At 39.8% G+C, this 72,089-nt stretch overlaps 3 protein-coding genes across 5 annotated transcripts; 1 reads left to right on the forward strand and 2 right to left on the reverse strand.

Moving 5' to 3' along the window:
- The first annotated feature begins 1,481 nt into the window (after nt 1-1,481).
- BIRC2 (baculoviral IAP repeat containing 2) lies at nt 1,482-14,438 on the forward strand. The gene is made up of 8 exons (XM_079308364.1): nt 1,482-3,586; nt 3,697-3,796; nt 4,993-5,071; nt 5,619-5,667; nt 6,618-6,860; nt 7,971-8,225; nt 8,373-8,414; nt 9,229-14,438. The coding sequence occupies exons 1-8, from the start codon at nt 2,713-2,715 to the stop codon at nt 9,420-9,422; spliced, it is 1,836 nt and encodes a 611-aa protein (XP_079164490.1). The 5' UTR covers nt 1,482-2,712; the 3' UTR covers nt 9,423-14,438.
- TMEM123 (transmembrane protein 123) lies at nt 14,005-30,061 on the reverse strand (the record flags this gene model as incomplete). 2 transcript variants are annotated; one of them, XM_079308379.1, is made up of 6 exons in its annotated part: nt 14,005-15,831; nt 16,924-17,077; nt 18,140-18,337; nt 22,848-22,910; nt 24,980-25,048; nt 29,932-30,061. In XM_079308379.1, 6 exons carry the CDS (start codon nt 29,999-30,001, stop codon nt 15,807-15,809), a joined length of 579 nt encoding a protein of 192 aa, XP_079164505.1. In that variant the 3' UTR covers nt 14,005-15,806. The 2 variants fall into 2 exon arrangements, with proteins under 2 accessions (XP_079164505.1, XP_079164506.1); XM_079308380.1 differs by having other exon boundaries at nt 24,980-25,041; nt 29,928-30,001.
- Nucleotides 30,062-43,917: 13,856 nt separating this feature from the next.
- On the reverse strand, nt 43,918-47,587 carry MMP7 (matrix metallopeptidase 7). 2 transcript variants are annotated; one of them, XM_079316519.1, is made up of 6 exons: nt 47,355-47,587; nt 46,612-46,835; nt 46,357-46,505; nt 45,337-45,462; nt 44,660-44,821; nt 43,918-44,112 (listed from the first exon to the last, which is right to left on the reverse strand). In XM_079316519.1, exons 1-6 carry the CDS (start codon nt 47,469-47,471, stop codon nt 44,099-44,101), a joined length of 792 nt encoding a protein of 263 aa, XP_079172645.1. In that variant the 5' UTR covers nt 47,472-47,587; the 3' UTR covers nt 43,918-44,098. The 2 variants fall into 2 exon arrangements, with proteins under 2 accessions (XP_079172645.1, XP_079172644.1); XM_079316518.1 differs by lacking the exon at nt 43,918-44,112 and having other exon boundaries at nt 44,488-44,821.
- Between the last annotated feature and the right edge of the window lie 24,502 nt (nt 47,588-72,089).

Here is a 72,089-nt window from a genome sequence, read left to right on the forward strand (position 1 = left end):
CCCGCAGCGCGGAGCGCCCGCCCGGCCCGGCCCGGAGCGCCTCCCGCCGCAGGAGGGCGCTGGCGGGCGGGGCGGTGCTGTGCCCGCCCTCAGGCTGGGCTGCGCCGGCGCCCGCCCGCAGCTGCGGGAGCCCGGCCGGAGCTTCCCGGGGCGGGGCGGTGCCCGCGGGGGCTGCTCTCCCCCCGCGCCCTGCCGGGCTCCCCATATAGGCTGGGCTTTGCTGGGGGCCGCTGCGGGGCTCGCTCGGAGATTGTGAGTATGGGGGGTGCTGCGGGTAGGGCCGGGCCGGGCCTTGCCGGGAGGGCGCGGCCCTCAGGGGGCGGGGGGCGCCGGTGCCTCGGTCCGTGTGTCCGTCCCCGGTCCGGCGGGGGCTGAAGGGGCTGTGGGGCCCGGGCTGTGGCCCCGGCGCTGGAGGGCAGCGGGGCCGGGGCCGGCGGGAGGGCAGGGAGCGGGGCTGGGGGATGGTGGGGCTGTCACCGCCGGGGTTGGCAGCCGTGCGGGGTCTGGTGCCTTAGCGCAGGGGGCTGTTTCTGCCGTGCCGTGTCATCATGACTGAGTCTTTCCTGGAAAAACTTTTTGAAAACCGATCCTCCAGAGCAGACTACTAAATACATGATTTTATAGTTATTCTGAGCTACGTATATAAAAGCCCTTTGAACGTTGTGTTTGCCCTTTCCTGAATTTTTGAGGAAGTTCAGTTTTGCCGATGTCCTTGCTTCAAATATAGTTGCATTTACCTAAATAAGAAAATCCAGTACTCTTTGAGTCAGTGTTATAAAACTGTCTTCATTGTTTGGGAATCTGCAAGCTTAAACCGATTTAAATGGATCCAACTTCTTTGGTACAGGATCTTACCTTTAGTTATGCAGCTTGCGATTCAGTAGCCTGCTTAATCCGACTGCCAAAAAATTCTGCTTGCCGGTCAAACAGTTTTGCATATACGTCAATAACAGGGAAATGAAGTGTGTGAAAGCCACTCCATATCACAGTGTGTGAAGTTGACTGCTTGAGACTTTCTAGCTGGCATTAGACAGGCAGAGGAACTTGGGGCTGTTCAGCCTGGGGAAGAGAAGGTTTGCATGGAGATATCATAGCAGCCTGCCAGTATCTGAAGGGAGTCTCTGGGAAGCCAACGAGGGGCTCTTTGTAGTGACAGGACAAGCAGTAATGGGTACAAACCGAAAGAGGAAATTACTGTTAGATATTAGGAAGGAATTCTTTACTGCAAGGGTGGTGAGAGACACTGGAACACATTGCCCAGAGAGGCTGGGGACACCCCAGTCATGGCAATGTTTGCAGGCTGGTTGGCTCTAAGCAACCTGGTCTACTGGAAGGTGTCCCTGCCCATGGCAAGGGGGTTGGATAGATGATATTTAAAGTCTCTTCCAGCCCTTAACATTCTATAATTGCAAAAAAAGTTATGCTGTTCCAGTTTGCATAATTGCTGTTTGTATAGTTATTGCATGCATCTCATCTTGTGGATTTTAAAGCACTCTTTTTCTTCCTTACAGGTTTTGTTCTGCCACAAAAAAAAAAATTGAATGATTGAAACTACAGATACTTACAATTTCTTCTTGAGGACAGTCAGTACCAATATGGAGGCGTAGGCACCTTAGAAGGGACTTCAGTCTTACCTCTGGGAGGTAGTTCTGTGCAGAAATAAACTAAGGCATCAAATACTTTTAATCTGAGAGTTCTGTTTGCTTCTGTATGCCATAAACATGGCATACAGAAAAAACTTAATTCAACAGTATGAAGCATCAGAATGTCTCAACACGAGGCAATTAATTTTTGTTAAATTTGATAACTCTGTACTTGTAACTAAGGCACCAGGTTAAAACTGAAGTGCTCTGTTAATTCAGTGCAGACTTGTAGACAAGCCTGAGGCTGTCCCAGGTTTGTTAATAAAGAGAGTTCATCCTTGTCTGAGACAGTGTATAGGATTTGTTTCTCTAATAGCCGAATATTCTATACATGTGAAGTTGAGTATTAACTAACTTCTTTAGTCTTAACAACTTGTTACAACAAAAGGCAGAACTTGAGAGGTTTTTTTTTGAAGTCCAGTAGCAGCAAATATTCACGATCAGTTTAGTAACATCAGTTTGAGGTCTCTATTTTTTGTGTGCCCTTTGAACTTGATAAACCCTTGTTTTCAGCCTCCTAGTAAGGTAAAATCTTTATGTGTGTATAAGCTACATATTTATCAGCTGTCTAGGGTGAAATCTTATCCTTAAATCACTTTACATATGTTCTGGGTAAGAACAATGTTGTTTTAATTGCCCCCTAATTTAGTTTCTTTATTGACAAAGGATTTTAATAAACCAAATTGATATTTTTTCCTCTTTTGATCCCACCTCTGTGAGCCTGACATTGTTACTGCTCTCCCAGATATACAGAACGAGTAAAGTGTGTGATGCTTGTATGATTCAATGGAAATTGCTTTTCATCATGCTTTCTTCAGTTGTTAAAATGGGATGGGGAAGCTTTTTCGACAAAATCACTTGTTAAACGAAGGTACAAGAACTTCCCAAATTTTTAAATTTTTAAAAGGCTATTAAATTATGAGGTCAATTCTATTTGGATGCACATTTGGGATTACACTTTAAAGTATTTATTGATTTTGTACAGGTGGGGGTTATTCCAAATTGCCTTTAATGCACACAACTACCTCCCAGAGGAAGACTTGTCCCATTTTTCCCAAAACAGTCCATTATGAACATAGTGGAAGATAGCCCTTTCTTGGCAAGCATCATGAGGCAGAGTGCTCTGTGTGATGAACTGAAGTATGACCTGTCCTGTGAGCTCTACAGAATGTCAACCTTCTCTACTTTCCCCATGAACACGCCGGTGTCTGAGCGGAGCCTTGCCCGGGCTGGGTTTTATTACACGGGTGTGCAAGATAAAGTTAAGTGCTTCAGTTGTGGCTTAACATTGGATAACTGGCAGCCAGGAGATAATGCTATGGAAAAACATAAGCAGCTGTATCCTAGCTGCAGTTTTGTTCAAAGAATGCTTTCAGTTAACAACCTTGGACTGTCATCTCGTTCTGCCTTTTCACCCTCAGTTGTGAACAGTCTCTCACCGTCTTTACGTTCCATAGCACTTTCTCCAAGTTTAGAACAGGTTGGATATTTCAGTGGCTCGTTTTCCAGTTTTCCTCAAGACCCAGTAACTACAAGGGCAGTTGAAGACCTTCCATTCTTGAGCCCTAAGCTTCACAATCCTCTGATGAGGACAGAAGATGCTAGGCTACGCACCTTTCACTCATGGCCTCTGACGTTTCTTTCACCCACTGATCTGGCAAAGGCTGGACTTTATTACTTGGGGACAGCAGACAAAGTTGCTTGTTTTACCTGTGGTGGTCAGCTGTGTAATTGGGAACCAAAAGATAATGCCATGTCAGAGCATCGGAGACACTATCCCAACTGTCCTTTTGTGGAAAACCTTATCCGTGACCAGCAGAGTTTCAATGTTTCAAATGTGAGCATGCAAACCCATGAAGCACGTGTTAAAACATTCATAAATTGGCCCACCAGAATTCCAGTTCAGCCTGAACAGCTTGCAGATGCTGGCTTTTACTATGTAGGTAAGAAACCCAGACTTCTCCAGTTTTATTCATACTGCTGTGTCAACATTTACTTTCAAGTTAGTTGTGTTAATGTTTGCTAGACATTTTGCCTTGGTTTTTTTTTTAAGGTCGCAATGATGACGTGAAGTGTTTTTGCTGTGATGGTGGGTTAAGGTGCTGGGAGTCTGGAGATGATCCATGGATTGAGCATGCAAAGTGGTTTCCAAGGTAACTTGCAAAATCTTTGTCATAATCTGTTCATATTCCTAAATGTTCTAATTTTCATAGATACATACTGCACTTAATAGTTTTGTTTAACTTCATTTGATGTACAGATTCACTGTTTCATTTGGATGTATTGCATGTATGTCTAAAAGCTCTGAAGTGTGTAGGTGGGCATAACTAAAACATTTCTTCATTAGCCATGACATGTAATGCTTTCCCCTTCATTATTAAAAGCTGTGTGCATCCCCAGATCACTAATAGCAAGGCTTCATTTTTAATGAGTGTACTTTGCTCTGTAAGAGCAGTAAGCTGATTGAGGGAGCAAAGGCTGCTGAGAAATGAACTAGAAGGAATGTTTAACTCATTGGTTCTGATTTTGTGCCCATGCTGAATGCTCTTGAAACAGTTTTTCTGCTTGTGTGGTTTAGTTTCCTAAGTGTGGAATGGCTTGTGAAGAAGGTGTCACTGGCTCTTTAGTATGTCTCTACTGGAAAAAGGACAGAAATAACTTTTCAACGTCACCTATAATTAAATGGCAATTTTATACCTAATTGCTGTTTATGCCTGTGGAAATCACCACCTCCATTATAGAAATAGCTGCACTTAATTTCAGGAAAGCTAATAATAGTTCTTCTCATTGAAGATCTCCAGCTAGGCTTTCATGGGCAATTTATCAGCTACTGCTGGACTATATGGTGTATGTAGGGTTAAATGTCACTGTTGTTTCTTACTCTGTTAAGCCTGTCAGTAAATGTATATGAGAGATAAACCTATGCTCGTGAAGCAGATCTGGCTTTGATAATGGTGTTATATTTTGTTAAATTCTTTCTTTTGAATGATTTGAGTAGGAGATAAGAATGGTGAGATGCAAGATAGAAACAGTTTGTCCCTGCACTTTGTAGTGATTCTGACACAGTATTGTTTCTCATTACATACCATTTTGATTATAACTGTAGCAGAATGTAAAGCTGCTGCATTTATATATATATAAGCCTACTGACAGCTGAATGTCATGGAAAAACTTTATCTTAGTGTCACCAGACACTAAGCTGCACCAGGCTTCCAAGAGTATTCTTTCTCTTCTGAAGTAAGAGAAATAAATTTAACTTACACTGGGTTTAAACTTGTTCTGTGTTTTTTTTTTTTTTTTTTTTGGCAAGTAGAAAGAATGATTTTTTACACTTTTGTCAATCTTTCAGGTGTGAATATCTGCTTCGTGTAAAAGGGAGAGAGTTTGTAAATCAAATTCAGGCCAGATTTCCCCATCTCCTTGAACAGGTAAATTTTTACTGTTCTGTAACTTTGGTTTTCCCATGTTGGCCAGTGCTATGTTCTTTTTTTGAGTTCAGTCCATTCTTCTTCCTCATTTCTGTATGTTTCTCCTGGGTTTCTAACTTAAATGCTCTTCATGAGCACATAAAAGTGCTGAACCATGACTAGTCTTGGACTAGTAGGGTATAACTCTGCAGATTATGTATGTAAAGTCCCTTGAGGCAGTGAACTTCTTTGTGTTGGCAGAGGGAAATTTTGATTATACACTGAATAGTGCAGATCAGTAGTTATTGTTTCAAAAATCAGTCATGGACAACATGAATTATTTCCATTTGTAATTCTTATGGCAAGAGTAACTAGACCCCTCTTCATGGAAGTGGTCAGCACCAGCTTTGTGTTGATGATACAGTGGCACAAATGTACAGATTTGTGTAACTGCAGATGGAATATTTAATGGGTAGAAAGCTTAGCAGGATTGGGGATGAACATTAGAAAGGTACACAGAGGGAAGAGCAATACTTCAATACTAACATAGTTCTTTTGTCTTCTACAGCTCTTGTCGACCTCTGATCCACCTGTAGATGAAAACCTTGATCCTCCAAGTATGTGTATTAAAGCATGTTTTTACACTTCCTCAGCATTTTGCAAACTTAATGATTGCTAAGCAAGTTAGCTTTGGATAGCCAGTTCTTAGATTTGTTTCCTAAAAGTTTAACCATTTTAATGTTGTGTTGACAAACTCCAAGGAAACACCTCTAAAAGATCTTGTTTTTAATCTTTCTTATTTTCATGCTAGCAGCTCGTACTGAAATTTTTTATTTGCACACTTGGTTGTTAGTTTGTGGGTTTTTTTTTTGTTTCTGGGTTGGGTTAAAGCAAGGCAAGTGTTGAGCTTGGTGGGACAGTTGCTTGAGGGTGTCATGACTATGCAGTTATGCAATTCCATCTCTAGGCGTGTAACTAGGTAAATGCTCTGAGCTGAGCAGCAGTTAAGGTAGGACAGGCTGATACAATGAAGCCTTTTAGGCTGAACGCTAGTTATGGTGGAAAAACCCACTTACCCTCTGGGAGTTTCTGCTGTCCTCATCCCTGCTGACTGAGGACAATGAGTCAGAATCCCATGTGTCTGGTGTTTACTAAATTGAATGCAAATTACTGATCAAGAGCTGGAATAGCACAATTGTTTGTACTATAAACTCTGACTTCCCTCCCCCACCCCTGGCACACCCCCAGGCCATTTTTCAAGGCTGAAGTTGGAAATAACTAAGTATAAAAAAAGCTGCTAGGACACAATGGAATTCTTGGTGGTTTCTCTGGATTAACCTAGGTTTTAACAAAGGCCTGACATGGATTGATGTTTATCTTGGTTCAGTCCATGACTGAGTGACTGGCTTCCATTTTTAAACTACTTTAAAAAAATTCCCTTTAAACAGTTGCAACTTTTTACTGCTCAGTGTTCATGTCTATAGGTAATGTCGATGTGTCTGACTTCTGGGGTTGTAGGAGTATTTTATTCTTTATATTATACACGAGGATTTCCCTTTTTGATTAGTTATTCGTTTTGAACCTGGAGAGAGCCATTCAGAAGATGGAATCATGATGAACACACCTGTGGTTAAAGCTGCCTTGGAGATGGGATTCAGTAGAAGGCTAATAAAGCAAACAGTGCAAAGTAAAATCTTGGCCACTGGAGAAAACTACAAGACAGTTAATGATCTTGTGTCTGATCTGCTCGTGGCTGAAGATGAAAAGATCGAAGAAGAGAAAGAAAAGCAGTTGGAAGAAGTGGCATCAGGTAGGCATCAGGCATGAATAAAAGTGAAATCTGAAACAGTTAGTAGTGTGTATAGTTTTTATATTTGTTTTCATGCACTAAGTGATTTAGTTTAATTGCTGCTAGGATCAGCTTCTCTAAAAACATTGTCAGGATATCTGCATGGAACCAGCGTTCTGAGAATTGTTTCATTCCTTTTAGGAGAATGGCTCATAGCAGAGGCCAGGGGTTCAGTATCACCTCTTCTTTCCAAAGCCTTTTTTTTTCATTTATGTGCTTTTGTATCACTGTTATTGAAACACTTGGTACACTCTACTAATTTTTATTCATATTTGCCTGCTCTTTAAGCTGCTTGAAAAGTAATCCACCTCCTGGAGGGGGCCATAAACTTCTACAAATTCAGATTCTGTAAGATGTCCTAGATCTCCTATTCTGCCTGACTCAGCCCATATATGTCAGCAGTTTGCTTATTTGATGTGTCTTTAACATTTCCTGTTGCTTCAATGACATGTAAATTTTGAAGAAATACTTCTGATTTTGAAACTTCTTAATTATAAATGAAATTAAGAGTGTTTCTTTCCTAGTTACATTTCTGTCAAAAAAACATAGATGGATTCAGCATTTAATTCTGGGAATACTTTTGTTCTTTTTTGTGGTGGGGTGTTAAAATAGTCTCCAGGTCTGGTTGTGCTGTACTCTGATTTTCTTGCACATAATTGTGTTGGGCACTTCTTAGAAGACCTTTCTTTTATCTACAGTGTAGCACTTACAAAAGTTAACTTTTGTAAGTGTTTAGTTAGCCTTGGTGTTAGTTTTTTCTTTGCAGTAGTCCAGAGAGCCCCAGTCTTGTTAATACAGAGTTACACAAGATCCTCTGATCATTGAACCTAGAGATGAGAGCAGGAAGTTTCCTTGGTGAACAGTTTTGGCTCAGAAGCTGCTTGTGTGTGGTTTCCTTAAGTCTGTTAATTACGTGAATACCACTAAAACTTGCTGAGGGTTTTATTAATGATGTGTAATAAGTAAACATTTCAAATAGAGCTTAAAGAATGTATCAAATAGTGTTAAACAGAAGTGCAGCTTGGAGTAGTGTATTCCTAATTCTCTTACCTAATTCCCCTTACATTCCAGATGATTTGCACTTGATCCAGAAGAATCGAATGGCTTTATTCCAACGTTTAACGTGTGTACTCCCGATCCTTGGGAGTTTACTATCAGCTAAAGTGATAACAGAACTCGAGCATGATGTTATTAAGCAGAAGACTCAGATACCATTGCAGGCAAGGGAACTGATAGATACAATTTTAGTGAAAGGAAATGAAGCAGCCAGCATCTTCAGAAACTGCCTACGAGATTGTGACCCTGAGCTCTACAAAGATTTATTTGGTATGTCTCTCTGGCTTCCTTTTGTTTTTAAAGGATATCCTTTTATAGAAGTTCAACCAGTGTTTTAAAGCAGTCTAAAGAAAAAGAAACAGATGTTGTTTGAACATAGATTCATTAAATGATAAGAATTTTTTTCTTTTATTCTAGTGGAGAAGACCATCAAGTATGTTCCCACAGAAGATGTTTCAGGTACCTTAATTTCTACCTTCTTATCTTGAAGACTATTGTAGAACAAACAGCTAACATAAAAAAGAAAATAACTTTGGTTAAGAAATAGGTTTGGTGCTTTACCCTCTCTCTGATTTTACTTTAGTAATATGGACTGAAAAAGTTAAATGCATGGCATACTTACAAGTAAGTCTATCAGCTCTAAGCTGTATTCTGTGCCTTGCTCATGGTTTTGCACATCACAGTATGGGGAGCTTTCTGGAGCTCAACAATTCAAGCAGAACATGCTGGACTTGATCCTGATACAAGCATTTAGGCATTTGATAAAGGCTGGAGAATGAGTAGTTGGTCAGCATTTCAGAACAGGTATCATCTCTGCTTTTCCAGAATGGGTTATAGGTGTCCTGAGATCTAGCTTGGCCAACAGCTGTGTAGATAAAAACTTATCAGACGTGAGATTGAGTTTGCTCTGGTCCTGCAGTTTAATCTGTTAATAGACTGCAGAAAAGTATACAAGCCTGGATGCAGCTCACTTCCATCAGTCAGGCTGTGTTTGTGTTTCTAATAACCAACCAAGAAAAGTACAGCATTTGCTAAAATGTAAACACTGGTTGGCCTCCAATCCCTGGGCTGTCCATCTCACAGACCTGGAAAGTACAGACTAGTTCCTTGCTTGCAACTTTCTGAGCTCTGAAAAATGTTCACTGCCATCTATATTTAGTCAATACAGGTAGGGAAATAAAAGGTGAAAAGGGGCATGGCTAAATTCTAAATAAATATATTTTCATATATTTGCATATATTCAGGCTGACAAAAGGTTAACTATTTTTTCCAGGTTTACCTATGGAAGAGCAATTAAGAAGATTGCAAGAAGAACGAACATGTAAAGTTTGCATGGACAAAGAAGTTTCTATTGTTTTTATCCCATGTGGTCACTTAGTGGTGTGCAAAGAATGTGCACCATCCCTTAGGAAGTGCCCGATTTGCAGGGGGACAATAAAGGGTACAGTCCGGACATTTCTTTCATAAAGAGGGAAATTTGCAAAATGTTTTTGTTCCTGCCATCCCCCAGCTGCTGAAGCTTAAGACAGCAGTATCCTAAGAGTGGAAAATTGTGGTACAGAAGAGGATTAATCAACTACGTAACCAAGTTTTATGATAGTAAAGTGTATCCTCATTATTTGTTTATGATTATGTATAGAAGGCCTTTGGTGCCAAAGATTCTCTGTTCATAAAACTAACTCAATATTAGGGTGAGATTTTTGTGGTGTTCCTTTCTGAGTAAGGAAAGTGGTTTCACTAGTGTCACTTTTATTCAAAGAAGTTTTTGGTTAGGTTCCTAAAATGGAGCTTGGCATCATTTTCCTCCATGTGGATGTGAGGAAAAATACTAAGATCGCTGTTATAATAGTTAATGCTAATTAACTTCAGCTACTTCCATTTTGGTTTTCTTCTTGACCTGGGAGAAAAGAGGCTAACTGTTGCAGGAACAGCAGGACTTTCAAAGTTTTTTCATGTCTTGATACTTGTGTAATATATATTACTAATAGTTTTTACGAAAACTAAATTAAAATATTTCTACTTCTCAAACTTGGGCTTGTTTACTCTGTTGCCACTGTTGACTTTTCTCTATAGACTACAGTGATTAGAATGCTATCTTTTCCTGACAAAAGTTTAGGTTGTTTGCTTGCAAAAGTACAATAAAACCTCATTCCATTTGTCTTTCTTTCATTTTTGAACAGGGAAGTGAACTTCTCTGCTGTTTGCTGATTTCCTCTTTATTTAAAAATTAATTCCCCAAAACTCCAACAGCATCTGATACTTCCTTCTGAATTAATTTTTCAAGTTACAGAAATCCTGGTCCTCATGACCTTAAAGATGAGACAGAGGGTAGCTATACAGTCTGTGCTAGGGTTTAAATGTAAAAGCTTATTTTCTGTGTTTAGAACTTTGTAGGGATGGTGCAGCTAAATAATAGGATCTCCCAGGCACTTCTGAAGTCTTGGATTTTGTTTTGTAAGCTGATAGTTTGGGAGCTCCTATTCCTTTACTCATTACCCTTTTCAGCTTTGTATCCCTAGACTTGCATGGTGGATACCTACAAAGAGAGATGTTCATAGGTAGTTTGCAAGGATTTAATGTCAGTCACTGGAAGAATATTGCCAGGTTAATGGCATCAGGTCCTGCAGTGGTGGAGTCAGTTTGTCTGGCTCTCATTTAAGATCAGTCATCTTCAGCCCACAGTTGCCCACACTTAGAGCCTGAGTGCAGATAATCTTCAGTCCTGACCTGGATTCTTTACCTGTAGGTTGGCTTGCTGTAATTCTTTCAAATGAGACTTTTGTCCAACTTTATTATATGTACATATCTTCCCTTTGTTATTAAAAATGTAAACGTTTCAAACCTAGTATGTAGTTTCAAACAGCTTTGATTAATGTGCTTTTCCTTTTCTGGTTTTGAAATGCCTCTAAAAGCTCTCTTGTCTTGTGCAACAACTTTTAAGAAGTTGCAAAAGGTTGTGAAAACTTCTTAAAAAAGCTCAGGAATTGAAATTTTCATTAATTTGTTCCAGGCAGGAAATTAGTAATGTTAGAACCAAGTGCCTTTTCTACTGATTAAGATGAACCTGCAGGGGGAACTGGGGAGGTCAGGCTCACCTGAAGCATGGGGAATTGCTAGCTTGTTTCTGAGCAGGGAAGAGGATAGGAAAAAACATACTAGCAGGCAGACTTCTTAAGCAATCCGTTTTTCCTTAGAACTGTGTGGGGTGAGTTTTTCAGGCACTGCTATTAGCTACATATAAATCAGATGAGAGGACATACAGGGCTTTAAAAAATGTTCACTGTCATTTGTGATGCCTGTGTCTATCTCCCTCAGAACCTGCAACATACCAGTCAGCTCATCACTGAATGTTTTGAATATCCCTTCAAAGAACAGCTTCAAACAGCACTGGCTCTCTGCACTAGGCACCTGAATTGCTTTGAGAAGTGGAAGAACTTGATCTAGAAAGTAGTGGGTAAAACTGTGACCTAGTTTTGGCAGGAAGGCTGATGTATGTTATGACTCTGCTACACCCTGCTGAAATGACTGGGTGCCCTGACTGGTAATGCTGTGCATGTGAGCACTTATGCTCTCCTCAGGACTCTTCCAAGAAAGCTGTAGTCAGGCTTATCTGTAGCACATTGCAGACAATCCTGGAAAAAGGTTAAAGCATGGGTAACAGCCTAGTGTTTCACTGGAAGAGGGTCAAGTGACTTCTGTCACTTGTGTACCAGCTGACTATGCTCTGCATTCACTTCCTTCTTTGAAAGCATTTTCTAGAGCTCTGACTGGGTTAAACAATAAATAGGCCCCTACCCCCAGCATCCTGTGCAGCTCTGCTGACCGAGCAGCTCAAGTTCAGCATCAATGATTCAGCTCTGTGGCTTGTCATGAGCTGACCATGTGTTTGCCAGGGTTCAAGGGTGTGGAAGATGTGAACTTCAGTATCCTTGCAGTTTAGTGGTGAGACTTGCTGTGGGATGCAGATAGAAGGCAGTATTCCCAGCTGCTTTGTATTCTTGGTTGCTGTAAATGCATGATTTCTTTGTTGCAGTGAAGTTTATCATATCTGCAATGGACCTAGCCTGAAGCTGTTGTGGTTTCTCACACTAGTGTGAGATATTGCAAGATACAGAGGCTTCCCAAGTAGCAGTTGCATGTTCTGTGAAGCCAGTGCCATGCAGCTTTATTCTACTTAGCAGTTTCCTGATTTTTTTGAGCTTTTTTTTTTGACTGAATGCACATCTCTCTCTTCTGTTTGCTTTTAAGCATTCACCAGAAAGCTCAGTGTTCTTCAAATTGAAGTTCTAGTGCCCACAAGTGATCAGACTGCCACCAGTCATCACAGAGAACTTCTTTATATGCCAAAATGAATTGCTATGTAGGAAATACCTAGGAATGCCATTAGTGTTCATGATATGAAAGAAAAATCTTTTAAACATTTTGTGTCTGAGAGAGTTAGTGGTTGTGTAGTATCTCCATAGATACCATGCTTTCAGAACTTAATTCTTTGCTATATTCCTTACAAGACACCAGAAGAGAGGCACATGAAAATTGTAAATAGTGTGCTTATCTGCCTTGTGGCTGTTGTAGTCTAGTGAGGCTGAGAAGTGCAGTGTCATGTTCAATGCTGGACTGAACCTTGAAATTCAGTTTTCTGAATATCCTACCTCAGGTTTGTGAATTCGGGCAGGAAATGTATCCAGGACAGGGAAAGTACTTTATTCTATTGAACAGCTTCAAGTGTAACTGTTGTCACTCTTGCTCCAGAGGTTACTGTTGCACAGAGTCAACTTCCTGGGACAACACTAAATCACCAGTCCTGCATTTCTATTTCTGATGTGGTCACAGTGTTTACTGATGCTCCAGCCCAGCTTCCTCACTGCTGCCATGGGACCCTTCAAGCTGCTGCATATGTCCTGTGGCTGGAGCACAGCAGTATTCCCAGCTGGAGCACAAACACTTTTTGAAAATAACACAGCAGCTGTGAGGACCAGCAACTGAGTCTCCTTCAGTGCTGTCTAGAAAATGTGTTTACTTTCTCCACAGGTCCATTCTCATTCTCCCTGCTTCTGTATCAGCTAAATTCTTAACCTCTTGAGTTCTCTAGGCAATTGAGTCTCTGATGCTTTTCCATTTCACTTTTGGTAATACTGTCACATTGTTGCTTATATCTTTTTCAACAAAGCCCATAAAGAGTGCTACATAACATTTCAGGGCAAAAACAGAGTAGCAGGAGTATGTAAGAGCTTTGAACAAAGAAGAAAGGTATGAAATATTTACAAAAGGATAATACGATGAACATGATCTTGATTTGAAAGTATAGGTTTGTTTTTTTTTTTTTTTAATAAAAACACAAGTATAGCACTGCAGCATTTCCAGATTGCTTTGAAGCCCTTGATGCAGAGCCTCATTAAATAAAAACACTTTAAGCACAAACCCGTGAATATGAAGGGTAAAATGTTTGCACAGGGATTGTGTGAAAGAGCTGTAATAATGAACTGAGTGCTGGTGATGGGCTTAAAACGTGACCCTGCAAGTGCAGTTCCTTGATGTGTCACCAGAGGGGCTCCTAAGGCAGACGGAATTAGGAACTGCATTGCTTGGCCTCCAGCACTGAAAGAAAACAAACACGCAGTCCTGTGAGGGGATGGACTAGAAACAATTGAATCATCTTGACAAGTACTGGTAAACTCAGTTAAGGAGGTGCTGAATGACCATAGTATTAATTCTCTTTACAAATTAGTAACAAAGCTGGGGTTAAGCAAAGATAAACTAAAATTTATCAATTGCACTGCCCCTTTATCTATATTCCAAACACCTGAAAGAAGGTCTGGTTTTATGTTTGCACTGACACTTCTGCAGTCTTAAGCACATACTTTGGCTTTACTATAGTAATGAGATTACAGAATAAATTAGAAATAATTGAACTAGGCAAAAATGATTTAGGTCTGGTATTCTAGCATTTAAAAGTATATATAGTGAATGCTTCTTATCAAATGTTTATGACTGTGGAAAGAACTGAGAAAATTACAAAACCAGCTAATAAATTAAAAATTCAACTGAAATAAATATAGTAACTCCAAAGATTTATTTTTATTTTTCTGTACAGCAGAGGTGAGACAATCCCAGTAATTCAGTTGCACTTAACTATCTTAATTTCTACAAAGTCAGGAATTACAGTTCTATGAAAGAATTGTTTCCATAACTTTCTTCAAGTCAAAACCAGTAATATTCCACCAAACAATATAATTAAGAAAAAATACAAAAGTTACTTCAAATCCCTTTCTCTCCCCCTGACACTCTCTCCCCTCAAACACAGTAAAAAACCAAAACAGCTCTGTTATCACCTTTTCAGGTGGGTAGCTAATGACTCATTAGCCATGGTTTGCTGGAGTTGGCTGTGCCTTAGAAACAGCTTTACTATTCCATGTGAAAAAGGGAAAAATTCCATAAGGCCACTTTAACATTGCATGTCAGAATAAACTATTGCTTAAAAAATAATCTGTTCCAGAGTAGTTCTATTTCCCTGATAAGCTGTTCCCTAGCCCCAAGAGACTCTATGTGCAGCTCCCACTGACTTTCCTCACCTGTCACCATCTCCCCTGTGCCCAGCATGAGGGACTGCTGCCAGCAGTAACCAGGACAGTCCAACCCCAGCACACCAACCCTCTTCAATGGGGAGAGGACTACAGCTGAAGCCTGAGCACGACTGAACAATCATTCAGTGCCTTAAAGAGGTGCAGGCCTGTGTTTCCTGATCCTTGTTCTAGTTTTCCTTGCAGCAGTGTAAGTCAGGAGCCCATCCACTGAAGTCAGCAGATTTACTTGAGTGGAGCTGCAGAGTGACATGGGGACAGCACCAGCCATCCTGCACAGGACCCCCAGAGCATTTGAGCCTTCAGCTAAAGGTGTGCTCAGAGATGCCCCAGCACCTTCAGCTGGGCTTCTGACCAGATCTCTGCACATCTGTGCAGCAGGATCAAATTCTGAAAACAGCTGTAAAAATGCAGTTTATAGCCTGCTAAAATGCTGTCTTATAGGTTTTCCCTTCTCTATATAACTTTGAATGACTATCAAATGCTGCTAGGACACTGAAGACAGCTTTGAAATAATAAAAACCAAGAGCCAAGTGACTGCTACCTTCAACTTAAAAACCAATTTTAGAATTTTTTTTAACATTTATAATGGCAAAATTACTTTTCTCCTTTTTTATTAAATCTTCAAATGCACAAGCTTCATTAGGACATGCTAGAAAGAAAGAAGCTTTTAGAGAAAAGGGTTATGGATGGATATTTCCATTCTGTCCATGTTTCCTGCAGCTACTCTCCTTATACAGTCTATTAAGGAAAGCATCTGCAGCTCACTGGTGAGCTAATGACTGACACTTAGAGTACTCATTATCACCTTCTATAAAGTTATCTAACCAACACCTTTGAAGCCTATTAAAATTAACTGAGTTTTTCAAAAACCAAAACTAAATTTTAAACTGAAGTTCACATCAAACTTCAAAATAAATACAATTTAATACAAAATTTTAGAAAAAAACACCCTGAACTTACTTAGAATTGCACTGATGCAATTGCTGGTGCTAATGATTAGCTATTTCTGAGAGCTGTGTGTGTACTTTAAAATGACTCAATATGTGATTTTGTCTGAATACGGTTACAAGTGCTGGAAAAAGAAGTGCTGAGTTCCTCTTACAAGAGCCAATGTAAAAAAATCAGAATGTTTAAAAAGCTTCTCATCATTTTGCACGATAACACTCAAGACAGGTTTAGAGACTGTGAACATCTTTATGAAAGAAACTCTTTCAGAAGTTTCAATGGCTGTGACAGTGTGTTTCCAACACTGTCCTCTCTGAAGTCTTCTTTAAATTATGGCATCATGTTCATCACTGTAACAGAAACACAGTAATTAATTAACAGTAGTTCTGCACCACAATCAACAGGCAACATGAGAAGGAACCACCCCAACTGCTGCTGAGAAGGTTGTTTTGTGAGCAGAGGACACCTTACTAGGAAGGAGTAAGGACACATTGATCTGGGAGTTACAGTCCTCTCTGAGCCAAGCCTGAAGTTATCTGAACAGTTTTGTTTTGTCAACACTCCTCCAGCTTCACTGGCTTCATTAACACCTTGTCTTTCACACGTCATTCATGTATTCTAACATCAGCTGTTGCTCAGGCCTGTTTAACCTATCTGTCTTACATATAACCAGCAGTAACAGTTAATCAAAGCCACTGTGCAAACTCAGCAGCAGGTTCTCTTTGTTTTGAAGATACTGTTGATGTGAATTTTACAATACCCATTCACAAACACCACTTTGGGTAAAGGTACAGCAGGGACTGGCTTCATTCCATGACCAACAAGGAAGAGTCAAAATGGAGAGAAAAAAAGCCCTGAACATCAGTATCCCAACAGGTCTAATGACATCACCTCACTTAAAACAAGCTTCTTGACTGAGATGGATGACACTGAAAGGAAAAGAAAACCAACCTAGTTCTTAAACTAAGCATGGGCAAGTCCTGAAGCCTGGAGTAGAGCTGAGCATAAATAGCAAGTGAGATGGTAAGATAAGATATTGGTAAGGATAAGAAATTTTGATTAGAATTCACTATAAAGTAATGGCAAGGGGGAGGAAAACACTAAAGAATGAATAGACAGAGTCTAGGAGAAAACTGCAAACTGCAGAAAGTTTCAATGAATTATTAACTATTCATGGACTAGCTAAAAGACAAGGATTCTTTTAAAAATAATATAATTATTTATATAATAGATCAGAGAAAAAAACACTCAGAAGAGAGGCATAATACTAATGAGGAATAGCAGAAGTGGTGAAAGACAAAACATCAGAGTTAAATCTCTTAATGATATTAATATAATGTACATTAAAACAAATGTATCATAATTCATTCTGCCCATTTGGTTTTCCTTTTTCCCCTCAAGAAAGTAATAAATGGCCAAGAGACAACCCCTTGGGAACTCACATGGTTCTGTACTGAATGCCTCTTCTAGAGTGATAAGTTTTGCATCCAATGTAGAGAATGACCAGGACTCCAAGAGTCAGCACAATGCCACCTACAAAACTGCCCACATCAAATCTGGAAGTTTTGACTACAACAGCCTCTGATTTTGATGTAGCTGAAAAGAAGAAAACAAAAGGCACATTTTACAGAGCTTGCAAAATCGTGTTTTGAGTGACTGCTCCACATCCTGCCTTCACCACTGATTTATCATGTAAAGACTCAATTAGACAAACTTAACCAAGATCAACTCACAAGATACAAGCCAAGCAAATGGAAACATAGGGGTCTGGTTTTAAGTGCCATATTCTGGTGACATGGGCACATTCTGATCCAACTGCTTGCTGCCTCTGAAAGACTGACTGCTCCTTCTCTCCACCCACCTTTTTCCCCCTGCCTTGTCTCTCCCCTGCTTTCCCCTCCTACTCATTGAGCTCTTGCCCTTCTTAGGCCAGTTCTAATGTTTTTCATACCCCCCATGAGCCAGTTTAACTCATTAAACTGGCCTGAAATGAACCCAAGCATAAAAGGAAGTTGCTTTTAGTCAGATGAGCATACTGAGTCATCCTGCAAGAGGGGTCCAACAGGCACTAAGTCCATAGTGTAGTTACATGGTGGCAGCAGAACACTTGGTGGCAGTGAGCTGTTGGGATTGCTTTACCTTGTCTTGTGGAATTGTACCCTCACAGTGCCAAGTGACATCAGCTCTGCAGCCCGACACAAACATTGACACAGACAACATGACCTCAGATAAGTCACAGCTGTTTTGCTGCCAGAACTGGTTACATCTGCTACAAATTCCCACCTAAAGACCCAGTCTGTGCCCAGTTCTGTTTGTACTTGATACATACAGAGTGTTACATGATCAACAACTTCTGGTGACACCTTTGCCTTCCCAGTGATGCTTCACTGATATGTGAGCACTCCTGATGTGTTTAGAAGTGCAAGTATGAAGTGATAGGAACACAGCCAAGTGCAAGGAGATGCTGAATTATGCACTCACTGTTTTTGTATTACTGGGTACAGTTAAACTGTATATGACAACTTTTACATAAGGGGTGACTCATGGACAGTCATGCTCTATTCTCTGTTTTTTTTACACTGCTGTAAAACTAACTGTTCTACAACCCATGTGAACATGCATCCAAGCCTTTCTGAGCTTCCTGAACAGCAAACTCACCTGTTACAGAAGTGGAGGAAGTCTTAGAAGTGGTCACCACTGTAATATTGGTTTGTGGTGATGTGACAGGTGAAGCTGTGGTCGGTGTAACTCTCTGGCTGGTTTTGGAGGGCTGAGTTGTCAGGATCACAGATGTGGTGCTGGTGTTGGGCTGACTGGTACTGGTACTGGTCAGATGAATAGTACTGGTGGGCACACCTGGGAAATTTTTGTGATACCATGCAGAAAAATTAATAAAAATAAACAACTGCACACTCATGGACTAAGATCGCATTTATCATGCCCAAACAGAACAGAGTAACAATGAAAATGCCACTGCACTGTATCCAGGCTTGCATACAGACTTTCCTTTGGGGACACCTAGCTTCTGATTTCTGAGCCTCAAGGTCAAGGATTCTTTAAAGGAAAGGTTATAAAGAAAACATGGATAATATATGATGACTTTTAGGTGAGTCAACTTTTTTTTTTTTTGGTAACAATCCAATTTCATGGAATCATGCCTAACTTACAATAAGCTAAAATGCTATACAATTCTGGATCAAGAGTTAGTTTCTATTTGAAGTGCCTAGTTTTTCAAACAAAGCTTTTCTGATAAGAACACGGTGTGCATGAAAACACTACCCCCCCCAAATTTAGTAATGATTTGATCTTTCACTTGCTTTTGAACAAAACACTAGCATTACTAGGGTTCCATATATATTAAAACTTACCACAGAGAATTCTGTATTTATATGGTAAGGACGAAACATGATAAAATTTCAACTAAAGTAAATGGACTGCTTAAGTAATTTATTTAATCTTGCCAAGGTTAAAACAAAGGCTAGAATGCTTTTTCTCAAGTTTCATTGACACCATGTCTTTTATCTAACACTTCCCCTTCCCTCCTCACAAAACACTAATGAACTGTTAGTGTCAGAATAAAAATACCATTATATAAAACTCAAGAATAATAGAAATTACTATTTACAGCAAAATCCTTAGAACTTCCATGGAAGGCAGCCAGATAAAATAACTAAAACAATTACTTATTTTTCTAAGAAGGAACAAGAAACATGAGTCTGTTATGCAACTAACATTCCTCTAAGCAGATAGGAGGATGCAAATAGCTTTTATGTATGAAAGAATTCTTGAGAGAAACAGCTTTGCAACTATCTACTTCTGTATTATTTCTAGAGCCTCACACAAGTTGGGCTCATTTTGAACACCTCAAAAGCTTTTCAATATGGAATTTCAAATCTAATTATATCCATGTTTTCTTGCAATTGTCTAAAATTAGAGTAACTGAAGGATAGCTTCACCTCAATTCCAGAGTAACCCTGACACTCAATTTCTGCCTTTTTTAATACAGCATTTAAATGCTTCTGTAGAATAAAATTGATGTTGTGTAAAACATGAAGAACTACATACAAAACTGTGTTTTTGCTCAGATTTAAATATCACAGCTTCCAGTGCAAATATAAACACCAAGAACTTAAAAAACCTCATCAATATAAACATGCAGAAAGGAACTTCTGAGATATTTAGCACTGGAATATCAAAATAGACTCCTTTGTAAATGTTATTTTTTTTTCCTGTTCTTTAATGTTTTGTGCCATAAAGCCAGGAAACCCTTTGAAATGAACATTCATTGAAGTGGAACAATTGGAACTCTATATTAGTTTGCTTACCTTGTTACCATTATGAAAATTCAGTTCCTCTATGAAGCATGTGTAAAATACATCAAATAAAATTCAGGGCACATTTTAATACTGACAGATAAAACTCCCCAAAGGCACAATGATCCATAAATATCAAATGGTTCCTCATTATAGGAAGTAAGCAAGGAAATACCTACATGGAAACCATCTACATGACATGAAACCACACCTGGTAAGTACATTCCTAACATAAGGGATACCAAAGAAGGACAAATCTGGATGTGTCAGTTTTCTGTGTGTTGCTTTTGCACTGAGATTTCTGAGTGACAAAGAGCCTTCTGTTTCTCAGCAATACAATGGCTAACTGTTAGAAGTGTAACATTATAAAATGATATTACACAAAGTTGGTACTTAGTCCATGGGTATTAAATTACCCTACAAAAAACCTGAACCGTGACAAAAAAATACAAACATCTATGAGAAATTTCAGCACATTTGCACATTACTTTTCTCTCCTCTCTTTTCTAGTAGCAATCCTTTTTTTTTGTAACTTAATCAAGATTACAGCCCTTGGTGTTATAACTTTTAAGAGTAAAATCTGTCTAATCTCCAGACCTGTCTGTATTTAGCATCACTCATTCCACAGCATCACTGGGAGGCTATCTGAGGCAGCTGGAGAATTGGAAAGTTGACATGAATCAGGAACAAATCTCTTCTTCTCCATCTTTGAAAAATCTTACCTGTACTATTTTACAAACAGAGTGAAGATGAAATAATATTTGCTAGCAACATCTGTCCTTTTATCTTGTATTTCCCTAATTACTTTCACCCCAAAAGACCAGTTGGGCATCATCAAACACTACATACACCCTGTCTGCCTAAGTTAGTTTTTATCATTTATTTAAAAAGGATGTATGCCAGCAATATAGTTCAGGTTTATCATGCTTTGTTTTTAAAAGAGACAAGTATTTTATTTAGTTTGCTACCTATGTTTAAGCATTAAAAAGATAAGCTATAACTATCAATTAAAAAATATTCATATAGCATATAGATAAGAATCCTTAGCAACACATGCTACTACTCCTTTAGTGTTCTAACTCATCAAGAATGAGCACAAAACTCAAATTGCAAAAGCACTGTGCTAACATGCAAGGTTATTATGGAATACCCTTCCTAAAATAAATACTTTCTCTTGCATGGAAAATGATTGAATGAAGCAAACCTTTTTTCCTTCACAAAGAGCTTCCTTCCTCCCGCTCCTCCCCCACAAAAAAATAATGGCAGAGACTTTAAGCAAAATTAAGTAAATACATATACCCACTAATCTTTATTCTGAAGAAGCTGAGATAGATAATCAAAATACATGAACACTGTGCTAAAATCTATGACATTTCTAATGGGGAAAAAAAAAGACAAAAGGAATGGGAATTGCCAAACCTTGCAAAGCAAGGCACAGCTATCTGTTAGGTTTATCCTATTCCCAACAGTAAAGGGCTCAGGCCTCTTTTTACTGGTATTATCCAAAACTGGTAGAACTCAAGACTTCCCCAAGAAACCTGCAAGGGCTAGAGCAGAAGTCAGAAGGAGCACAGGTTGGGTGAAACACTGTGGTTTCACACACTTGGGGGATGGCCATAAGGCCACAAGGAGATTATAGAAATTTCTGGACTTTCCAAATTAGACATGCTTGAACTGCTACACTGCAGGCAATGGAATGGGACACTGCACCACTTGCTTGCTATCAAAAAGAAGGTTTTTGCAAAGGTTTGTTTTGGTTTTTTTTCTTCCAGTGAGCATTTTATACTTAAATGAAAAAAAAAAAAAAAACAAAACAAACCAACTTCTGAGTGTGGTAGCTCAGAGCTTATCTGGAAATTACAGAGAGAGAATATAAGAGTTGTACAGGAAATGAAATGACATAGCTGGAACTTTATGATCAGCCTAAAACTCCACAAATACACAAGGAATCTTAAGCAGACACAACATTTCTGCTCTGCTTTCACATGGCTCTTAGGACAAAGGGGGCCCAGTTTCTAGAAGTAGCTTCTCTCAGATTCAATATTCTATCACAGCCTGAACAACTGCATGACATTAACTCTTATCTGGTCCTTACTAATGCAGTGAAATCTGCATGTGCAAGTTCTTCCAGAAGGTGAATGTTTTAACCCCCTTTTTAACTTACTTACTTACAGTTGTTTTGACAGGTTGTCAAGGAAATATGGTAGTACTAGAACAACAAAAATAGACTCAAGACAAATTGTTCCCCTTGACTGACACTGGCTTAAAAGGCACTATTTTGTGCTAGGAGCTCTCTAAGGATTATTTTCTATGGTACTAGGTATCATGAGGTTGCAGTGAGCTGCCACATGTCAAAATGAAATGACAAGAGGAAAAGACCTCAGGTTGTGACAGGGGACATTAGGAAAAAAAAATCATTCAAAGAGTGCTTAGGCATTGGAATAAGTTGTCCAAGGAGGTGGTGGAGTCACCATCTCTGGAAGTCCAAGAGAAGACTGGATGTGACACATGTGGATATGGTTTAGGGGTGATTATGGTGGCTGGACAGATGATCTTGAAGCTCTCCTCCAACCTTGATGATCCTGTGATTCTATGAGTCTTATATAAAAGGAAATGGAGTCCTATTCTTGAAACTCAAGCTCCCAGCATTTCATTACACCCTGAATCTGTTTATTGTGAAATAACATTAAACAGATATGCACTGTTTGCATAACAATTCATCTTTACTTCATAAAAATGGAAGACATTCACTTAAAGATGAAGATTAAACACTAAAAAAAAAAACAAACCAACTTCTTGCAATTCTTCCTTGAAGTTAAGTTTTGATTTCTGTGTTTAAATGGCATCACAAATGTAATTACTAATGAAGTATGGTACCTAAATTTGAAAAACAATATAGCTTCTTTTCAGAGCTGTTTTACATATTGCTTTCCAGCTTTAAAACATAACACCTGTCTCAAATACCCACTTTTGTTGGCCTGCTCTTTAGAACAGGGTTAGATTTGGAACTAACTTCTAGATTCATACTAGTGAACAGATGAACAGACACATACCTGCTCTAGATGTTGCTGTAGATTGTGTGGATGATGCATTGACAATGGGCAAACTGCTATTGTCTTCAAGGGGAAAAAAAAAAGAAAAAAGAAAATCAATATTATTAATTTTTATTTCAACATACTCTAATTAAGGTACCCACAACACAATATTGTCCTCAGGGTATCTGTGCCTGGAGACTACAGTTGGGAATACAGCAGAGAGTAGCCCATCCCAAAGCAGATGTTTTTTTTCCCCTCTGCAAAATACTTCCAGATCTCAGTGCAGCAAGAACACAGCTAACACTGTAAGCACAGCACAGCCTAAATGGTCTACATCTGATTCTTTACACATCCTCTGTCTGTTGTTTTCCACTTCCAGGTCATGTTTTATCCCATTTGCTGTAGAATAGCCATACTGTCACTTTCTTAACTTACTTATGCACTACTGGGGGGGGGGAGGGGCAGTTTTATATTTTTATTCCTCTATTTCAGTTCCATTTTCTGTCCCTTGATATTTTCTTCCATTTTGTTGCATCTCTGTTGCAAACTGGGATAATACTGGGAATATACTGTAGTCAAGTAGGGGCAAACAGATACTGTGAGAAACATCTTACTGCATACTCATATCCTCTACACAAAAAAGGTCCTAAGAGTGTACCTGTTTCCAGACATAAAATGCAACCCTGTCTTAGTGGTTTTGCCTTTCTCTCCTTTGTTTCACTTCTCCTTTTCCAGTTCTCTTTTTCTTGTCCCTCCTTCCTCCTCATGGTACTCCTTCCTACTTTTAGGTTTCCCAGGCACTATCCCACTCACTTCATTGCTGCATCCCTCTTCTGTATTTCTCATAGATTAAGTGTTTCTTCCTCCTTAGCAAAGATCTGCAGGGCTGTTCCTGGGAGCGTCACTGCCCATACTTTCCTCCCTTTCATTCTGCACTATTGTGAATGCCCATTCTAGGATCATTCTTTTCTCTGGAGTAAGTCATCTTTTACAGCACCTTCCCACACTGGCAAGGTTATGTGTCTTGCAGCAGCTCTGCTGCTTTTCAGCATGGCTGAAAAACAAAACATATAACCACGGAGATTAAGAGGAGAGCAACAGAGCTACTGCAATCCAGAAGCAGGCCTATACCTATTTCCTTTGAAAAGATCTGTTGTTCTTACCACTAGAAAAGTCTAGTCTAAAACTCTTTTCAATTGCATACATGTTATGAGCAAGGTCAGGGTAAGAACGAAAGCACCAAATTTACATCCTCATGCCAAAAAATGGTGTGGGGGAGCTGTAAGTTACAGAGGAAATTGCTTTTTCTTTGGTATAATCACAGCCAAGTAGCCCCCCACACTGTACTCTACACTCAACCCTTATACTGACATAACTGGGACATTAAGTGGCAGATTTAATTGATTTTGAGAAAGGGTCTATGACAGCACAATTACAAACACATTCTCTCTTGTATATGTTGACTTTTATCCTTCTAGAAGCCATGTATATGCTTGGGGTTAAATCTCTTCCACACAGGCCCAATACTGTAACCAGAACACATCTGAGTTTTCCCCAGGTTGTAAGTGCTTAGTTCTGCAACCCTGGGACAGCTCTGGGTGTGGACTGCATGTTCATACAGGTAAAAAGAAGCCACATCTACTGCCCGGAATTTGGGTGTGAGTCAGTATTGCAATTAACACAAGACAGTAAGTTAACGAGCAGATTTGTTGTTGGCCAACAGCAAATGAGATGAAGTAGTACAGAGCAAAAATGACTCAAATGAAAAAATGACTTGCCTTTATCTGAAGATCACTGAATTCTAATCTAGCAGACTTCTTGGTTCTCCTTTTAATTGTAAAGTGATGTTGTCAGGTGTTTCTAGTTCTATATGCAATATTTTCCCATTTTATTTCTACTCTCTCTGTTGCTCTGGGGTACTCAAGGATATGAGAACTGAATTGTGTTTTACCATTTCCCTTAAATATCTTTAGTTGTCCCAGAATAGATGTGACAATCAGAGTAACCTCCCTTCTGCCCTACAGCTGCTTACAGTTCAATAAAATAAAATAAAGGGCAAATTATTACAAGACAGCTTAAGGCACGCAATAGTACACATTGCTTTCCTTGATGCTACTGAGGAACAGCAACAGAAATGCCAAAAGTATTACCTGACAACCCACTGCCTGGAATTGGAGTAGTGCTGTTCACATCTTTAGTGCTGTTCACATCTTCATTACCTACATTAGAAAATGCAGGAATAACAAGATCATTTCAGGTGGAATAACAAAATAAGGTATAGCATCTGCCACTTGCTTTGGGCATATAAATGACTAATATACCATGGACAGGAGTCAGTCCCAATGATGATATAAAAGAATGTTAGCACAACAGCCTGCTCTGAGCACATTAACAGTGACACCATTGATACTACCCAACCACCACATGAACTCCTCCCATCTTCCGTTTTATCGTCTCCATCATCCTCATCCCAAGTTTTCATCTTCCTTGAGATGAAGTGAGACACAAAGAGGCAAAAGAATCAGGAACTTTCCTTCAGTAATAACATCTGACCTGTGTCACCTACAGGAGAAGAAAAAGAACTTCTCACTTAAATCTTTTCCTGTGAAGTTTGCCAGGCCTTTTCAGGCAGATGGGCGCCTGCTCTGCCCCTACATGGACAACATGATAACACAATTAACTCCACTAAAGTTACATTATTCTGTTTGGGACTAAGGGCACGTTAATGCATACACTGAGCATTTGGCAGGTGGGGAATGGGACTGAGAAGGATCACATCTCCAAAGAAGCGGTAAAATTTACAGATAAACCACAGAAAATGAATAGACTGACATTCACACACATACAAGAGGATCAGTTGTGGATTCTGCCTTTGCCGAGCAGTTTAGTTCTGACTACCTTATATTGTGTAAAAGACAAGCCTGAACCAAGTATCACAGAAATAGGGCATTTTCTTTGTGCTTACAAAACCTTAGTCAGGATCTCAAAATACTGAAGTTGGCAAATAAAAATGGGAAAATAATTCATTGCACCTCATCCCTGCAATATCAAGACTGAGGGCAGCACTGCAAGGCATGTTACACTGTTTAATTAGGGAGCTTAAGGAAAACAAACAAAAGAATGGGACACTGCTAAACTAGGCTTCTCCGGAGGGGACTCAATCCTGCAAAAACTGTTCTATGTCACATCAAGTTCCCTCACATTAAACAACTATCACTAAGCCACCACAAAACTGACATTACATCCCTCTTCAACAGCACATAATGCTTCTTTTTGCAGAGAAAGGGTTCCATATATAATTAGCTGAAAGAGAGGGGCAGGAAATAGAGGTGGAAGTAAAGGCAGGACTTTGTTAGTTTAGTTCAGATCAGCTTCGACTGCACACCTTGAAAGATGTCAAGGACCTTATCCAGCTTAAAAGATGCTTACTTTTTTTCCTTCTTAAACAAACCCAAACACTGGTAAGTTTCTTGGTGCATAAGCATATGTCACACTGGAACACATGGCAGTGAATGGGGCAAGGGAGATGAAAGAATATCCTAGAATGATACTATGACCAAAGTGCTCTCTATCCTGAGACCGTGCCTTTGAATTTGCATGTATCACTGCAGTGGCAAGCAGCAGACTTCAAACAGAGCAGAAAGGACTCCTGGGTTAAGCAAAACAAAGAGCACAACAGCTATTATACTTCTCTGAAGTAGAACCTCTCAGCCCAGACCACAGGCTTCACAGTTCAACTGTCCCAAAGCAAAACAGGGAGTGGTTCTGGCCTTCTCCAGGAAGCAGAAGTGCAAGGGTTATAAATCCTGACCCAGGTACAGACACACATGGGTTAGTACAGGAAGGAAGGAGGGAGAGAGCTGGCAGCCAGTGCAGCATCCTGTGCAGGAGCAGAAGAACAGTTCTTGGGGCCACAGTATCAGCTGCAACATTGGGCCTATGAATCTTAAGCAGAGAAACTCCGTGCTGAGGTTTATTCTCCCTGTGACCCAGAAGAGAGGGAACGCAAAGAAAGGATCTCTTGTTTTCATTTTTCATGCTTAAAGGGAACCAACAACTTAAAACTGGACCAGAGCACCACATACTGGAAAAGGACAGAGATGCAGGATCAACATGATTTTTGTCTCACAACCCTGTTTTGCTCTGTTTAAGGTCAGGTGCAGATGCAGCTAAAAAACCACAGAACTGTGGCTGGTTGGGCTGCATCTGAAAGCAAGTGTGTGCTTCCTGTGAAAGCCCCTGCCAGAGTCTGGCATTTCGAGTGCTTTCAGGGCCTCTTGTGGTTTTGTTGTTCTAGTGCATCAAAAGTCATGATTTGGAGACAATTTGGATATGCAAACTTTCAAAAGGGCAAAATCAGTCCAGTTATTCCACTTGGACTTGGGCTTCCTGAAGTGGCAGAGACTGAAGATTTGTGCTTGTATGTTGAATACATACAGGGTGAGCAACAGTGATAGCTTTGATACTTGCTAAAAATGAAAAGGACAGGATATTAAATGGACTTCATTTTGTCACATCCTGAAAAAATCAACACAGTGGATAACATTCATGTTTGGAATCTGTAGTCTCCAGCTTAGACACATACCAAATTACTATTCTCCATAGCTGAACCATGGTAGAAGAAACCTGCACAAATGAATGGCAATAGTCATTCAACTACCTGTGTGTGACAAAGGTCAATTTGCTTACTCCAGTCTTCACATGAAAGATAAACTCATTTCTAAAGACTCACACACTTTATGTCTAGTGTAGCTAAATGTTATGCAGCAGAAAATGCTAGTATATAAACCCTCATTTTTACTAAGCACAGCTTTACACATTCATTTTGGGGACATGTCAAAAGTCATATAGAAAATTCTCTCTGGGCATTTTTTCATTTCAAGCTTAATGCATAGCAGGCACAGAGGGGAGTTTCATGCCCAAGTGATTCAGCTGCTGTTGGTTTAAAACCTCAAAAGTACAGAAGCACTGATAATGTGCAGTCCATCAGAAAGATCACCCATTTGCTCAGTAATTTCCAAGAAATCCAGATGAAGATAAGTTGAGGTGCTCAAATGGTTGAAGCAGAGATGTTAGAGCAAAATGAATATAACATATTCTAAGAGAATATGATACACAATCAAAACATCATGCCTATTTTTCAGGCCTGGAGGCTGCTGCTGATTTTTTTGTATACTGCTGAGTAGTTTTGTATACAAGTAAGCTCCTGGAAGATGTCACTAGCTATCTTTTCTCAACACAGCAGGAAGGGGGTGGGGGCCTCTTCCTGACAGGGAGAGGGGATTCTCCTTACTCAGGTACCAGGAAGCCAGATGGATTTTACATAATACTGGGACAGATTTTTTCTAAACCATATTATTTTGGTGATGTTTCTTCCACTGACTTGACTGACACATAGAAATAAACTGTCCAGCAGAGTAAAAGAGCAGCATTATATTGAAATAACCAGTCTGCACAAAAATATTAACCAGAGTGAGGACACATCTACTGCCACTTTCACTTTTTTGCATATCAGAGTATTTTGATGGGGTTCACACTTCCTCGTGCAACGTTGATTAGATAATCACAAACTTCTGCTGAAATCAACACAAATCTCAGCAGAACTTTCTGGAAGTTTCTAAGTGGATAGAGGGAAAGACAAAAAGCTGTTTCAACAGATACATTAAATTGAGCCTTAAAAGGGCACAACTTCTTTCAACACATCAGACAACCAATTCACATAGGGAGGAAGGACTACATGTGAGTTTCAGGAGTTACACGAGATCACCCCTGCCCCAGGAGACAGCAGTGACTGTACTCTGAGTTAAATCACCACATGCACTCAGGAAGCAACATGATAGAAGACAGATCTTGTATCACATGAAATCACAGGCTATTGTTGTTAAACGCAGGCCATAAGATCCTAGCAAAGCAATGAAAAGGTTACCTGTAAACTCTTTTCAAAAAGAACTTGACCTTCTTTTTGGAAGGGCAATTGTAAAGCTGTTTTCATTCCTCATTCTGTTTTTTTAAATCAATTTATATTACAACTTCACCAGATTAAACAAGAGCATATTAACACTGCTGGACTGAGATTCCTCAGAGGAATATACAGCACGTTAATTTCAGTACCCATCATTTTCTGGCTTCTTTACTTTGGAAAATTGGGTGGCGCCGTATGGGACACTTCAATCTTCAGAAAAGGCAACTCCGGCAGCTCAGACCTGTATGTTTTTTGGTTTATTTCAGCCCCTGTCAGTGCTGATCCCCTGACTGTGGTGTTCTGAGCGCGGGCACAAGGCTGTGCATTTGCTAGAACCGACCACTACAAAGGGGCACTGCTGCGAGCGCCGGACAGAAACGCCACAAAGCAGAGCGGCTCTCCCCAGAGCGGCGAACCACCGTGAGCCCCCGCCCCAAGCACAGCCCCACAGGGACACCGAGCGGCCCGGAGCCCCCGCCCCAAGCACAGCCCCACAGGGGCACCGAGCGGCCCGGAGCCCCCGCCCCAAGCACAGCCCCACAGGGACACCGAGCGGCCCGGAGCCCCCGCCCCAAGCACAGCCCCACAGGGGCACCGAGCGGCCCGGAGCCCCCCGCCCCAAGCACAGCCCCACAGGGGCACCGAGCGGCCCCTCAGGGCCCGGCCCTGCCGGGGGCAGCGCGGAGCCTCAGGCCCTCCGTGCCGGGCACCTGCGGGGGGCCCTGCCTGCGGTCCCGGGACCCGCTCCCCGAGGGCGGAACTGCGGCTGAGCCTGCGGGTGTGCGCATCCCAAACCAAACGCTCCTCGGCGGGTTCTTCTGCAATCGTTGTTTCTAACTAACAAACACCTCGAATGTTAACGCCTCCCCCCCGTTTCTGTCACAGCTCCCGCACACGCCGGTCGGGCGCCCTCGGCTCCCGCTCGGCAGCAGAGCCCCATCCACCGCCCTCCCGCCCCGTCCCGCCCCACCGCCGCGGCCCGGGGCGCTCGGGGGCAGCCAGGGCGCAGCCCCGGCCCCGCTCCGGCCACAGCGGCGGGACGAGGCCCGCCCGGCTCGGCCCAGCGGAGCGGCCGCGAGGGGCGCAGGGCCAGCCCTTCACCCGCCCAGCCCGGCTCGTCCCCCCGCGGGCGCTACTCACAGGAGCCGCGGGCGAGCAGCAGCAGCAGCAGCACCCAGAGAGCGCAAGAAGCGCCGCCGAGGAGCCGCATGGCCGCGGAGGGGCCGCCGGACCTCGCCGGGCGCGGTGTGCGCGCTGCCGGGCCGGGGGCGGGCCGGGGCGGGGCCGCGGGGCGGGGGCCGGCCGGGCATGGGCGCGGCGAGGTGGGCTCGTCTCTCCCTGCTCCCGGCATGTCCCGGCAGGACAGCCGGACGGGGAGACTAGCAAGAGGGGAGATGTGTGACCTTCACCAGGTGCTACAGAGGTGACAGCCGAGTGCCGCTCTGGCAGCCAGTGAGCGCCTGTGGAAGCAGGGCTGAGCTCCTGGAGCGCCGCCTGCAAACAGCGCTCACGGCTGGCGATGTCAGGCTATCTCTTCTATCTGTTTTCCAAACACCATTCAACATCTTCCAGCAGAGCCTCAACTCAAGGATTTGTCTTCCTTGTTAGTTATATCCACCTAACCAGCGCCTGGATTCACTGCGCACGCCTTCCCGAGGTGCCGCTGCTCAGTCCGTGTGCGCTGCTGTCTGTCACAGCCGCTGGACGCTCTGAAATCACCAGCGCTAGTGCCGTGGAGACATCCTGAAATTTCCCGACAGACTCGGGAAATTGTGAAACCGACTACAAAGGCTATAGGGAAAAAGTGAAAGGGAATAGTCGTGTTCAGTTATTTCAAATTTTTCTGAGCACTTCTAACATAAAAGTGGTGCTGGGAAATTGTTAATATGTTCTTAAAAGTGAAAACAACTTGAAAAATATTTATCAGAGGAAATAACTACTTTTAATTCTGGATAATTAAGGATCAGCAGCAAAGCCACTGTAGAATATTTCACAGGTACTACTACAATTATGTTCACTGCAGCACAATGGTGTTCCCATGTTAAGCCGCATATTTGAGTCAGAGAGGCTGAAGTGCCTCTCTCACCTGAGAGCTCCCAGGCAGATTGTGAAGCTGTACTCTGGTGCTGTGTGATACCTAGCTCACTTCCCTACACACAGACATGCATTACTCTGTAAGTCTCAGCAAGTGAGTGGTGAACTAAAATGGTGAATAAATATTTTATTCTTTTTTAATTCTAGCCTAATTAGGCCCCTCAGTCTGCATTCATTGAAAATAGCTGCATGCATTATACTTCCAGCATTCTTTTATGCTTTTGTTCTGCAGAGTTTCCTGTGTGATTTTCATGACTAAGGTACCCAAGGATCAGTATGAACCTTTTTACTGTGAATTTTCTGGGATAATCCTCCAAAGTTTTTTTGGTTTTTTTTTTTTTTTTGATGGCTGTAGGACTAGTATCTTCAACTAGCCTAATTCCAGAAAAGCTTAGAAATATTAGTAATCCATATGTTACTAAGTGTATGGGCCTCTGGTTCCAGAGGCAAAACTTACAGTGAGAAAAAAAGGGTGTTTTATTAAACTAACATCCATTTAGAGTATATCTCTATCTATATATCTGTATCTTTAACATATATAAGTCTTTCAACTCTTGCATAACTCCAGTGAACAGCAAGCTTAATCAGACTGGAAACAATTTATTTGAGAATATCCTAATTGACATTGCTTAACTTGTGTATCTGCAGGAAAAGAGTAGTTCAGATAGATGGAGCAAAGAGCAGTTGTGGGAGATAAGGGTGTAACTAACCTAGAAGTTAGCAGGTACTGAGGCACGTTGCACAATTGCACAGGATCTTTGCTGTGTAAAGGCAGAGGTGCTGGAAGTTCTTGTGTTGATTTCTTTTGGTTTTGTTTCATTTTGGTGTTTGTTCTGTGAGAGGTGAATTTCTGGCATAGTGTTGGGGTAGCTGCAAGTTGTTCCTACACTGTGAAGGAAACATTCCTGGAAAATTTAGTAGGAGTAATCATGCAATTTTGGTATATGGTGTAAAAAATTATTTCCCATATAGATTCCCACATAAAGATAAGATTGGTGAGAGGACTCTCTCCCCCCCCCAATTTTGTATGATATCTATCCAATGGCAGGGAGCAGTGAGAATGGGATGCTGAGGATAACCTCAGGAGCCCACCTGGTGCAGTTCCACAGGACCTGAGCAGGGCAGGATGGTGATAGTTACAGGACAGTTACACCAGCAGCCCCAGTCAAGGTGATGAGCCTGATCCTGGGAGTCAGTTGGGAAGGAACAGCAGGAGAGGGCTTAGAAACAAGGCTATGTCATAAATCTATCGTCATTCCAGGGGACACCATATAAGGCTAGAACCTTGTCAGTCTGGAGTCCCTTCAGCAAAACCAGTCTAAATCAGGGTAGCTGGGGACAGGCACAGCGGTGCTGCAGCTCAGGCAGGAACTGAAGGCTCAGGCAAGAGCTGAAATGCAGCTGCTGGGTGACTGAGCAGAGACATGTGCATGGAAGTCACAGGTGAGGTTGGTCAGGGCTTGTTATTACCAGTTTAGGCTTGCCAGAGCACTCAGAGCCCTGACAGGAACTGCCTGAAGGCAGTTCTTTCAGAGGTACAATCTGACCTCTTAGAGGAATGTCCTTGATTGGTGAGAGTTGTTCTTATGCTGTTGAGGTAGATGTGTAACTGCTAGGACATTCATACAAGCATTACAAATTAAAGCCTCATGACAGAATTATCAAAAACCTAAACATCCTATACATAAACATCTCCGATTCATTTTATCCATGAGACATTCAAATGGCTTTGGGAAGATGGTGAAGGTGAAACAAAACAGGTCCAGCATAGGGTTAACTCATAAGGATGATCAATGAAAAACCAACTTGAAGAAAGAAAATTATTTTTATTCACATGTGAAACCTGGTCCTCAGGAAAAACCTACAAAGGCAAACCTGGGAACCAAAAGTACCATTTGCAGTCAGTGTTCAAAACTGCAGACTCAGTATTTGATCAGTAAAAGTTTTAAGAGCACTGCAGTTTTCTGTACATCTCATCAGCTAATAACCCACTATTGTGCCATGGAAGTTCACTTTTATAATCTGTCATCTCTCCTAGCTGACAAACTTGATGAGCTGCCTTACTCTCTCAAGGAACATTAATTTAGGTTATAACCAGAGCAGTCATTTCCAGCCTGTACTAAGCTTCATGTCTGCTCTGTGCAGAGCCCACTTTTTAATTAGTTTTTATTCTCCACCCCAAAATACTTTATTCCAAACATAATAGATCACACCTTGCTTCACGTCCCATATAATTTTTATATCTTAGATTCCAGAATTAGAACAACACTGCTAGCTTACAGCAAAATATTTCAATCAGGAAAAGACAGGAACGTGCAACATGTTTTGCTGGAATACTAGCAAGGGCAGCCTTAATCCTTGCTTCCTGGCAATGCAAAAGAGCTTTATAGAAGGAGAGATAAGAACACAGTCTGACCAAAGTGTCAATCTCCTTAAACTGGACCATTAGCAAATCTTCATACCATTTTTTTTTTAAGTAAGGAATTAAGTTCAAAATTATATTGACATAACCAGGATAAACCATATTTTTTAAGAATCAGTGCCCACATGAAGCATCAACACCTTACAGTGTTCATAGTTAAAACTATCCTTTCTTAACAATCTGTTGGTTTGCCTTTGCATTATCACTGTTTCATCAGCCCAGATGAGCCTGAGCCCTAATTCTGGCCTTTGCAGGTCATGCGTAACTACTGCTCTTGCAAGGAATATTTAACTCTCTTGTATTTGTACTGGAGCTGAGGTTGGCTTATGCTCACTGACTTTCTAAAATTTTGTGTTTCTTCTTCTCTTGTGTTTTGGAAGGAGGATCCCAGTGCTCTCTTTGTTTCCATTACTCATTCATCCATGCCTGTTATGAATATATTGCTTTGTTATTTTTTGTGAAAAAAGTGTTCCAGAGACACTAAAATGTCCTCATTGCAAACCTACTAGAAAATTAATTACATTACTGAGGAAAAAAAAAAAAATCAAAAATTAGACAAAAAATTGTTTCAAATAGGGACTGAAGAGTTTGCAGAAGACAATTCAATAAAAATTGTACATCCTTTATATTTCTATTTCTAGTAAATAATGGAAAATAATACTTGTCCTTTTTTCCCCAGCTGAATATTGTGTTGATATTGGTGAGGATTTCTACTTTTCATTCCTTGAGCAAACACACAGGTTGAGGAAATGGTAGATATAATAAGAAAACTTATTAGCTATTATTATAATAACTATTAACAAAGTAATATTAAATGATGATGTTATTTAAAAATAAGTGGGACAATAAGCTTTTGCTGATCTTGTCAGAGTCTAGGGGAGCCAAATAATACAAATAGGTGCATTGCATAGGGTGGCCAGGTAAACTCTCTGCTTTGGAATTGATGCTCTTAGTTGAATATGATTAAGTCTTTCTGTTACTGCTTCTGGCCTCTATTTGCACTGATCCTAATGACCAAATTCAAATAATCCAAAATCCTGAACCCAGTCTGATTAGGTCTGGTGCAATTGTTAAGATTGCTTTACAATTGTCAAGTAACAATTACTTAACAATTGTTAAGTAAGCTTGTAGCTTACTTAACTGTAAGTTAAGAGCTGTAGTATGTGTCATCTTACAGATTGGTATTCCCTTGCAACTGGAAAGATAAAAATAAAATATTTCAGAGTGTGGTTTGGAAACATGACTGATATTTATCCAACAGATCTTTTCACAACAATCTTTCTATATTTTATCTCTTTTCTCAACACTTTGAGTGACATGAGGGTGTCACACTTGGCTTTGAAGAACATGACTTTCATGCACTTCTTTTCTATTTTCTAAATCATAGCAGAGGGCAAGGAAAGAAAACAACAGATAGTTACATTCCCAATGTAAGTCTGTGAGCCTCCTCTAGACAGTATTCTCTTCCTATGCATTACTTGTATTGTATTATCTAACTAGCAATCTCTTTAGTTCAAATATTTCTGTTATTCTTTTTATTCAAATAAAAATTAAAATAATTATAGAAAGATAGCAAATAAGATTCAACTAAGCAGGAATTAAAAGAGTGCTGTGCTAGCTCCCATGACATAACCTACTGCAGAAACACCTGAATCATAAAAGATTGCCTTACATGCTATGTCAATACTTTGACTGTACCATGATTTTGGAAAGTTACCAATATATTTTTATAAGATACCAGTATTGTCTTGTTGTCATTGACTTTTATTTATGAATTTCTGAGAATTGGAAGAGGGTTAAAATCTATATAATGAAATATTAGAGGAAAACTATTTAATTGTTTAATAAAGTCTGTCCTGGATTTTATGGACTGTGCGGTTATATTGCAATTAATAAATCCAGAATAGCAGCCATATGCATGTTCATATTAATGAATCTATAGGGAATTCCATGCCCAGTGAGTGTTTTCTAGGAAAAAAAATGCAAGACAGTGAAATGTTTACCATTAACAGCCCTAGGTGAAAATTTGCAGAGACAGAGAAGAAAACATCCCGGCTATGGACTTGAAGTGAAATTCTCTGTACTGAGGTCTGCATGGAGCTCATGTGCCACAGGCTGAAGTCTGCCTCCTCCCACTGACCCAAAGGCATGGCTCGTGGCCCTTGCCACAGCCACTGCCAACATTCTGACCACTGTGACACAGCCATCTCACCACTGGGGGAGCCAGGGCTGATGGAAGGTCCAGAAAACCACAAAATTTAATTTAAAAAAACATCTGCATTAAAACTCCACTGTTAAAGCACTCAAAAATTCCCAAGATGATGTTTTCTCTGCCAAGCCTGGCTTATTCTTCAGATCTTCACTATTATACCTGTCTCTAATGTTCAGACTTCTCTTTTTCTACTTGAAATGAATGTAAGAATGTTTATATAAATTTTTTATGACCAATACATTGCTTCCTGTCTTATCTAATAATCTCACTTTGCAGTCTTTTTGCTTCATTTAAAAGTATTTGCTGATTAGTAAAATATGTAATTGTCTTTATTTCTAAATACCCAAAATTTCTAGATCAGCTGTAAAAAATTCTTAACTTTTGAATATATTAATTAAGAGCCTAGCACTCTGTAACAATGCATTTCAAGGAAGGCAGCATTGAGCAGTCTACTTCATCTACAGAGTTGCCAAGCTTTATTTCTTTTATTCCTAATTTTTTAATTTTAATGTTATTGAGTATCCTGAAATTAGATGGAATTTCCATTAGGTTTCATATGTGTTCTTGTTTGTTCTTATTTCTGTTGAGGAAAAACAGTCAAGAAAATGAATCTGTCCTGATGCATAAAACACAGACCAAACTCTTTCTGAACTCAAGAAATGCTGTTTCTGATTTAGCAGCTGAAAAATCTGTAAATTATGTCATAGAATTATCTGTAAATTATGTCATAGAATTCCATGCTTTCAGTATTGATCCTCTTTAAATGCATTTGTCCACTTTAACTGATCCTTTTCCAGTTAGTAATTATGAATTATGTCTTTTAAGCAAAGACTGCAGATGTATCTGTTGTTGCTATAAAAATGCACGTGAACTAGGTCACTGCTGCAATATGCTGGAATGTGAGTCTTCATTTTGTAAATGTTTTAGATTCCAGAGGATTCTGCTTCTGCTTCTGCTCAAATCTACTATAACAGTAAGAAGAAATATTTATACTGGAATAAGTTTGATCAAACCATCATTTTGTTTGACAAATTGGGTCATCTTTAAGGGAATTAACAGTTTGTGAGCTGCAAGCTCATTTGGGGTTTTGATACACTGCTCATTGTGAGCACCACGATATTGGCACACATGGGCCAATATTGTAACAATGACACAAAGCACATTCTCCTGAACCAGTGAGGGTGAAATGTCTGACTTTGGTCCTGAATTGAAAAAATGTGCTACAGAACTCAAGAAGGCAAAAATGAGTATGACAGGAAACTGTTTTCCATCAGTAACTCTTGGTACTTTGAGACAGCTTTTCCAAACATCTGAACTTCTCACTCCAATTGCCTGTACATCCATCATATCTTAATCTCACTTATTTCATTTAAGTCGTTTGCTGACACAAATTCCTGGGAATCCTCTGAGGTTAAATGACAACAATCCTTTTTGGCACTTAATGGGGGGCTCGAAGGGTTTGAGATAATGACAGATTTAATTGGAATGTGCGAGATTGAATTCATAGCTGTTCTTGCTATTTAGCTGTTGATTGACAGGACACTGTGCTTGCTTACCTGACTGTATATTAGAGCCCAGTGCTCACTGATGGCTGATTTTTACTTTTGCTGCTTGTTGTAATGTTGTGCTGCTTATCATCAGGTTGCTGTGCCTGAGAACAGTTTGATAACAGCAAGGGAAATGTGTCTGGGCTGGCAGCTGGCCTGGGCATCACTGCTGTCTGTATTGCTGTGCTGGACAGGCTGGAACTCCAGTGGGAACTCAAATTGAGGGGACTGTGATCTGTGGATGATCCATTCAAGAGCAGGACACCCTGAAACACCTGTGGCCATGGCCAAGTTCCCAGAAGATCGTGTCCTGAAGAGCCTAAGGCAGTGATTATGGAAGGGATTGTGGCCCATGCTGAAACAGGTACACTTTGAAGCATCTGTGGCTGTGAATGGTGTACATCAGCTTGTGAATGCACAGTCTTTATCATCTGATACCTGAAATTAAATTTTAAGTAATTACAAAATGGTACTTTTTCCTGGGCTTTATAGACATAGCCTAGAAATGAAGTGCCAACAGGGAATAATGTAACTTTCACAGTTTGTACCTCTCTGATAGCACAAATTACCAGATGATGTTTCTTCTTCAACTCTTTAAATTACTGCTTGGAATAAAAAATATATTTAGGCAATTTAGGCTTGATTTATAAAACTTCTGTTTACTTTTATGCAGATTCTTTGCAATGTTTGCTGGAAAAAGAAAACTTCAATCTCATGAGTGATACATAGGATTGAAGATGTGAAAAAAATGGTATTCTCAGAATGGATGAGTAGATTGCACTGCAATATATTTTATTCAAGTAGATATGGTGGCAACATTTTACATGTGAAGTGCAGAAGCTACAGGTGCCTGGAGGAAGGCCAGGTTGGCAAACAAACTGAAGTTCTTTCTAGGTGATTCTTTGATTGTTTAATAAACTACTGCCAAGGTACTACTTTTAACATGTAATTAATTTGTGGGAAAGGGGCGAATATTGCTTTTTACTGCTTCCTCTTCTGTAATAACAAGTAGGCCAAACAAACAGAGGGCCAATCATTTTAGGTACCATATAAATATGATGAAAGCACAGCTAACAACTGAAAGATTTACAACAGAAATCAGAGCTAAGAGATAGCAGGGTAATAAAAATTCCAGTATGACAGTGTGCAAAGGTTAGAATTAGTGCTTTAGGTGATAGGTGTGCTGGATTCCTAAGCACCTTTTTGTTGAAACCACACCATAGTGTGGGAGCAAATAGCTCAGTGGATAGCACTGACCATGAATTATCCATCCTCTTGATGATGATTTGCAATGTGTATGAACTCTGAGCTGTTGGAACTATGGAAGCAGCCTGATAGTGATATGATACAAACATTCTGCTTCATAGCCATAGCAAACATGAGTAAGAGAAGTGATTTCTTCCTTGATCATATTTCTTATTATCATAAAGTATTCTACTCATTGCTAAATTAAAATCATATCTTTTTGAATCAGGGCTGGATGATCACCTAAGGGTTTGGAAAATTATCTCAAGGAGAAACTCTTAGTGGTTTAATTTTATTTGCAAAGTTAGGACACACTTAAAAAATATTGTGCCAATATTAATGCCAGCATTTTGACTTCTGCTCAAATTATTACCTAGTTTTTCACTCCCAGGAGGTAAAAGCTTAAATCTTTTTATGCAAAGAATCAATCCTCATTCCTATTTCTGACAATGAAGGTAGGAATAAAGGAAATAACCACTGAGAAAAAGTTAAAACAATTCTTCAGCTAATTATGATCCTTTCCCACCTCTTCTACTGCTCTTTCCATGCATATTTGGAACCTCTAGAAAATATTAAAAGAATTTTGAGGCAAAAATGTCTCTGCTTAGCCAAATTACCAACAACAGCACCATTATTATATACTTTTCTACTTCAAAGCAATGTCAGTTCATAGTACATATTCCCCCAAATATTTAATAATAGAGCAGCATTGGGAGCATTAAAGTGACACTAGGAAGTCTCTTAGTGATTTTTGCAATATTTTTCCCTTTCATCCTTAACTTCTGTGAGTTGTTGTTGTAACCATCATGAGAAATCAGAAAGGCTCTGCTAGGCATAAATGCTATGATTATAAAGAGAGTGATTTCCTTCAAGGAAAGAGGAGACAGTGCTGATTCAGGCTGTTCCTGGTCCTGTGTCCAATCACTAATGACAAGAACATTGTTTTTGATTTTTTACAAATCTCATTTTTGTAATTAAAAAATTGCTTTTGTATTGGGGAAGCATTCATTTCAGAGTACTGGTTGAACTTGGAGTGATGTAATTGTCAAAAGTATTACGGAATCAGGAGCACAACTGTGACACTGTCCTGTTATTGAAAATAAAAGATATTTAACATTAGAAATTCAATTTTACCTTTGGAATTTTTGCACAAATAGCAGTTAATGGAATGGCATTCCCATGCTCTGGGTATTCCTGTGAGTATGCTTACTCATACTGTATTCTCTAACTCACGCCTGAACTGTGGTGGTGAATGCAAACTGGTTTTTTGGCTCCACCTTACTTTGCTCTTAGATATCTCTGCTTTGAGGCAAGAACTCATCAAGAGAAAGCCCACAGTAGTAATACAGCCCCCTTTCAGCTTCATTGTGGCCTTTAGAACAGGGTGGTGTGCCTTACTGGTGGGACAGTGATTCTGAAAAGAACTTGAAGTCTTGGTAGATAAGCAGATCCACATGATCTTCGAATGTGAAACAGTCACTAAAATGTTAGATGCAATCCTTGACCAGCCTTTGTAGGCAAGGTACTTCCTTTTCCTTGTAATTCTTGCAATGTTATCACAACTGGGTAAATTTAGATGGATTCTTCCTTTGGTATTCAGCAGAACAGTGAGCCACATTTGCCAACATACGCTCATGTTAGTAGCTGTTAGGCTACATAAATATAGCTAAACCTTCCAAATTCCATTTATGAATTTGGGTCACCACAGTCATTGACTACCCTGTGTTAATGAATTCCACAACTGAATTACTTGCTGTGTGGAAATGTACATTCTTCTTCCTTTAAAATCTTCCACATTTAACTGGGAATGTGTTGCTTTTTGAGATGCAAGAAATACTGACACTCTCACTGCACACAGTACAGGAGCTCTGTCAGATCACTTCATGTGGAGAAGTAGAAAACCTTTTATGTTTTCTGTCTTCCTGATGTGGATAGACTTCCATATTTTTCTATATACCTGAGCAGTCTGCTGATTCTCTCTATGATTCTTGTTTTATTGTCTGTAAACTTTATTTTTAGGGCTGACAGAAAACAGTAACAATTTTCACCCCTTATTTTTCCTCAGCCTTCTCCAACAAACAGTGATTATCCATATCTCTCTGGCTTGTGGTGGTTCCTGCTGTAAAAATAGCCAAAACAGATAAGATTTTCTCCAGTCATTTGCCAAGAGTTTTACTCTAATAGACAAACCAAAAATAATTCCATTGATGTCAATGGAGCAACTTCCACTGTAGAAATGGCATTGCTGAAATAGTGCATTGCTGAAAACACCATAATGATGCCATTAACAGCATCTGTTTGAGGCAGGTTTTGTTGAAAATATAATTTTATAAAACAAAAAAGAAAAAGGCATCTTAAAATCATTTAAATTTGAAGATTAAATATTTGGGATTACGTTTGCAATTAACACTGTGAAGAAAAAATCAAGAGGACGTTACTGGGACAGGGCGTACTTACACTTTTGCACCTCATCAAGTCTTTCCCATCACATATCTGTGAACTTCTTATGTGTGACAGCTTTAATATGCATTGCTAATGCTGCTGGTATCACTAATTTTATTTTTCTGAGATCTTATTCCCTCGTTAATACCAGGTATAGCAGGTATTGGTTTTGACCTCCTAGAATATCACTCTGTATTGGTGGAATGGGCTAAAGGTACCTAACTGACTGAGTGAGTATCCAGAATAGCTTTTCTAGATAGTACAGGAGTGGAGATTATCCTTTACATGTGTATGGTCAAAGGACCCACCAGAAATGTTAACACATTTGAAAATTCATTTGCTGCTTGTTGTACTATCTGGAACAGCAAAGATGCATTTAAATACATTTTTATTTAAAAGATCAGTAGTAAAAGCAAGCAAAAATAAAAATCCCCAACAACCCCAAATAGGTTGTGGTTACCCATTTCTTCTTTGGTATGGAAAAAGAGGGACAAGGTGCTATGTGAGTAACATCGGGTACCTGGATGTGTGTTAGAGAGTGTGTAAAAACTGGCAGAATGCAGTGGGATAAAGTGAGGAGGGAAGAGGCAGCAGCCTGTTTGCTGATGGTGTGTGTGGCAGTACCTGCCCAGCTGCGTGCTCGCAGACGTGACACACTTTACAACAGGGTGCAAAGCCGGTGCAGGCTGCCCGGCTGTGCCGCTAGATGGAGGCAAACACTGCGCGGCTCACACCTGCCGAGCAGGGCTAGCGCTGCCAGGGGCGGCAGGTTTCCCAAATGACAGGTCCCGGATGGACCAGGAGCTCCACAAGAAGTAAAATGCTGCTGGCAACCTCATCAGTGGTACCTTTGCCCTCTGGGGACAAAATTCCTGGCTTCTGGGTTTTTTTCACTTACTGTGGAGATGATAACTTGGGGCTGCTGCCTCTCTTGGAGTGTATCCTTCAAGACACAAGGGTGCCTCACTACCATCTCTGCTAGCCCTACTGCAGGTTAGTCATCTCATGTGGCCACAGGAAGCTTCTCCCAGATATATCCCATTGTCAGGACAGTATTCCTAGGAATACACAGCTGGGTTTTATCCCATTTGTCTCAGTTCATAACGACATTAATTGTACACTAGAAAACAAATCTGCTACTTTAAGTCAAATATTTGTTCTCCTGGCTTAATTTGTCACAGTGACTCCTCCAGCACTGTACATTAATTGTTCTGTGTGGCCTTAGGAGCGTTTTTTTCTTCATGGTCCTTCCTCTGATAAAGCCTGTCTTCTATGGCTGTTTTCTCTTTATGAAGCATTAGCAAGTGGCTTGATCTTGATAAAGAGCATGGTGTGTCTCTGTTTTGTGCTTTGTTCCCTGTGGGCACTTCAGCCAAGGGAGCATGGGATAATTTCTGTTAACATTGCATCTTTCCAGGAGCCCCCAGGTCAACCCAAGTAGATTGAGCATCCACATAGACCATAGAGCCCTTCTTCATAGCCTTTAATACAGATTGGATCTGACCCTCCATTCTGGGACTTCAAGTTTTTTCTCATACCTCAAGACACCTGTGCCCTCAGAATAATATCCACTTAGCAGCAGCTAGTTCATCTTTGAGTTTTGTGTGGAAGAAATGCCTGGTGGCATTTGGTGGGAGCATTTTCAAAGTAATGTCTATATTGCACTGATGCTTTGATTGTTGCTCAGCAGCCTTTACACTAAGTAAATGTAATTTCCAGCTTCTCACAGTACACCACCAGTGACAAGGGGGTGTGGGGGGGTGGTATAACAAGCTGGAAGAGGCCACAGCTGGGATCCAAAGTGGCCAGAGAGATTTTCCATACCACAAGATGTCATATTCAATATGTAAACTGGAGGGAATGCTGGCCAGAGACTTCTGCTTTCACACTGCCTGGGTGGTGGTCTGAGTGGTGAGCAATTGCATTGTGCATCATTTGCTTTGTATATTCCCTTTCTCCTCCTTCTCCTTCTCCTTCTCCTTCTCCTTCTCCTTCTCCTTCTCCTTCTCCTTCTCCTTCTCCTTCTCCTTCTCCTTCTCCTTCTCCTTCTCCTTCTCCTTCTCCTTCTCCTTCTCCTTCTCCTTCTCCTTCTCCTTCTCCTTCTCCTTCTCCTTCTCCTTCCCCTTTTTTTCTTCTACTTTGTTTTACTTTCTTCTTCATGTTTGTTATTTCTCCTTTCTTTCTGTCTTATTGAGCTGTCTTTGTCTCCACCCATGTATTTTACCTTTTTTTTTGCATTTCTCTCCCCCATCCCACTGGGGGTGGCAGAGTGAATGTGGTGTTTGGTTACCTGTCAGGTTAAATGGTGTCAGTCCTTTTTGGCACCCAACATGAGGCAGGAAGGGTTGAGATAACAACAGATCTGACCAGAGCACGTTAAACCAAATTTGTTGTAAGCATCCACTGTAATAGCTTAATAATTAATAATTAGTTTAACTGGTCACAATGTTGATTTATTTGCTCTCAGAGTTGTTGGGTGTTCTCTGAGTGGCATTGTGACATTCTCTGCTGTGTTGTGTCACCTCTGGGGGCTGGGTTAAGGCCGTTCCTTGTACTGGGTGACACTGGCTTAGGAGATGGCAAAGATGCTGGCCAGAACACTGAGCTGGTGTTTGTGCTCCACATCTCTGTGCACAGGGAGCCATCTGTTGGGAACTATTAATAAATACACCTCCTACCTTGCTAATTTTGAAGATTTTGAATATCCTTGGGAGAATCCCTGTAGTTTTTTTTCCCTCTTTCTTTTAAATTTAAGAATACCCAAGAGAGTTGAATATCATAGAGCACAATGGGAATCCCAGTCCACTCCTTCTCAAACCCATTTCTCTGGAAAGCCAGGGAGTACATGATGATGAAAAGCTTTTCCTTTTGGGAAAACATCACAGCCCATACTGAGGGAAGCACTGTGAAGACCTCCTCTATGTGTGAGCCATATGGAGGAGTCAATACTGTGAAGTGGCAGAGCATGCATGGGACTGGAAAGCAAGCCAGGAACAGGGTTTGTTCTTACATCAGTAAATGCACATGGGCTCTTTAGGTGCCTATAAACATATTCACAAAAATACTTGTCTGACTGTCTATCGTGTGTGCAGGAGTAACTTAATCCCTCAGTGAAATGCCAGAGGAAAAAAAGAAAACCATAAAAAAGCAGAGTATACTTTTTTATTTTTATTATTGTTCGGCGAAATTTTGTAAAGTGCAAATAATCAATATAAAAATTCAGGGAGAGAAAGTGCAGCTCAGGAGTTTGCCATCTTAATTAGCCAGAGGATTAAAATTTTTTGGAATGCCAAAACAATTATATGTGGATTCTTTGATCTTCATTAAGCACTTTCTTCAAGAGTTTTATGACTTTTTCCCTGTGGAAAAGAAGCACAAAACATAGACACCCTACTTAAAATTGATAATGTAGACAACTACATTTTATTCCTAGTGTTCTTCTAGCATGCCCTGAGTGAGGCAATGCCTAAAGAAAACTAGACCTGACAAATTTTGTCTAGTGGGTTCAATTCTAGTTACGTTCCCTTGTTGCTGAGGAGTTTCTGCCTTTACTGAACTTGGTGAGTGGCACAGTACCTCTCCTTTCTTGCTAGTAGCACCACTCACTGAAACAGCCCGTTTGCAGAGCAAGGGCCACAGGGTTTGCTTGGCAGAATGCAGGTGTGTGGGAGGACAGAGCAGCATGCCATGCACTGCTGCTTGGCCACCTCTTGGTTGCAGTGGGCACAGGCTGCAGAGGGAACACAGTGAGTGGACAGAGTACGTCGGAGTTTGTTTCTCCCAAGTTTGTTAATTTTCTTTCTGTTTGGTAATAAATGAGGTCCTTGCAATCAGGGCAATCAGGGAGAGTGAAACCTGTCCCCTACTAGGTTATGTCTTGAAAACCAAATTTCATCATGAGTTTACCGTATAACTTCTGAATTCTTCGCCTGTCATCTGCTGGAAGTCTAAAGGTTTCTGGGTTCTGATATGAGTAGATAGGGTACATCAGAGCTCCTTGGACATCTGAATGACTAAGTCCCAAAGAATGGCCAAATTCATGAGCAGCAACGAGGAACAAATTGATATCTGCGACATAGAAGCACATAAATGTATGTTAAAGGTATGGCATTTATTTTAGAAATAAATTAAATTGAAATAGCAGAAGAATTTGTATATTTCAATTAATTTTGGAATAAAACTTCAGGCTTTTGATCCATTATTGTTGAGTTTTCTTATATAATTGTAATATTTTATAAAAAGAGTACTAATTCCTTGCATATGCATCTAGAGACCCTGAGTCTCTTTTGGACTCTGCTTTTGGTCAACCTCATTCCAGAAGGAATACCTTTTCACAACTAATGTAGAAAGGCAGGGGCTCATAGTCCTTGATTAGCCTGCAAAAAGAGCTTTGAAATACAGGCATTATGTAGCTGTTCATGGCAATGAAGCACAAGCACTTAAAAATAGTTGAAAAGAATAGAAATGTTAGTACGGAAGTAGTACTGAAGAATGGAGAATAATTGAAAGCACTTCCTGTGGCTGTGTTCTTCCAATATGTACAATGCTTGCCTTTCCCTTTTATAGACACATGTGAGCTTTACCTTGGTCGATCTCTGACCATTTCTCATCCTCATCAAAATGAGCATCTCCACCACGCCCTTCTCCCGGGTCATATGCATGGGCCAGTGTGCCACCTGGTCCATCAAAAGGATATCCATCACCATGCTCTGCATTTAAAATAGATCAGTGTTGTCAGATGAGGTTTGTTGTCTTATTTAAATTCAGCAAATTAAAGCATGCTGTTGGTTTGTGCTAGTTTTGCTGGTTTCCAGTCCTTAAAAAAATAATCTTACAATGGCAGCGAGGTTGTGAAAATGGGAAGTGAGGCTTAGGGAAGCACTCTCCAAATTCATGACTTAAGTCTGAATCTTGTATTTATTAGTTCAGTCTGCTGCATGTTTCAGTTTACACACTAGGCACAAGTTCAAGGTGGGGCTACATCCATAGACTATTGCAGATCACAGATGGACTTCTGAAGTGACTTCTGCTCATCCCCACTTGCCACGCTTTGGCTGCACCTTGGTGCAATTTTGGGGTGCAACATGCAATTACTTCTGGAAGCAAATCAACCAGAAGACACTTTATATGGCCAAACATAAAGCACCCCAGCTGCCAAAGGGTGTCTATTCTGGGAACCACAGAAGATCTAAGTCTAAGTAAACCTGCCTTAGTAAACCTACTTTAACCTGCTTGAATCCAGCCTGTTGGAGGTTAGATCTTCAGAACCTGCTGATTTGCTCTGCAGAGCTCTTCCCTGTAGTATGCGCTTTTTATCAAGTCAAAAAGAGCTTTCAACATCTAAATTTAAGTGTCCTGTTCTAGAGCTGAATTGTCCCTTCATTTCACAGCTGTAACTCTGAAAGGATTTTTCTAACAGCTTTATATGAATAAAATTGTGTCGCAACATACAAATTTGGTGACATGATATAAAGAAGATAAAATTTATGGAGACTTTGATTTGATTCCAAACTCTTTCTTCTTTCTTAAAGCTATGACTATAAAAATGCATGCTTTGAGTAAAATGTGAACCAATGTATTATAAAAATGACAGGTATTCTCACCACCACTTGCAAATATAATCTCAATGTCTGCCACTCCCAAGTAGATTCTTTGAAACTGCAGTGGAGTCACATCACTCCATACCATCAAGGCCCTTTTAATTGCATTATCTACTTTTCTTTTGGGTAGATCAGGAGTATATATGCGAATCCTGTCAGCAAAGAAAAGCAGGTTAATATCGTTTAGGCTGTGAAGGAAACCCACCTAGTTAGACACAAAGCAATATCCTTCCCCATAAAACCAGAAACATCACTTACCTGTAAGTCAATTTTTTCTTTCCCCATTTTGGAGTTCCAGAAGCTGTTTCATATTCTGCTACATCGGGCAAGCCACATCTGGGCATTGCCAGTATTTTTTCTGTTTCTGTGTCTAATTTTCCAGTTACAGTCAAGTGGAAAAATTTCTGCATTTTTTTAATCCTTTCTTCTATGCTTAGATTTTGTGCTTTTGTAAACGATGGAAAGAATTTATCAAGATAGCCCTGGAAGAAAAGAGGGAAAATAAAAATTAATACATATATCCGTGATATTTTGGTAATTGCATTTTACATTTAGTTGTATTGTTTCATCATCCTGCATCATCCATGTCTAGTTTTAGTTGGGTCTTTCCACCTCAATTTACCAAATTCTGCTCTCTCAGTATATATAAAACAAATTGTAACAGCAATGAAACATTGTAAGTAAGAAATCCTTTAAAGTTATCACAATTTACCAACATTCAAATCTACAGCCTTCTAACACAGTACACATAATTTTTTTTTACTTATTTTTAAAATTACATGCTCCCCTTTATTTACCACTTGGAACTTGGACTCCTTTTAAAGTTAGTCTTAGGAAGTTTAGGCTAGTCAGCAAGTTTGAAGTGTTCTGCATCATGTCTGCAAAAACTGTTGTTGTAATGTAAGATAAGGATAATATAAACAGATAGGAAAGGAATGTAGAAGCTGAATCAAAAATCAGATTATTCACAATGTAGCTGTGTTTCCCTCCATGTAACATACCTTTACTTTCTCAGGGTCTATGCTGCTCCATGACTGTGGTCTCACTTGTACTGGGAAAGCAGGAGTCTCAGGCAGGAAGATGACAGCACAGAGCAGGAGGTAGTGCATGGTGCCCATCTTGATGGGGAGCCTTGCTGCAGCAGAAAGGGTTTGACTTTCTGTCTCCCAAGACCAGAGCTAAAACCCCTTTTATAGATCCTGATAGCTCCAAGCAGCAATTACACATGACTCACTTTTTGGTGGTGTAAATGTCATCACTGCTCTAAGAAGTAAATGAAGGCATGTTAAACAAATCTTTCCTGTAACTTCCCTGTTGATGTCATGTCACAGGTAGCAGCCAGCTTTGTCTCGCTCTTTTCATATTATTCCAGTAGTGAAACCACAGGGTCACAGGGAAGTTCACTTTCTGTAGCTTTATCGGTACAGTTACTGTGTAATCACTTCGCAGGGCTCTTTTCCCATGTTCCTTATACACAAAGGCATTTTGCAAGAGCCCTTTGGCTGCCTGCCTGTGTCAGTCGATGTAGAGGCAGAGAGGAGATGGGTGCGAGCACTGTCTCACTGAAACCACTGCATTGCACAGGGAGCATGGGCAGCACTGCCAGCTCAGTCAACTTGCAGAGGTTTCTGCAGCTTTTACAGAGATCAGGAGACAGCTCTTTGAAAGTGCCCTCTAGAGCTAGGACATCATCAGGTGCCTTTGTCACTTTTCTACCAAATGGGTTGGCCTTTCAGAAGAATCTCTTTTACATTTGAGAACTAGATATAGAGTATAGCTTACAAGAGTAGGTGAAAGCCCTCAGGGAAAAGAGAGGAGCTTTCCCTAGCTAATATGGAGGTATTTTAGACCTCCTGCTGTACCAGTGCAATCTGAGAAAGCTGCATGAAGCACTGACAGAGCAGGGCAGCTGTAACCTCCCTGGTCCCCTGACACCAGCGCTTGTCCCAGCTTCACTCCACTAAATTCCACTGGATAGTTTGTGTGGCCTGGAAACACAAGTCCACAAGCTGGTTTATGACTTTTATTTCAGGATGAGCAGTTTTGTGACTGTATTACCTCTAATCTGAAAGGAAATGTGCATAAATAAGAAAAGGAGGTTGATGTTTCTCTCACTAGGAGAGCTCTTGTGGCTATAGCTGAACGAGTATGGAAGTGTTTGTGGGTTATTGGCTTGTATCCAATGTACTTCTGACTGATGTGGTCAGAAGGAATTTCATTTCAGAGAAAGATAATCTATACATCACACAGCTGGATTATGCAGGAGAGGACTACAATACACAGCAATGTCTGAAACATTGCTAAAGTTGCTAAAGGAATGATGCTGTCACCTATTGAAAATGGCCTAGTAACCAACATGCGATAATTTCTGTATGTTTTTGTACCTTGCAGAAAATCAATCCATGTTCAAATGTTAAGGCTTGATTAAAAAAAAATCCAAACATTCTATTGCTAGGGGTAGGTTCACCTTTTTTTCCTCAACAGCTGCTTTACATCTGACTGTGGTAGTAAAGTTGGATCTGGACCAAGGTCTGGGTTGCAGGAGATACAGATGTGTTTAAAACGCTTTGAACTCCATGACTCCAGTGTGTGGGACTGGTTATTTCCTCATAGACACAAGAGGAATCTGAAGGGCTTCAGAGCTGATGGACTGTTGTGCAACTTACGTATGTCTTTAACTGGGATGTGACCAAAACTGAAAATGAGAGTTCAAACACAAGAGCCTGATTAAAAGGAACAAGCTCTATGCTGTCTCTATGCTGCATTTCATTTTCTGCTCTAAGCCAAGTCTAGTCTTCCCCCCCAGCCCAAGAAAAATTAGAATATTTTGAAGAATTTTAGGCTTGAATGGAAATTTAAAAAATTCAGTGGAAAGAATTTTTTTTTTTCCTTGGGCTCAAGATCAGCATGAATCAATAAAATTCTAGTAAGGTCAATATCAAAAAGGAACAGATCCTGTTTCTTTAGATTTAGCTGTGTGAATTTGAAAGACTTTATTGTTTTGTCTTGATCTTGAATAATAAAAAATATTATGGTTTAGGAAAAATAGTTTCCTGCACAAAAGTTTTAGTCATGTGACTCATATTCAGCAGAGAACCTGTGTCTATGTTGGAGAGTATGACCTGTGTAGACAAAGATCAAGGAGATCAGAAGTAACAGTCTATAGACATTTAATAATTGAAGTTGCTGTAGCCACATGGTGAAGATTAAAATATTCCATGATATAAATTCTGTTAAGAAGACTTGCAACATTGCCATGGAAAAATTTATGCAGTGACATTTTTGAGGAGAGAAACTCTGCTGTGATCAAGAATGCTTTAGGAAACTATGTCCTATGCAGAACTCATTGACAGACACCAGACCTTGAGAGAAAAATACTTCAGTAAGAAGTAACACCAGTAACTTTGAGCGTGACTAGAATGAAAAAGTGAAGTAGAAATGAATGATTCAGTAGTGAATGATCACTGTCTTGGTCATTTGACTTGGGCAGAAGGCTCAGCTGAATTCTGCCCAATCCAGCTGAATTCTGCCCAATCTGAATGCAGACAACAGAGTACATACAAGTCGAGAACTGCTCAAATGTCTTTGTGATTGTTATGGATCTATCTGGGAGAGATTGAATTTATTCATAGCAGTATGTATGGTGCTCTACCCCCATGCTCTGGGTATTGGTGAAGAGTGTTCCCACAATGTAAAAATTTCCTCTGCTCACACTTAGTTTTCGCACTGTATGGAAGAGGCTGGGTGGAAAAGTGGCTGGGAAGGGACACATCCAGGACAATTCACCTGAATTCTCCAAAGGAATATTCCATATGATATAAAGTCATGTTTAGCAATAAAACTGGGCTAGCAGAAGAACGAGGTGGTGTGAGGGTTGTCTTCCAAGGTGGTTATTGCCTAGAGACTGGTTGGACATCAATCTGTTTCCATCAGGTGGTGAGCCTGTGCAACACTTCCCTCTACCTCTGCTTTTTTGTTTCCTCCATCCTTTCATTTATAAAACTGTCTACACTTCCTAATCTCTACCACTGTGCATGGGGAGTGAGTAAGTGGCTGTATAGGTGATTAGATGTTGACTGTTTTCTACCCCTACGGTGAATACCAAGCAAAAAAGTGTTGCCAAAAATTCCTGAGAAATGCTTCGTTTGGGTCACTTGTGAATTATGCAATATTGCATTTAAAGTCCTACCAAACAGGACAGACCTGTTTTCTTAGGATCTGCAGGACACATGATTGGTTTTGTTCTGTTATCTGGTTATTCAATTTGACTAACTAAAAATAAATCCAAACACAGCAAATATGTTTACAGAGTAAAATTCATTTTCCATTTCAATTTCTGAAGTCAAGTCCCACTAGGTGCAATCTGATCCAGAACCTTCCTGGCTTCTGCAGTCCATTTCCACAGATGTTCCCCCCGAGGGGGCTCTCCTCAAAGGAGTTCCATGGCACCTGTGTGTCATTTTTGCAGGCTGTGTGATGGTAAAACCCTGCAGTCATTCCTGCCTGGGCGCCAGGGTCATGCCAGGGCCCCTCAGCATTGCATCAGCTCGTCTCAGGGGAGACAAGCCAGCTCTGCTCTCCTGTTTGGCTGGATCAAGCTGCACTGAGCTGTTTCTCAGCAAGATCTCGCTGCTTTAGGGAAGGAAAGGCCTGAGGATGGGATTAAATGTTCAGATGCAGCACAAACAATGTGATGACAACTAGCACATCTATGTCACTAATAATTAAGCAATCAAATGTAACACATCTCAACTTGTGGATTTTCCATCTTCTCACAGTCTCTAGAATTGCTTTGTTTTGTTTCTCTAATTACTTTGTGTTTCCAACAGCTTAATTGGGACATCTGTTGGGAAAAGTTGCAGATACAGAGATAAGTTTTTACAATAATAATCTTGAGCAACAAACGACAAGGGTTTCCTGTAAATGTTACCTACCTGTGTGACCTTCAGGCACCCTCAATTCTTTGATTTGTCTTGTCCTTTGGTCAATGATAAGGAGTCTCTTTCCTCAGCTAAGGAACATGTGTATCTCTCAAAAATGTCTAAATAGTAATTGAATTTACTGAATAATTGAATTTGAATAGAAGTCACAATCTTCAGTGGTATGCAGTCTTTCTGTCTTCCAGAAGCAATGCACAGGTCATGGGGAAGGGAAGAGGGCCAGAGGTCAGTCAGCTGCATTTCACTGTAGTGTGATTCGAAACCTTGCTGGGTAGGAAAAGTTACATAACCTCCTTCACAAAGCTTTACTTTGTGAATTCACATCCACTTGTATGGCTGTCTCAACACTGTCTTTAAATGACTGGGACAAGATGTAAACTAGAACACTGCGTACATCTTGTCTTGGCAGAACCATATTACTTCATGTAGGAACCCCCTAACTTAGCATTTGCACTAAGGCAACCTCAGACTGCCTGTAATCCTGCACCAGAGCCCTGTGAATGAGCTGCAGAGTCCTTCCTAAACAGATTGAGCATGTTGTGGTGCTGCAAGGACAGGCAGAGAGGCTGTGACAGCATGGGAGGCACACTCGGTCTGTCCACACTGACTGCAACCCAAACTGAGAGCAGCCAATGTCTGAAGCTCCTCCTGGCTCATCCTGGTGATCTGCAAGGGTCTGTACATGCTGGGACAGCATGGTGCATTTGGTCTTCAGTGATTATGGAGAACAAGGTTTGAAAGACAGGATAGACACTGCAGGACTTGGCCTGTGCTGAGCCTCATGGACTTGTGTAAATATTAGGAAAAAGTGCTGGGAGTATAAGTTAATCAATCAAAATTTACATTTAAAAAATCCTCCTATACAAAAATTCAATAGCCTGAAATACCAAAGAGTTGATCCAAGATTTCATCAAAAATTGACATGCATTAAAGTAATTCCAGAGGAATTACAGGCTTGCCTCCATGGTGTTATGCCTTAGTATAGAAGGTGTGAGATGGAATTTGAATGTAGTCAATATAAGATCAATGCAGAAGCTTGGTTTATCTCATGTGTATCACAGCTGAGATTCAGCCATGAGGATTGCAAAAGATTGCAACCAGATGTATGTGAGCACAGGTAAAAAAATGTGTACACCATTTCCCTGGAAGTTGTCAGGTTTCATCGTGTTTTTGTCATTCTTCAAATGATTCCTGATTCCCAGTACTGATTCATGTCTGGAAGCTCTTTGCTGTTCAGGCAGGTACTCTAGGTGTGAGATGGGTTCTTTTCTATTATCCTGTCTGGTTTCCAGTAACTGAGTAAAAAGACAATAACATTACTTTGTTGGTAAATCTGGTTATACCACTAAGGTTCTCTTTCACCAAAAATTTCCTTCCTTGAGCGGAGTTTGCATCCTCTGTGTCCCACAAAGCAAGTTATGTTGAGTTTTCCAACATGGTGGATTTTGACTTAGGCACCATTAAAAAGCAATCCAACCATTAAAAAATGCACAACCAAATAAGGGCTGTTAGCACTGGGATGGTGAAGAGTGAGTCACAAAGAAGCCTTGCTGACTTCAGAAAACTTTTTCATGAAGCTGCTCACTAGCCTGAGTGGTTGCTTAAGCAAACCCCATTTGAATAAACCATAGTGTCTGTCTGTACTAAGGAGTTAAGTGGCTGTAGAAGGTGAAACAGTGAGTGCTGAGGCTCCCTGAGTGGGAGGGGAATGTCCCAGACCAGCTGAGGTCTGGTCCAGGAGGCTGAGCATCCTCAGAGGAATGCTCAGCACCATCTGCAAGGCACAGAGTTGGCTCATGCCCAGCTGATCCTGGTGTGAACTCAAGTGCAACAAGGCTGGAAACACACACCTGGTCTGGCGTGGAACACTCCTGGCAGCACACCCAGCACCTTGGCCTTTTGAAATCTAATTGACATTTTCTCCAGAGACAATTTTCACTGCCAGGTGACTACAGCTGATCACAGGTCAGGAACAATAGGCTTTTGTATATGTTAATCCTTAATTATCCATTACATTAATGTGTAACAATAGGAGATTGCACATTTAAAGAAGATTCACTCCACTCCTCATTCTATGTTCCGGAAGTTTACTACAAATCAAGTTTGCATTTTTACATAATGCAAGTTTAAATTTTTACAAAAGGAGAAAATTAGCCTACTTGCCTATGTTTTTGGGCAGTGTGTGTTTGTTTATTTTTATTTTATTTTATTTTTTTCCCACAAATGAGCAGCACTTTTGCAGGCAGAATTAATTTGTTTCTACCTACTGTAAGTCTGCCTTGCTCTGGAGTTGGTGTTACTGCTCTGCAGAGGGTGGAAGGAGTTTGACTCCATCACACTAATAACAATCCATGGCTGTACCATGACAAGGAGGGTGAAAAAAGCAAACCTAGTATGTTTTACACAGTTGCAATACAGTTGTCTTCCTGTAGTTTACAGTTAGTTGAAATTCATCTCTTGTGTACTGTGAAACCAGCAGTGTTGCCCTAGGGATGTGCACTGTCCAGGTCAGAGCAGGACACTAGAGGTATAGGCTGTTTTACCTGTTGTGCTGTGGATTACAACAGCTTCCCAAATCCTGAGAAGAAATATGTAATAACTTCCAAAATGTGAATGTTTTTGGTGAGCAAGGGTGGCTTTCCCCCCATTTAATATAAACAAAAGTAACAGATCTTTAAAGATCAATTGTATCATGCACTTAATGACACCAGTATTTGAAGAATTAATAGACTTCATTGCTTACATTGCTATAATTGTTCCTTGTGAAGAAAAAATTTCTCACTGTTCTAATTTCACTCGGAAGATCCGACCTAAAACAATGAGGGCAGTTACATTAATTGCAAGAGCAGGAGTGGGCTCCTGGAGAATTCTGCCATGGTATGCCACACCTGCCCCCAGGCTTCAAAAACCCCCTAAACCTTATGTGTCCAATCAAAAACTACAGCAGATCATAAAACAACTCTAGAGATGCCCAACGAGCCAAAGCTGTGGGCATTGTTGCATGAAAATAAAGTTCACATGTTTGTACCAGAGGTCTCTAGGATGCAAATTTGGTTTAATGTTTGATCAACTCCTTTAATGGTGACTGACAGATTTTTCTGTTGGACCTGATGTTTACCTGACCTGCTCTCTTGGACCTGATGCATGGCTTATAATGTTTTTTTCACCTCTACAGAATTTGGCTCTATTGCTGTCAGGCATTTCCCATGATTCTTTTGTTTCTACATAATATTTTTATGAATTTATATGTGCTTTATTTCTTTGCAAATTTGTCCTGTAACAGGAACTTCAAATGAAGAGAAATGTCAAATTGGAAGATATGGTTATTTACTTATTTTTTATAAAGTGCATATATGCTAGCAGGCTGTTCACACCATGTACTTTTATAATGATATATAATACATATGTATAAATATACAAATATATATATATATGTATGTATGGATATGTATATATATAATTATATACATAAAAAAATTATATAGGGCACAACCCTAACTTGCAAGCCAAGTGTAATAGAAGAATATTGAAAGATGTTCTACCATTAAGGACTCTATACATAAGGGCAAGTGAAATGGCTGGATTTTAATGCTATGAATGGAAGAAATGACATGAATATACTTCAGGATGCAAATACTCTTTTCATATGGTGAACAAGCTGCAAATGAATGCACTGAGCATCTAGGGGGATATTATGTTACTTGAATAGTGAGATTTTATGGTTGGAGGTACACAGGAGGAGAAATTGTGGAGAGAAAAGACCTCAACATGCCTATACCTAATGAGAAAAATGTTAATTGTGTAAAGGAAAATTTCTGAAATGATGAATCTGCTCGAAACCAGTTTCTGCCAGCTTCCACTTTAGGGATGCAACCTCATGAAACTTTACTGGCTTACCAATTGAAGTGTGTGAAAGCTTCACTTGTGGAGCTGTCATGGGATGCAAAGCATCCTTGCAGAGATCAGGAAGCTACCCACACTTCCTCAGTGAACTGAGCACACTTGAACATGAGTGTGGATCTTTTTTCAGCATTTTTCTAGCCACCATCAATGACATTCAGAATGCAATGTCTTTGTGAGGGGAGAAGTGGTTTACTTCATCTCTACTGGGCAGGTGTGCACTCCTGCCACTGACATCTTTTGAACATTACCAAAGAGAAAAAAATACAACTTTGATTTCACTGTCATGAATAGGAGAACTTCTAGACTAAGTCAAATGACTAAATATCGGATGCATGTTTCAGACAGTTAAAGGGGCTCTCAAATGTATGAGTGAGATGGTAACTAGAAAAGGTCTGTGGGTTTGTAAAAGTAGAATCTCAGAGACCTCAAAACCACCTACCTGCTCTAGTTTGACAGCTGTGGCCTGATGGTAAGGCAGGAGCAAAACATGTGTGTTTTTCCAGGATTCTTAGTTGTCTGGGTTTTTTGTAATACAACAGTCTGAATATTTATAATTATTTCTTCTCAAATTATATTTACCTTACCAACAGAGCATGCCTACTATGCTGCAGAGTGGGTGAGGATGGACAAGCAATTCATGCAGCTCAGCTGGACTAGATAGGTGAGAGCTGCATTGATGTACATAGAAGTGGTCAGGTGTGAAGTAGGACTTTAATCAGCTGCTGCACAGATCCCAGGATCTTCCCAACAGCTGGATTTCTTCCACATAGCATGGAAAAACCAACAGAAGCTGCATTAGCTTTTAATGACTATAGATTATATTTATCTCTATGGAATTGAAAGAAGAGAATCCTACAATAGTAGATAGCTGATATGAAATCACTGTAAGAAAATAAGAGAATAATAACTTGTCAAGGTCTGAATCAATATCAACTAGAGATTTTTTAAATGAATAATGAATTTTTAAATGAATAATTTAATGTGAAATACAAATATTGTAGATAGAAACAGTGAAGAGTTGAAGAATCTGTTGTTGCAGTTTAAATCAGACAGTGATACACATTTTAAGTTGGAAACCTATGCCTTGACCTCCAAGATCCAGCCAAACAGTGCAGTTTCAAAAGGAATTAAAATCATGTGCTGTGATTGTGGTTAAACATTGCACCTCACCAGGCATAATGAGTAACTGGTTTATAGTTGATCACAAGTGGAATGGGAGTAAAAAGAGTGTTTTGCTCTTTTGAAAAAGGCTAACATTATCCTGGAAGTGAAACAAATGAAATCACTGTTCTGCCCCAAGAGGTGCTGGTACATCTCTGAGGAGAGTTTCATACACAGTTTTGTGCACCATATACCTGGAAAGGTGGCAACCAACTGAAGGGGCAGAGAGCTGAGCCACAGGAATGTTATTTTAAACATAACTGTGGAAATTATCAAGACAATGGACCTGCTAGATCTAGAGAAGAAAGGGTTGAAGAAGGATGTCATAATCACCCCACAGCTACAGGGGTCACAGTGGCAAAGGGGAAGGAAGTGTCTGCTGTGAATAGATTCAGCTGAGCAGGTAGGAAAAATGCTCTGGCACCAAGATAGTTGAGGTTGCAGCAGGTTGCTTGATGAGGCTACTTTTAAGAAAAATGGATTAAAAGGCACCACTCATTTGTCTACCACTCTATCTGAAAAGCTAGAGCTTCATTCTTAAGGACCATTTGGATTTAAGGCCATCAGAAGCAAGATAACCAGAAATACAGTGTCTGCATTCTAGACCTGTGGTGCAAAAGAAGATGAGTGATTTTTCAGGTACTATCTTGCTTGGCCAAATTTATTTTGCATGTTTCATTTTCTTCCAATACAAGAGGTGGTAGTATCCTGAAAGAACCTGTGTGAAGTACACAAGTGCTCAATGTTGAATGCATGTAAAGGAGTGTTCTATATTCATATCAACAGCTGCATTTGATGCATTTAATGCCTCTGGACACTAACATCCAGGCAGGACTTCTTCCTATTTGTAATTGTATGTATGTTCTTGAGAGTTGGTAAAAAAGGTAAATGAAATCTAGAAAAAAACCCTGACCAAACCTTAACTGATTTTTACTTGCTCATAGTTCCTGTGAATTATGTAAGACTATGAGCATTGTTGAGGTTAAGGAAATAAAGTGTCCTGGACCATGGCCAGCATTGATTTTCTGGTTGACAAACCAGCATGATGTCAATGTAAATGGCTGTGGAGCATCTGCTTTTCCCTCCCTGTGTTCTGTCGCAGTGATTGCAGCATGCTAGTGGCCTCAGCATACTCTGTAGTTTTAAGATTTTACAGCCATTGTAGACCAACCATGGTGTTGTTCCAAGCACAATGGAAACAATTTACAGGGCCGCTGACAGCTGGCTGAGGGAGCCAGTTGGTGTATTCTGCAAAGTGAAGAGTATATGTTAAAAAAAGTACTACTCTTGCATCTTTTCTCTCAACATTACATTTGCCAACCAGCTCCTCTTTCAAACCCTGAATTTTCTGTTAATCCCAGAGAAAACTTACTAAATTTCCTTGAAATATGTTGTGAATTTTATCAGAATAATGAAAATGTCTATATCTAGTTTTGCTTGAGAGAATTGGATCAAAACCTCATGGAAAAAGCTTATTCAAATAAGTCTGTAACTATTCCCATGGTATTACTTACTAGCAAATCATCTCAGGGATCCTCAAATAATTTCTATTCTTCATTCACATATTACTGGGAGCATTCCTGCTGTGTTAGAGAGAGCCAAGAAGTGCTGGGGGGCTCCCTAAGTGTGTTGGTTCACAGATGACCTAAAGAGTGAGATCTCAGAGGCTTGAAACAAGGATAAAAATACACTGAAAAAACACTGATTTACCTTAAAAATATAAAAGAATAGGCCAGATATCACACATCTTTTTGTAAGCCTAAGACAATTTGACCAAATGCAGAGTAGAGATTAACTGTTTTGGATCTAGCTTGTAGAGGTGGCACGTTGCTTGTCAACAGTTTATTGAACTATCCTTTCCCAATAATATATAGTAAATTCTCTCACCTAAAGGGAAGATAGAAGAAACAAGAAGAACTTAACCTAAGGTTTTCAGTAAGGTCACTGTGCAAGTAGTCATAACAGAAGGATGTTTTTTTCTTGCTGGAGCAAAAATAAGTGTACATAAATTATTCATTATTGTGCATTTTGGATTTTTGTTCAATCTGTTACATATGTACCAAAATACTTAGATTTGTTCCAGAATGTTATGCAGTGAAAGGCACTCTTTAGCTAATTTTCCAGAGGACATGTAAGCTCTCACTAAGCAAGTGAACTCTTACTATTTTTGTTTCTTAAATGAGGACTAATATTCTTAAAGGACATTCACATATTCCATTTACCTATCATTATTATATTACCTCCAGGCCTCGACAAATTATTCATCCATATGTATATTAGAATAAATGCTATTATACTATGATGTGTTTTGGGGGAAGAGAGTAGAATTTCCTCTGTGCTGAAAAATTTCTATGTTGTGGACATGACCAAAGAACTGGTCAAATTCATGTTATTTTAACCCACTGATTCTTTTTAAGTGATTGCTCTTCAACCCTTTGTCATGCATTGCAGTAGAAGATTCGTGGTGGAAAAACCCCAGTTTTGACTGAAGGTCAGTGTGGACCTACCTGCTGAGGGATGGGTTTGTTAGCTGCTGAAAACACGTGGCTTTGGATTTTTACACTTCCTGATTTGCCACTTCATCATTCTGGACAGGATCCAGAGCTCATGGGAATCATTAGAAAGGTTTTACTGGTAGGAAGTAAACGACTGATCTTGTAGTCTGTTGTCCCAAGCTCCTCTTCATCTCAGTGAGTATAGTCTGTTTTGTCACCTTCACAACCTTATGCACGTGCTAGCACAATGGAACATCCATCAAATGGAAAGAAAAAGTTATCTTGTTGCTGTAGCAGACTGCATATTGGATTTCAGCTGTCAGTTCTTGTACTCAGTTCAACCAGAAACAAATGTAATTTGAACCTAAAGGATAATAATCCTCATATTTTTATTCCCTGTTAACTTTGCTTACTTTCTGTGAGGAGAACTTGTTAACACTTTATCTGAAGTTCTGTTATGTACTAGTACAGTACAGAATCCTGAAAATATGAAAGATAAAACTTAAGACATCAACATAGCAGGAAGAGTTTCATCATTTCTCTTAAGATAACCTTCTCTGTGACATCTGATATACAAAAGAAAAACCCCAACAAAACAAAACCAAACAACCAAACAACATAAACAAACCACCAACACAGAGATATCAAACACCTTTAGAAACTGTCCTTTTGATATTGGTGTCCTCACTTTGCAGTTATAAGGAGCTTAGAAGTGTCACATCCCTTGAGTTCCTTAGAGTTACTTTTGGTTCTTTGTCACCTCTTCCTGATGCATCTGTATCATTGTATATAAGGAAAGTTAAAAAATATTCATAGTGATATACGAATATTTTATTATCTGGTCTAGGAAGTTTTGCTTTGTTTATAGCCTCATAAAAATAGCACTAAGTACATCCAAAGGCGTTGGCACTGGAATTTCCCTTTGTGTGGGGAAAATTGTCTGCCAAAATAAGGAAACCACAGGTGCACATTACATCCTGAAGAGTTACTGTAATCTGCCTTTAGGTATTGTTCACAGAGAATGACACCAAATGTCTTCTCTGCATTTCTTTTACTATGCATGTATTAGTCTGAAGATAATGCTGCATTACAATCTAAAATCAAGGTGACAAAGATATAGAGCACTGCTCAAAGTCTATACACATTATAAAGGAAAAGCTACAATCTTTAGGTTGAAATGTTATGCTAATGTTAACAGGTTTAAACATGTTCTGTTAATGCTAATGGGTTAAAAATAATTGACTTTTGGCCACATGCTTTGGAATCCTGCATCTGTTCTGTAGTGACCATAAAATGCAGTGTTCTAAAACAGCATTATAAAACAGCAATTAGACATAATGGTCTAATTTCTCGGAGCAATGAAGGGTCACCCAGGATGAATTTTGACTGACTATGTGGCTTCAGGAAGTAGATTTTTAAAAAAAGTCAGAAACTATTTTCTCCTGAAAATGCTCATCATCTCTATCTTTTACTATCTTTTCTATTGAAGCAAAATTCTTAGTCAGATTTATTTCTAGTATTTATTGTGGATGATAATAATGACATTAACTTAGCTGGCAGAGCAAAAGGGCTCTTGCTTTTGAATTGCATGCAGTGGTGTTTTATTGTTCAGAAAATTCTGGAAAAATGTTTATGTGACATATGGATAATTGGGATGTCATCATCTTATACTTTCAGAATGACTAAGTAAACAGAGATGTTGTTGGAGCGTCACCATCTCCCTTCTGGCCAGCACTTTTGAGGGTCAAAACACATATTCAAATATTAAATGCTAAGGGGAACATGTGCTTTTGCAATGCAGGACCAGGAAGTGATGCTCAGGTTGATTCCCAAGAAAATAGTTCAGGGAGGAGGAAATGTGCTGGGGAATGGGAGAGGTCCAAGCAGAGATCTCCCTGGGTACAGCAGCACAGTGATGGCATCACAGCATGAAGCTGCTGACAGACACCTGCACAGTGCTCAGCTGGACACATGCCATGGTTATTCTTTGCTTTCTCACTCCTATTATTTAATGTGCAAGTATGCTTTGACCATGTATCAGTTGATGTTTCTTTGAAATTTGGAAAGATGTGAGTTTACGTGAGTATAACTACAGCAATCACACTGACATTGCAGAAGACAGAGGCCATATTCATTTTGTTGGATAGATTTTTTTGTTCCTAAAATTTTTACTCAATTGAATTTTCATCAGAGTAAAGCATTCCAGGTATTACCAAAAGAGGACACCCTTCTACTGTGTTACAATTCTGCAACTCTAGAGCAATGCAGCCAGTATTAGTTCTGCAGCCAGTGTGTAAGGATGACAAAGAGCAAGCTGCATATTCCTATGAAAACAAGAAGAGGGTTGCTATGTCTCCACATCAGGAATTCCACATTGAAACTGCTTATCTTTGTGACTTTCTAATCATCCAGCTTTCTAGGCACATGAAACTGAAAGGAAACTTGCATTAATTTGATCATATTTCTGACACACTGAACATAGCTCTTAGTTCTCCCTGAAGAACAATCTATAGACCTGGTGTATATATTGCTGTTTGAAAACACCAGGCTCAGAGGTTTTTCGTGGCAGGAGCTGAATAGTCAAAACAAGAGGCAGTCTAGTCTCTGAAAGAAAACCTGAGAATGACGATATTTTAGGAACAAAAAAAAAAAAAAAAAAAAAAAAAAAATCAAATACAAATTCAGAAGCAAATATATATGTTTTGCCATTTCTATTTTCTGTTAGCACTGAGTAGTGGTGAGTAAGGAAGGCAGCAAGAGTGAAGCTGCTGTCCACACAGGCTGGGGAGCAGAGGAAACCTCATGCCCAGTCTGTACATTTGCCACTCTAACACACATCTCAGGCTGTCCTGTTGAAAGACACAAAGCCATTTCTGGATGGGAGCAGTCCAGAATGAGCATTGGAGGGAGCTGAAGGACACTGCAAGTACAGGAGGGAGCTGGCAGGAGCCAGTCTGCTGGAAAGTAGGAACATGTTGGGGTCAGAAGACACAGAACTAAATCATTAAGAGAAAATCCTACCTCACAAATACTTAGAATCATAAAGTTTACACCTCCTTTTGCTGAGTAAAAAAAGTTATTCCTTCAGGTTTGTGTTGCAAGGTTAACCAAAACTACAGTCCAGAGTTTAACAAAATGAGAAAAACTGGACTACTAACTTCTTATCTTCTGACAGAACTTCCTTCTCCCAAACAGTTTCCCCCACTGTCTTTCTCTGGCTCTATGCATGTGATTCAATCTTCCTGTGTGTGATTTATATCTCCTTGTATTTTGTATAACCTGGAGTCCACTTCTGAGCCCAAGACTATTATGGAGATGGCAGTATTACAATAGATGGATCAAATATTTTAGGAAGAAAGTTGTTATGAGTATACTCAAAGACTGAAGAAAAATCAATTTCTACATAACTGGTGATAACAAACTCCAAACAAAGATTCTGTCCAGTCAAATTTATGCTTTGTCTCTTGTCACTAACAACTTTTGGTGTGTGGATGCACCTTGTGCAAATGTACCTGCTGTGCAGGGGAAGGTGCATTTTACTAATACATTTCAATAATGACAGAAACAAGATGGACTGAACTTTTACAAAGAAGTGAGTCATCTGCTAAAATAATGCACTTTCATGTTGCATAAAACAGTTTGTGAGCTCAGCCCCAATTCATTAAATAATTTCAAACCTTCCCAAATATTTGGTTATTTGGCAACTTTAAGATAAAATAGTTTTATGTTACTGATGATATTTCAAAACTATAGTATCTAAAATTTTAAAAGAAGCAAATAAAATATTTCAAATTGAATAAAATATTTCATTTTACTAAAACACCAGGAGACCTATAAAAGTGGTTTTTTGAGCATTGATGCAAACCAGCTTATTTGTAATCTGATGTCCAAATGAAAGTTTCCATTACTGAGAGGCTTTAACTGAGATATATTGCTCCTAACACTTAGTGCTGATCACCCTATCTGGTAATCTTACTACTAATGCAGCTACTCTTACTGTAAATATTTGTAGGATTTGATTCTTGGGCATTTGGATATTTTTCTTGGAATAAAGATGTACCTTCACCTATGTTCTTTATGCTTTGAAAAGGAAGGTACACAATTTTTCTAAAGGGATCTGATTGGGTCAATGGGTATTTTGACTGGGAAATTGAGGTTTGTATAACCAGTTCCTTGTCTTTGAAATAAGATAAGGTGAATATCAAAATATCAAGAAGCTACAGCAAAACATGGCTTGAAAGGTGAACTCCTTTTGATCTTACAGGGTCATCCCTGTGCATTAACAGGATGTACCTCTGGCATGGTCCTAAACCATTTGGAAGGACAGTTAATGCAAGATTAACACCACAAAAAGGGCAATTTTTGGGCAGTGGGCCCTTGTACTCTCTGCAGTTCAGTATCTCAAATGCACTGACACCCTTTCTCTTCTGAAGCAATTTCTTTTGCAATATTTGCATTTGCCATTTGTACTGGGTGTACTTACTGTGGCTGAATGTGTTTCATGGCAAACAAGTGTTTTTGTTTGAACGTTCCTCTACTCAGCAGACCCAGAACAATCTTATACTTTCTGGGTTGTCACCAGGGGAGGGTAATCGACAGAAATTGGGACACACCAATTTAGTAGGTTTAAATTGAAATGTAGTGGAAGAAGAATGACAGTCCTTTCATCTTCTACACTTCCTAAAAGCTTAGCTAGGAGGAAACAAAAAAAAAAATTACATGCCAAAGAGTTGTTCATTAAAATCCAGTCCAGAAAATTCAATAGATGGGCAGCTGTGTTACATGAAACAGTGAAGCAAGCACTTCCTCCAATTAGGACCTAATCATGCAAAACTGTTCCCTCCTGAGAAGTCCCAGGACTTCTCAAATTAACCAGCATCTAGTGAGGATGCCAGCTTTCTGTAGTTGAAAGAAGAGATTTCTGGGTTGCATTTCCCACTGTGAATCTCTTGACATTCTCAAATCAAATTTTCCAGCCCAGTTCCTCGACTCTAGGTTTGAGTAGAGTTACACAAACATGAGGCTAGGGAGTTCTAAATGACCTTGTTATGGACATGATCTCTATACAAACCTGCAGTGTACTTAGGCTTGACCATTAGATTGCTAATGAATACACTCATTCTTCACAGCTTGTTGAAGATGAGGTTCCAAGCTGTATTTGCTCCAAAGCTGTTTACTTTGACTAATCTGAGTTTGTCAAGTATGATTTGTCTCACCACTCACAGTGCATGAGCTCTGCTTCCTGGCTTCCTTCCTGGCAGTGAAACACAGCACAACACAGGGATCCAATTATGCTGAGTTTTGTGTTCAAAGACGCAGAAGCTTCATTATGTGGAGTGTCTGATAAGGACTTTGCTGAGCTCAAAGGTGATGAACAGAGATACTTTTGTGTTCTCTGACCCACAGGACAGCTCATTAAAAACCACATTATTTTACTTTTCAGGTGTGCATCCTTGTTTGTGTGGGGTGAACTTCTGCACAATGGACAGCAATTAGCATTTGAGCATTTACTGGAAGGAAGGATCATGTAACTAGTCAGAAATGCTAATTATAATGAAAACCTATACCTTTTGATGAATTTATAACAATGAACTGGAGATTACCATTTTCTCTCTAAACCTGTAGTTTCTCATTTATGGCAAATTACCATGACTTCATCTCAGATCTACATGGCCACTGATCTTCATGTTCTCTATTTTGTTGAACCTCCTTACAAAACAACATGAAAATGTCTTTCTTCCCACTCTTTATACTATTCAATAAAAAGAACCACAGAGCCACAGCCCCTCAGTCCTGTGTGGTTTATATCACACCTCTATTCCCAGCAGATCATCTTCACTCTCTTCTCCTTTTTTTATTCAGTTGTTCATGGGCAGTGTTTGAGATCCTTACAAGACACAAATTCTGAATTTTCTAGAATGTTTACGTTTTCCCAGTGGTCCCTCTTGTTGTTGTATTCTTCCCTATTTATTCTTCAAAATACATTTTTATTCTTTACATTTCCACCAGGCATTCAGCTTTGTCAGTTAAATTTGCCTACCTCCATGGGTTTGTTTGTGTATGGTTTTTGTTTTGTTCTTTGTTTGTTTTGGTTTTGTATTCTGGTTTTGGTTTTGTTTTGTTTTTTAAATTTTTTTGTTGTTTTTGTGTTTTGTTGTTATTTTTTATTGTTGTTAGGGTTCTTTTCTTTTTGTTTGTTTGTTTGGTTGGTTTTTTTTTTTAGTTTCTTTTCTTTTTTGGATATACTGGAGGATGAGTGGGCAGACAAGTATGAATCAGCTGGTTGGGGACCTTCTCCCTGTCTGATTGCTACATGAATGTCTACAAGCTCATGTGCAAGGTAGCCCTCTAATATTAGCTTGTCACGTGTACTTTTTCTATTGAGAAGAATGACAAACTAGCACCACACTAGGAAATTATTCATCCTGTCCTAAAATAGGCAGTAGAAAATGTTTCAGTCAGCTGAAAAAAACTAGAAAATATTAAATCATGAGTCCTGCCTTCCTTTGTAATGGGCATTATATAATCTATTTCTGATCCTTAGTTCAGAACTTTTTCCAAGATTGCGACAGCTTCTCCTTTCAGCTTCTACTACTGAAGCCACACTTTGAGAGGGCAAAGTGTTTAATAACTACATTATTTTTCTGTAAAATAAAAAATTTGCTTATTTTTGAGGGACTTCGTTGCCTATTTAGGATTATTTAGGTTGGAAAAGTTGATAAAGTACAACCATTAACCCAGCACTGCTGTGTTCACCTCTAAACCATGACCCCAAAGAACATGTCTATACATCTTTTAAATACCTCAAGATCTGGTGACTTCACCACTTCCCTGGGCAGACTGTTTCAATGATTCACAATCCTTCCCAAAAAATCTTCCCAATACCCAGATTTCTCTTGGTGCCACTTGAGACCATTTCCTTACATCCTATTGCTTGTAGCCTGGGAGAAAAGACTGAACTCCACCTGCTCACTAGGCAGCTGCAGAGTGATGGGTCCCCCCTGAGCCTCCTTTTCTCCAGGCTGAACACCCCCAGCTCCCTCAGCTGCTCCTCACAGCACTTGTGCTCCAGACCCTTCCCCAGCTCCGTGTCCCTTCTCTGGACACGCTCCAGCCCCTCAGTGTCTTTCTGGCAGTGAGGGGCCCAGAGCTGAGCACAGCATTGGAGCTGTGGCCTCAGCAGTGCCCAGGGCAGGGGGACGGTCACTGCCCTGCTCCTGCTGCCACACCACTGCTGGCCCAGGCCAGGATGCCACTGGCCTTCTTGGACACCTGGGCACACCCTGGATCATGTTCAGCTGATCTCTGCCAGCACCACCAGGTCCTTTTCCACTGGCATTTTCCAGCCACTCTTCCCAAAATCTATAGCTTGGGGAAGTTTGAGACTTACTCGTTTGGTGGTTTTGATTCCATTCCCTTTCACTAGAAGTTGCTGCCAGATGTCATTTCACCAACCTTATTCCATCTCACATCAACCTCTTCCATTTTAAAGCTTACCACTCGTTCCTTCTCCCTTTCTCTTCCTACAAGTTCTTTAGCATTTGCCACACTAGCCACAGGCTCCTTAAACAGATATATGTTCTCCTTGAGTTTCCCATCCTCCTTTTCTGCCTGTTCTGATAGCCTAAATTTTGACATTGTTAAGGAGCAATGAAGTAAATGAGAAGGCGTGTCTTCAGATGCAACATTCTGTTGTAGTGAAAACATTTCTTCATGGAAATGAAAATTAACAGTAGTAGTCAAAATGTTAAATTGATCTAGCACTTGAATTTTTACAGTTTTGATTCTTTGCTAGAGTGGAGGAAAACACACATGAAATTCTTAAACTATGTATTTTGCTTCAGTCACTTTTTTCCCCCTCTAACAGGACATTTAGGAAATTTTTGCATTTCTTGATAGTTTCTATCAAGATTATAAAAGGTGAGGCAGAATGCTTGTATTAGAAAAACAAAAATACCTTAATATGCTACATGTTCTGTAAGTTTCTCAGTATAGCATACTGAAGGTCATTCTTAACAGACAGTTGTTTATGATTCAAACAATAGATAGATTGGATATGTTTATTTAAAGTCTCAGATAAGAAAAAATAAAACTACATCCTTTTCCTTTTGTCTGTTTTGGACACAGACGAATTTGAAAGCCTCAGGGGCTGATGAAAGTCATAGAACTTGATGAAGATCAGAGAAACTTCTTAAAAACCTTTATCACATACAAATGCACAAAACTTAGCATTGAAGAGGCATCCTGTAGCTTTCTCCTGGCTGAAGGATTCTGTGTTCAGGGGAAAGATCAAAGCAGGAAAAGAAAATTACTTCTCCTATAAAGCATGCTCAGTTAGAGATTGTATTTTCTTCTTTGTTACTGGTATGAATGAATCAGAATGACCTGTTTCTGCTGGAATTAAAATTCCTTTTTTCCTGCTTTTTAGAATTAATATTTACTACATCCATTTTTGAAGAATACAACATTTTCTCCCAGACTACCAACAGGATCAAGGTTAGCTTTACCTAAAGACTTGGACTGATCATCTCTAAGTGATGTAAAATAAATGAAATCTTGAACATATTTGTCCAGACACTAAAGTTATTTGCCAGGACAGGGCCTATTATTTATTTGCTTTGCCTTTTACTTTCCAGTGGCTGCTGCTGGCTGTCATGGAGACCTTGAATCACATCAACTAAGGTATTGTCACTTGTATCTTATAGTCAGTGTCAGTTTTGCTAGAGATTTTCTGTGGGACCTGGTTTTCAATGCAAGATAGATTTGATTTATTATGAGATATATTAAGATTTATTAAATCTATGAGATCTATTAGATTTATTAAGAAAGAAGAAAAAAAATTAATGATGACACATTTCCTGTTGATTTTGCACAGCAGCCAGAGAGAGTGTCTGTCATGCTAGTGTTAAATTGTGCTATGTTTGCACCCTGAGATGATGTAGAGAATCTGTGGTGCATAGGATCTTGAGAAGAAACTACCTATTGAATTTGACATTTGTGTCCATTTTAGGTCATGTTCTTATGATGGATTTTATTCTTTTGGTCACCTTCACCTGTTTTATTTTATTTTTTAACTTTGGAGGATATGCATGAGATTTACAGTACCATAAACAAAGGGAGAATTAAGTGTTTAAAAGAAGGTTTGTGTTCTTCACATTTCTTTGTGCTTGCTTAGTTTCACATACTAAAGTACTTTCAAGGGAAAAAGCAGGCTTTCTCTGAGGAAACGTATTTTCTCTGTGTGTGGGCACTTGCAGAACTAAAGTCTAAGAAGGAGCCCTCCCCTACTTGAGAATGCAGATATAAAGAGGTGTGTATAAGGAGAGATTTGCTGGGTTTGGCAGCCTTTGTGGCTTCCTCAAATTTCACATTTGCTTTCAGAACGAAACCCTTGGGTTCACAAACATTAGCTTTGTATTAGTGTTCCATCCAGCCCTTAATGCATCTTCCCATTTCCGTGTTAGAGCAGGTGATGCTGTTGGCAGCAGCCCTGCTGGGCACTGTGAAACGTGCCCAAATGCACAGAGTGCAGGGCTGTGAAACAGAGCTAACCCATTCATGCATGCACATTCACAGAACCAGAGAATGGCTTGGGCTGGAGAGGACCTTAAAGGACATCTGGTTCTAACTAACTCCCTGCCATGGACAGAGACAGCTTTCATCCAACCTGGCCTTGAACACTTCCAGGGATGGGGCATCCACAACTTCTCTGGGCAACCTGTGCCAGTGTCTCATCACTCTCACAGTAAAGAATTTCTTCCTAATATCTAATCTAAAACTTCTTCCTTTCAGTGTAAAGCCATTCCCCCCTTTTCTGTTACAACATGCCCCTGTGAAAAGCCCCTCTCCAGCTCCCATGCAGGCCCCCCACAGGGACCGGAAGGCAGCTTAGTGCATCCCTGGAGCCTTCTTCAGGCTGTGCAACCCCAAATCTCACAGCCTGTCTTCACATCCTCATGGGAAAGTGCTGGCCCAGGAATACTGTGATTTTGATGTGTGGGCACTTCAGAGGTTCTTGTTTTTGAATGGGGAAGTCAGAGCAGCACAACTCATGAGCAGCAACAAAGTGCATGTTCACCCTTGGATTTATCAGTTTCAAAAGAGTAAGTAAGTGTGTATCACAGGAACATGGCTACAATCAGGAAGAAATATGAAGCACTATATATACACACTATATATAGTGTGTGTTTAGGAAGAAGTTAATGCAAAATTCAGTAAGTTTGCAGAGTGAGGACAAAATTATTAAATACCTTTGAGTCACTTTTCCTTCCAAGTTTATCACTGTAGCAGCTTGCATGGTACGACAGAAATATCTTTAGGGTAAAATTACTCAAAACTCTCAAAGCTGATGAAGTGAAGTGTTATACATACCTTAGAGAAAATAAGACAAATTCATATAAGACAAAGAAATCAAGAAGTTTAGATGTAAAAGTCAGAAAAGAATTGAAGTTTTGTCTAAAGGAAGACATGGCACTGATAGTAGTGATATCTCCATGCACATTGGTGATAGCTAAAATACACATTTCTGTAATTTAAAAATGTAGCCTACAGTTATTTATGTACGCAAGTTTGTTGGTAGTCAAAGATGATTCCTCTACAATGTGTTGCAAAGTACCTGATAACTGCATTGTTTTAACACACCTATGGCTTAATTCCACAGATGTCCATATATATTAAGCTGGACTTCACCAGGTTCACTGTCATCTTTACTGGTGTCAAAAGAGCTAAATCTGCTGAATTTTGATAGAACAGGGTTTTTGCTTGCTGCTCTGGAACAGTTTTTGTGTTAAAAAGTCTATGTAATGGGAGGGCAGCTGTTGATTTCACAACTGAAGTCCAAACTACTGACAGCTGACAGTAGTGATTTGTATCTTTGCAATGAAGAGGGGACATGATTACTTTATTCAACTACATATCAAGGATTAAACTGGAGGGAAGACAATTGAATTTACAGGATGTAGAAATTTCTGTGGGAAAAAACCCCAGAGAAATGCCAGGCAGGTTTCTAATCACCAGAGGAATGAAGTTGTGGAACAGCTCTCTTGTGAGAAGAGAAGTAACTGGAGAGTCTTCAAAAGGGAACTTGGTAAATTTTTTTCAGAGGACTACTCAATGTGTTTCCTGGACAGCTCTGAACTCAGTGACCCAGAATGTCTTTCATGTGGGCCCTGTCCTTTAAGTTCTCCTTGCTGGGTGTGCTCAGGTTACATTAGAAATTCTTCATTTTCAGCATTTGTCTTTCTCATTTGTGACAAGGAAGAGCAGCAATAGAAAAATGGGGGTGACAGCAGTGACAAGGATGTGTGTCCCAGAACAGACCTGCTCTCACTGGTGTGTGGCATCACGAGCTCAGCCCCTGCATTGTGCCCTGGCTTCCTGGAGAGGAGTGTGCTGAGCAGCAGCTCCAGCAGAGACACAGGGAATATCCAAGGCACAGTGCCAGTGCTCCCCTGGGACAGCACAGCCTTTCTGTGGTACCTGGGTGTAGGTAGAGTGTGCAGGGCTCTCTTAATTTTCCCCGAGTTATGCAACTTTGTACTTTGCACGAATAACAGAGGAGCCATTCTTGTAAGCCACGGGTAATGAGAAACTTCAAAACAAGGAAAATACAGACATAATAGGTTTATTGTTTGGTAGTAGTTTGGTTACATAAGCACAGTACAACACATTTCAAGTTACTATAAATTATGTATGGGACCAAGGTTTTGGGATCCTGGATTCCACAAGTCTCCGGGGAAACCTCTGATCCCTTGAGGCCAATGATAAAAATCAGTAAAGCTTTTTTTCCCCTTCCGATCTCCTTGCCCCATTCTCATCTGCCTTCACTGTGTCACAATACATGGAGAAAGAAGGTGAAGAACTGTTTCATTGTCATAAGTCAACTTTCAGTATTGAAAAAAATGTAGCTCAAGGAGCCTGTCACAGTTTCTTTTTTAAATTTTTTACCCCACAGAGATTAGGAGTGCTTAGAAAGAACACATTAAATTTCTTCAAAGAAACAATTAGGAACAGCACAATTTTTTCTTTCATAAGTAGAAATCCATTATCTTGCTAAATACAGAGGTGGTAGATGGGATCCTTTTTCAGACTGAAACAGTAAAGAAATTTCACCTTTCTAGACAACTTAGCTAATGCTTCAAAAGATTTCCATTGATGATGTTAAATAAGCTTATTTAATTCATAAATCATTCATATTAAAAACTAGAACCTTTTACATGCTCCTTCCAAAACAAAGTACCAGGGAAAAATGTATTCCTGTTGTGGAAGTCTGAATGTTTAACAATCTTTTCCTTGATTCAAATATTTTAATGTGAAAATAAATGGAAAAGTTGTATCTGGATGGTTCAGGTCTGTTATGCTGAAATTCACAAAGTTGCACTAAAAATCCCAACAAGAAACAGTACATAACAGAAAACAGATAGCTTCTAATATACTATTTAACTTTTAATTAGAAAATTGTAATTTTTATTCGAACATTAAAATTCAGTTAGCTCTCAAGTTTCTTGGTGTATTTACAAATCATGCAAAAATATTTAAATACTGTGGTTTAAATTCTATGATTTATGAAATACAATAATTATAGGTATGAACTAAATGTTTACTTATAAGTCCACAAATAAATATGTTTTCTACTGTGATAATAGTAATTTAGAAAATGCATTTTTATAATTAGTGATTATAACACACATTTTATATTTATTGTGTTATTTATTTTGATGTTTTAGAATGTTTTTATTCAATAACCTGTGATATAAATGCATACAAAATTTGAATCAATTATTTAGTGCATATGATCCCAGAAGTAGTTTTATTTTCCTCCATAGAGTAATTATTACTTACCTTTCTCTACCCACAAGGCCAAAATCTGACTAAATGTCTTGTTTTCTTTGTCTGAGAGGATTCTGTTCTGGTGGACAGATGGTGATATGGCTTCTCCAAATTTTCATCTAAGAAGTGTATTACTCAAAGTAATCAGACTGCCAATCTAAGATCTTGATGTCATGGAGAATTCATCTGTTAAAATGACACCTGCTTTCCTTGCCTTGGGAAAAGTAGTCCACCTTTGTCTTTCCCAGTCATTTATGGATGCTGATGCACAGAGTTACTGTATTTGCTTGTAGCTTCGTGCCTTTGAACAAGTACCTTAAACTCTTGACAGCTTCCTCCTTGTGTGTTTATCCTGATTTTCAGGATTGCTCACTGATGTGAGCAACTAAATTCACTAACAGCAATAGAT

Source organism: Erithacus rubecula, assembly GCF_903797595.1.
Source record: "Erithacus rubecula genome assembly, chromosome: 1".
Classification (NCBI taxonomy): domain Eukaryota; kingdom Metazoa; phylum Chordata; class Aves; order Passeriformes; family Muscicapidae; genus Erithacus; species Erithacus rubecula.

Coding starts and splice junctions, on each gene's coding strand:
- BIRC2 (XM_079308364.1), top strand. CDS start 2,713: ATGAACATAGTGGAAGATAGCCCTTTCTTGGCAAGCATCATGAGGCAG. Junction 3,797..4,992: donor CATGCAAAGTGGTTTCCAAG/GTAACTTGCAAA, acceptor TCAATCTTTCAG/GTGTGAATATCTGCTTCGTG. Junction 5,072..5,618: donor TTCCCCATCTCCTTGAACAG/GTAAATTTTTAC, acceptor TGTCTTCTACAG/CTCTTGTCGACCTCTGATCC.
- MMP7 (XM_079316518.1), bottom strand. CDS start 47,471: ATGGGCACCATGCACTACCTCCTGCTCTGTGCTGTCATCTTCCTGCCT. Junction 46,836..47,354: donor TAGACCCTGAGAAAGTAAAG/GTATGTTACATG, acceptor CTTTTCTTCCAG/GGCTATCTTGATAAATTCTT. Junction 45,463..46,356: donor GATTATATTTGCAAGTGGTG/GTGAGAATACCT, acceptor TTTTAAATGCAG/AGCATGGTGATGGATATCCT.